Genomic DNA, 72,089 nt, shown 5'->3' with positions numbered 1-72,089 from the left:
CAAGCTCCTCCTGGTTTAACAAGAACTAAAGCTAGATGTTTGAAAATGAAGTCATTGAAATATTATATTATAGATAATGCTTCGTTTTGGAAATACAATGGTGGTATTCTATTAAATTGTTTACTGAAAGATGAAGCTGATAAATTTATGCAAGAATTTCATGCAGGAGATTGTGGAGGACACTTGTATTGGAAAACTACTTCTGACAAAGTCCTGAGGGTTGGTTTTTACTGGCCCACCCTTTTTGCAGATGTTAAGAAACATGTGACCTCCTGTCACAAGTGTCAGATATTTGAGGGAAAGAGAAAGCTTTTACCTTTGCCTTTCAAACCAATATCCACAGAAATGCCATTTCAAAAAATGGGGGTTAGACTTCATTGGAGAAATACACCCAACCTCCTTAGCTCAGAATAAATGGATTTTGACTGCCACTGATTACTTCACCAAATGGATAGAAGCCATCCCTTCTAGACAAGTCACAGACTCTGTCATTATCTCATTCTTAGAAAACAATATCCTATCAAGATTTGGATGCCTCCAAAAGCTCATTACTGATAATGCAGATGCTTTTAAGTCCAAGAAAATGGTATACTTTTTTAACAAATACCACATCACCCTTGGCCACTCCACTACCTATTGCCCTCAAGGTAATGGACTTGTAGAATCCTCTAACAAAAGCCTTGTCAATATCATTAAGAAATTACTGGAAGACAACAAAAAGACATGGAACAAAAAGTTGGTCAATGCCTTATGGGCAGATAGACTAACTACTAAAATGTCTATTGGTACATCTCCTTATCAGCTAGTATATGGAATGGATGCTATTTTCCATCCTCTTTGGGAGTGCCAGTGATGAAGATCATCCAGGAGTTGCAGGTAGAACAAAATGATATCCAGAGAAGGATAAATCAGACCATACACTTGCAACAAACCAGAGAAGTTGTCTATATTAAATCACAAGTAATCTAGGACAAAATCAAAAATATTTTTGATAAAAAGACCAAAGCTGATGATTTTTACATAGGTGATAAAGTTCTTAAGTGGGATTCAAGAAGAGAAGATAAGGGCAAACATGGAAAATTTGACTTCTTATGGCAAGGCCCTTATGTCATTTATGGTTATAGGGGTAACAATGCATTTTTCTTGAGACAGATAGATGGATCAGATCTACTAGGATGACTTGTCAATGGTAGAATGCTGAAGCATTACTTATCCACAAATTAACAATAGTTCACTTTACTTTGATCATTGTACATAACATTGCAAAGATTAGATTGGATTGGATGGTGAGATTTTGAAGTTGAAGCCCGAAGAGAAGGCCCCGAGCTTTGCAGGTTTCACCATCATAAGTATGAATTAAGAAGAATCACAAAAGAACAATTTATGTAACTTCAGTCACATTTTCAGAGGCTGCTGGTCTCAAATTTCTTGACATTTCACTAAGAAATGCCATCCTTATGTGGAGCCACTCTTAAGGTGCTATAATAATAGGATTCATAATTTTGAATTGGCTATGGTTAGTCTTGTAATATTGTACATACTTTTTCTTTCTGCAAAATGTTTTCCATATTAAAAAATAAAAAATTTAAAGAGGGTATGTCCTAAAAGAATTATCAAAGGACAAAACAGAAAAAGAAAAGATCAAAAAAGTGAAAAATATGAACCCCAAACAAAAAACAAATCATGAAAGTGTGCAAATTCAAGTGCCACTGCTTTTACTTTTATGTGAAAAATAAGGGTTGTCTGCAACTTGTCATAAATGCCACAACCCATGATAGTCAAATAGCTTAATATTGACTAATTCATGCTTTAAATTTCATGTTTATAGATAGAGAATAAAGATCTAGCCAAACTGTTTAACCTTGTCAGATCAGTAGTTAGGTAGAGAATAAAAATGTGCTCATAAGCTTAATCTGAGCCATTGGAAGTTATAAGGTTAGAATTAGATAGTTTTCTTGTCAAAAGAAAAGGAAATAAAGGGTCTACTAGCTCAAATGCACTCAATAAAGTGAAGAAAAAATGTTAGGGTAAATAAAAGGTAGGTAGAAGAAAGGTTGCAGATGCACAAGGTTGTTAAATCATAAGCACATTTATCATGCTTAAATCCTATTTTCAGTGTGCAGGAGGATTTATGAGAGTGAAATGATGTTCACTAGCTTACTTAATTAAATTCCCCTCATTTCATTTCACACCCCACATACTTATTTACTAATTTCCCCATTGTCCCCTCATTTCTTATTAAAATACCATTTTCCCCTCATTTTGACCCTTACCCCTTGCTTTCACACATTTTCCTAGTAATTACCCTCAAAATGTCATCTCCCTCCCTAAAAATCCCTTTCCCTAGTGTGAAACCCATTCCCCATGGAAAAATCATCTTCCCCCATATTAATTTCTATATTCTACCTCAAAAACCCATAAACACCCCTTATCCTAAGTTTTTATCCGCCCCCACATTATTTAATTAACTTCTCGAGTTATATTTCCCCGACATAAACTTTTTAACCCACCAACCCAAGTGCAGTTAAACAAACCCCGCTACATTAACCCCTGGTCCAACTCCATTAAACGTTCTCATTATATTTCTAATCCCCACCTTATTCATTAATTAATACAATTTATTGTAATTAACCCCTCGGGCCCCGCAAATCCTGACCCCGATTCCCCTCCATGCATCTTGAATACGCAACAACCGTTAGATCTCCCACCCCATGATCAAACGGTGTGCATCCATATCGCACTCATTCCCTCACCGACCTTTACCAACCTGAGAGAACGTGCGATTCGTGGTTTTGCCCAGGCCCGATTCTGCTACATGGCAGCTCCAGGTGAAATCACATGCTCTCAAGGAAATACCACCTGCCTGCCAAAAGCAATGCGATGGTCCATAAAACCACCTCCCCGACAAAAGCCAAAACCATCCAGTGTTCATTTATGAGTTCTACGCCAAATTCTAACAGTTGCCGGTTAAAAGTCTAGAGAAGCCATTTCGACTATTTTCGCTCGTTTTCATTGTGAACACTGCCCAAGCCTTCCTGCACCACCCTGAGCCTCTGCAACTGAAATTGACCATAATTTATCTCTCGATCAAGCTCCAGACGCCCAATTCAAGCATCCAGTGCATAGCAGAAGCCACCGTACCATCTACAGTCACCATTAAAACCAGTTTTCAGCCTGAACCACCAATTTCTAGGTATTTTGAGAAAAAACCAGAGCAAACCTCTCAATTTGAAAACGTACAATTAATTCAAAGATTAATTAATTGAATTTAATTAATTTTCCCCTAAATTGAAAATTATTTCCACCTGAATACGCAAACCCCTCTTTTGCAAACTGCAAATTACCCTCTCACTGCACTAAAGTTTTCAAAGCCCCACTACTACAGCCTATACAAGCCTAATTCACACCTTGCCCCCTAAAAATGGCTTACGAGACCTCTCTAGATGTGAGACCTGTGTCAACCCCTCACCTGTATATTGACCATTTGGCACTAGTAAACAAGGGTTTCCAAATAAAAGACACTGCTACTGCAGCCTACCTTCTGAAGCTCCACTGCTGGATTAAGGACAGAATCCTGAACCATGCAGATGACATCCACCTTTGGGAATCTAATTTACCGAAAAATCTATTCCTAGAGTCCACCCATTCCTTGATATCATACATTTTTGTCATGCCTGCTATATCCCTAGCCAAAGAGCTATTGTTGCCCCAAACTAGCAACACTTATTCACCCTTACACCAGACTCCATCAACCAAACGCTTCAAGTCCAACCTAGCCCTAATCAGACCCCTCTATCGATTGGAGACCTATTGGACCTGTATGTCACCCTCGACCTAGTTAATATAAGGAAAATCTTCCAGACTTTCATCATTGAAGACTGACATACCCCCACAGATACCACACCCTATACTGCCACTATTTTTTCAGAAACTGGCAGACATATAATCACCATGCTCTCTTCCATCCTAGGATATACCACAGTTGAGAATGTGGATGAGGTCAACCTGGCATGCTTGTCCATTTTTACCCCAGGCAAGCCTCCTGCTATCATGTACAATTATGCTCAGTTCATTGCAAAAGGATGCATGAACAATTCACAAGACTGCCCATTGAAAGAGTTTTAAAGTACTCTTGAGTGTTGTTTGACATGTTTTTACACTACCAAGCAGACAAGTTCCCTGTAAGAATCCAGAAATTGGATACCAAGGGAAAATAGATATCAATTGTCTTCTGGACACCCTTGATCCAGAAATGCTCCACAACATTTACATATAAAGACTTCATAGATTCATTTGTCTACCTGGTCATGAACATGCTGACTAGTAACACTCAAACTAGAATCAACCAAGAAATCAAGAGGGTGTTACAGTTGGGTAAGAACATCAAGGTGGGAGACTGGTACTTGTACCAGAACCACACTGAAATCAGGGTTTATGGCTACCAATTAGCCCCTTATAAGTTTCCCAAATACCTCCCTATTTGGATATTTTCACTTGAGTATTAGACAAATCATCAACTCTGATGAGAAGACCCAGTTTAAGATGGAAAACCAATTGGGCCCATTCATTTGCAATAATAGAGAGGCTGGACCATAGGCTAATAAGATACTACAACAGATGAAATTCAGCAATAGCTTCATGTGGCAATATGACCCTCATGGGGTCATAAACAAGCTAAGACTCAGGGTCAAATTGGGACCTTACATCCATCGCCCAAGACGTGACATTGAACAGTTTGCCAACTAATCTGAGTGGTTGGAAAATACATTGATTGGTATGGATAGCACAGTTGTGGATGTGGAGAACACACTCATTGATCTAGAAAAGCAATTTGACTAGAGTTCTTTCCTGCAGGTTCCAGAACTAGGGGAACCAATGAATATTCATCATGTATTATAGACCCCAACCAATGAGGATAAGAATCCAAAGAGGAATAGGGAAGAGGCATCCAGTTCTGCTATGGAGACTACAGATGAGCTGTTTGAACTCGGAAAAAGGCCCAAATTGAATCTTATGTCTAAACAGGAGGAGAACATTTAATCAATGGAAATAATTGACACTGAAACAATGGGGCAGAGGAGCAAAGACACAACTACTTCAGGTGAAACATAGCAGCCATCAACCTCCAACAATCAAATGATTGAGAGACAACAAAGTGTTGAGGTTTCTTCCTTTGTCAGGCCAGCTGACAGAGAAAAGGACATCAAAGACAGATACAAAGAAATAAAGATGAGGAATGAGAAGTTGAAGGTAGAGACATATGCCCAATACTTCAAACATACACCAGCCAACCAGAGTAAGTTGATGTCAACCTTTGACATCAAAGCAGGGAAGATACAGGTATCATTTTTGCAGCCCACTGTTCAACAACAAAAGACCTCGACTGACTATAAGAAGACTGATTTTGAGGTTGTTAGAGTCGGTCTTTTCATCCCTCCGTCAGCGATCAAAATCTCTTTTGTTGCATTTCATTTTCAGGTGCCTCCAGTCAGTTGCATTCCGCTAGGAAGCATAGATTATCTGACGGAAGGGTTTCTTCACTCATTTCCCTCATGTTTGTACCTGCTGGTTTGGTCAAAATTCATCAAAATTGATTTCAGTCCTTTACAATCATGGATGGTCCCTTGGTCAAACAAGAGTCATTTCAGTCATTAGGTCTAGGGTTTGGTCTTCAGAATGTCAAATAATGCCAGCAGGCCATGAGGATGTCTCCAATAAGTTTTCATTTCATAATTTTCATCATCAATAATGCTCGAGAATGATTCTTCTTCAAAACTCTGTTTTGAAGGAGAAATCGTCAAATTTGTTTTTGTAATGAATATGTAATTTTTAAAGTTTTCAAACATGAAATGTTTTGGGCACAGCCCTGGTCATCCTTTGCTAAGTTCCAATGCCAAACATCCCTACAAAGAAATTGGAAAAGTTTCATCATTCAGCCGAAAATCAGAGGAAACAAGAAAATCAGAGTTTCTATTAAAAGTGCCAAAGTCTTCAAACAGTGGGTTTGCCAAATGAAGAATCAGAGTCCATGCCATAGGAGATATTCTTGTGCTTCAATAGTTCATTTACACGCAAGAGAGCAAAGAGAACCAAGCTAAACGGTTTGGGTGAATGAGTGTGAAGCTTGGGTAAAAAATTGCTGTAAGTTGCCAGCGCGGCGCACTGGACAGGAGGCGCGGTGCATTGGTGAGGCGTGGTGCACTGGGCCTCAACATTCAGTGCATTTTTATAAGGGCGCGACACATTGGTGAGGCGCAGCGCATTGGGCATGCCGCGTGGTGCATACAGCCAGAGGCTTGAAAATGGTCAAAACTCGCTCAAATCGCTCAACAACACACGGATTTGCCTCGTTTCAAGTTAACCAGATGGGTTGAGGGATAAAAGGAGATGGAAATGAGACGGTGGGTATTGGGCATCTGAGCTGGGTTGGATTCTTGGTTTTTAGACAATCATGGGAGAATCAAGTGCAGCAGCATTTACTATCACACCCAAAATCGATACCCCTGTTAAACTTCTTGGTAGGGATGATGCCAGCGTGGACTGGTACAACATTGAGAAATCCAGTGAAAGCCTTTCGTTGTGGTGAGTATGATGATTGTATAGAGAAGGCAAAAGCTTATGCGAACCTGCCAGCAAAAAAGTTGTAAAATATGCTCGTAGAGAAGATGCTATTCTTCATGCTCTTGAGCTTGAGAAGAAACAACTCATGCCAAAACAACATTCCTCTGTCCTGGAAGCAGTTGGTTCTGATGAAAAGAAACATGGTAATGAGACGAAGCAGTCCAGATTACATGTTCCTGGTTTGAAAAAAGATAGAAGTGAGCATAAATCTGTGGAGCACAATGACATTTTGGAACCTGATTCACCTTTGGATGCCATGCAGTCAGTTGTATCATTTCAGCAAACAAACCCTTTAAGTGTTGCTGCATCACTATCCGTTCAAAATTTCAAACAAATGAGCGAGGCAAATTTGGAGGATGATAGCACTATGGCACAACTCGAATGCTCAGTTGCTATTATTATGGGTGTGTTTTTGCAATACAAGGAAGTTGATCAAGAAATTCAGAAAGATCATTGGTATCAAAACATAGTTAAAATGTTAATTGGACCCAACAGAAGAGCAGAATGGATCCTGAGGAATAATTTGAGATCATTATTTATAATTAGATTTGGTCTGTTGTTTGAAGATTTGCATGTTACCTCAGATAGAAAGTGTAGGGCTAAAAATGGTAGGGATAGAATATTAACTTCTAATGATGGAGAGTGTTGCGAATCTTGTTGGATATGTTTCCTCGGTATTAAAGGAGAAATTTCAATTGGAATTGGCGGAACTCTGTTTCCCTTCATTAAAGGCAAAATCTTCCTTCAAAGCTATTTTTATTAAAAAATTGGTTTTTATTCAAATGGCAAAGGGAAGGTGAAAAGTCAAAGACCGAAAGCCAAAACTAAAACGAAGAATATCTACCACAACAGAGAGATAGGAACGGATTGCCTATTTTTTCCTCAGTCACGATTTCATGGGATCCACGCTATAGTTTTTGATTTTTAATTGGTTATCAGAGAAATTCAAGTGGAACGTTGTTCTGTCTTTAGAACAGATGAATGGCTCTTTTTCTATCTTCATAATTTCAGTTGAAACAGCTCCTTATTTTCATCGATCTGTTTTCCCACCTCTGAGTTTATTTATTGTATTGTAAATAATTTGTAAAGGGTCTGAGTTCCGGGAGAAGTGTGGAAGAAAAACTGAGCGCTTCACTGTACAGTTTTGGCAGAGAATTAATGAAATGATGTAGCTCTGATTCATGAGATTCATGTGGTATGAGTTTAGCATATGTTTCTTCTTTCTGTTTCATATGTATCTTGTTATGTTTTACCTTCCATTCATAATCATTTCTAGTTGAATGCTTTTAAGTAAGAAAGGTAGAATCCAGTTTATTGCTCTACCTTGGGAAAGCATTTATGCTATGTGTTTCTTCTTCCGTTTGAAAAGGATTCATTTATTATGCCCTTTTCAACCTCTAAAAGGTCCTTTCACCCTATGTTATTTCAATTTGATTGCTAAACTTCCTGCCTATCTTGCCCCATGAAATACTTCGTGTCTTTGATTCAGTTTCTCCGCTCATGTTGTCCTTTGTCCCATACATCCATGAAAATTCAGTTATTCAGTAAATTATCTCTTTCATATGTATTTACTAGCCTAAAATCAGTATTCATTTTGAGTCATCTCAGACCCTATTGTTTATTTTTACTGAGTGTGACCCGGAGAGAGCCCTCTCCTATCCTCGTAGGGCTAGCTACGAAGTTGAGCATGGTTTGATGTGGACCTAGAAGCTTACCTTTTCAGCCTGAGGTAAATCTAGGCTCTAACAGAGGTGTTGGCCAGGGATGTTCATCCCATTGATCAGATAGAGTTCCACAAGCAGGCTGGGGAGATGATTTATTGGACCCTTACAGGAAAAGCCATTGCTACACACTTGTTGCAGGATTCACTAGATAATGTAACAGCCCAATATAAATTGGAGAAGGCCTCTTTACATGCCAAAGACAACAGGATCAAGTCATTGGAGGACTTGGTCATTGAATTGGGTCATGATCCAAGTGACATTAAGGCTACTGAGAAATTGATCAAAAAGAAGAATGAGGATATAGCAGCCCTCAAGAAAAAACTTAAGTTGCCTCATTTACAACACCAACAAACAAAGGAGGTCCTGGAGAGCCAAACCAGTCATGAAGAGATGATGGACCTACCGCTACAACTGAATGATCTGTTAAAGGAGATGGAGAAATAATTGGATAGCTTGATTCAACTAAAGCAAGCTAGTCTTGATGATGCCCCTGCAACTGTTATTTGAATAGTTATCACTGTTGTACCTTCTAATTTGGCAGCATCCTTGGCTCCCACAGCTCCACTGGCCACAACACTACCAGCATCTACACCATCTACATCAAAAACAGGGTCAACAGTAACAGGGTCTATAGGTGATGAGGCAAACAGGCTGGTCAAAGCAATGGAAGAAATGTCCATTTAGACCACTGAGATGAACAGGCTTAAGGAAAAATTGACCAGCCTAGAAACATATTACAAACTTTCCCAAATCATACACAAAGAAGAACAATAGAAGTATACAAGGATGAATGAACGAATCAAAAGCCTGTAGAAGGAACTGACATTGAATGAACCTCTAGGTCGGGCTAAGGAGAAACTGTGGGCCAATATAATTGTCTTTGTCAATGATATTTGGCCATCTGTCCAAGTTATTTTTGAATAGATTGATTTAATAAAGCAGGGCCCGGGCTATGGAATCCATTCAAAGAGTCAAAGAAGAACTTGGAGACATGCCAGAGGAAGCTACAAGGATCATTCACTTCCTCAACTCCAAGAACAAGTATGAGCTGCAGGAATTAGAGATACTTGACAGAACAGGTAAAATTTTGGAAGTTAAAAGAGTCCTCACCAAGAGGAATTTGATGTTGAACCTAGAGGATAAGTGTCAAACCATGCAATTGGACATTGACAAATTCATGGTGAAGTTCGAAATTTTGAGGCAAAAGGGATTACCAAATCCCTTGGTTATAAATGATAAGTTGGTGGCATAAGAGGACTATAATAGAAAAATCCGAGAAGTGGCCAGAGATCAGGTGAATACTTCATCCATGAAGGGCATCCCTACTGGCCAAGTATTATATCAAACTTTTGAGAATTTGTTTTACCTCCAGCATGAGGTAAAACGCCTTTTCATCAATAAACCTACTTTTGCCAAATATACAGAGGCAGATGAGATCTACAGGAAGATGCTCAATATCCAATTACCAAATGCCAAGACATGGGAACAACTAAATGATTTACTGTAGAAATACACAGTAAAGATATAAAAGGTACCTTAAAAAGTAAAAGGGAATAGCAAAAGGATATTGACAGGTCAGCCAGGTCAAAGTGTATCAGGTGAAAGTGTATTAGTTGAAAGATCAGAGTGAATAGAGCATCCAAAATGAAAACCAAACATCTAAGCAGATTAAAATGGAAAAGATCAAAGCCAGCAGAACCTAAATAATAGGGACAGCAAACAACATTTCAATAGCTATCTCTATCTTCTTGCATGAAGATATTTCTTTCTCCTAGATTAGTTCCCAAGGAAGTTTGGGATATTTTGTAAATTATTTCTGTATAAATACTTCATAATTCAAAGTATTGAGTGTGGATTGCTATACATTTGTAGAGTTCTTTTGATCTTAAACCTAAGGGTTATTGTACCAATTTTCAATTCAACGGACTGGAGTAGGTAATAAAAATATTGCATTACAGGATTCATGAGATGAGCTATTGCAGTGAAGTATATTCTTTGTCTGACTTTGTTAATTTCTTATGTGTTTCATAAACTTAAATGTTATCTAAGTTTGAATGAATTAACTGGAAAATTAACTCAGAATTTGTTTAAGTACACTCTGGTTTGCACAGTTAATCATTTATATGTTTTCCTTTGATATTCAAATTTGAGAACCCTTAATTTCTCTCCCATCCCAGTTGACCTCTTTTATTTCTCTTCATAATCCGGTCTAAGGAACCCTTAATTTCTCACTGGATCTGATTGGAAACCATTTCACCATCAAGCCTTTGAGATCTGTAGTAACTCCTCTATCTTGCCCTGTAGACACTATTTTTAGAACTTGATCCAGTCCTGTTTGTCTAGCATTTCACCCCATAGCCCAATGGTAAAAGAAAACCTCTGTTCATCTAAGTAAGTGATCCCACCACCCAAATTCAAATCATAACCCAAGTACAACAATAACTAGCCTAAAATCATATAATTAAACAAAGTTAAATAGAAAAGAGAGAGCCCTCTCCGAGATTAAGAAGGTTAGATCATGATCTCCAAAGTTGGTTTGTGGTTATCTCTGAACATTGATTTCTTCAATAACTTCTAGAGAAATTTTGGAGTCATAACAGTTTCAATATTATCCCATATGCATTACACTTTTCTAAAGGGAACTATCAAAGATTGCGAAAATGATTAATCTGCCTTATATTACTTAGTGTAAAGAAAAGAGAGTTGTGTGAAGTGTGAAAGGAAACTAAATCCTATAGCTTAAATGAAAAGAAAATATATGAAATATTTACACAATTATTATGAAACTACAAGTTATATATTATACTATATAATATATGTATTATACTATATAATATAGGTCTTACCCATATAGGAATATGGGGAATAGGGAATAAATGAATGCTTTGGAATATTATTTTGGAACCCATTCTTATTACAAGAAATTAATAATATATCTTTGATATGAACTTAATAATATGTCCTTGATATACATCAAAAGAAATGCATGAAGAAGATAATTGCGGAGAGAGCTAGCAGCGCGGTAGGTTAGGGTTTCAGGGTTCCATGGCCTAGCCCTGACAAAAATGCTATAGCAAAACCCAAACGAAGACTTGCAACTTGACTGAGACGGCGGTTGAGATAGTGATGAGTGGTACGACAGGGCGGGGGGAGATCCCCTCCTACAGGAATGTTGCAGCAAGCGAATCAAGCCAATACGACACCACAGGTGGGAATGGGGGAAAAGGTAAAGGGATCCTAGTTTTGGGAGCCAAATGATAGGCAGGATTGGGTGGAAGGTGTCTACCAAGAGCTGCAAAAAATTGAGATTCATCATCCCGAATAATAATATGGAAGAGTATCAAAGGTAGATGAAGGACCATGCCCTCATCTACAAATTTATAGGAGCATGGATGAAAGAGAAAGAATTGAATGGATCCAACAACGATGGCAGCCAAAAGGGCACACAGATCTCAAGCTGGGAGTGAAAGGATTCTTCACAATGATCTTCTCAAAAATGGAAGTCAAAGAGAGGATTTTTGAAGATGGACCATACTTCTTTAATAATGTCGGCCTCTTCATCAGGCATTGGGAAGAATGCTACAACCCTGACCAAGAGAAACTTCTGGTTGCCCCAATATGGGTTCAGCTATTTGGCTTACCAATGGACTTCTGGGATCCAGAGATACTAGAAGGCATTGGAAACTCGATCGGCACTTTTGTAAAGGTAGCAGACTCGACAAGGAAAGGTCGATACACCTCCTACGCCAGACTTTGTGTCTACATGAATATAACGGAACCACTCCCAGATTACATAGATCTGGAGTACCATGATGAGGTATGGCCACAACCGATTGACTATGAGCACATCTCGTTCCGGTGCCACAGATGCCACGAATATGGCCACTTGTGCTGGGCTTGCCCCCTTAACCAGACTGTCAATCACTCGATGGAGGTAAGGGATGGGGACCTGATGGCAAAAGTGGAAGGAGATGGGTATAAAGAGGTGCAAAGGAGGAAAAGAACCCTGAGACAGGTCAAGAACCACAAAGAAAACCAAGCAGAGAAGGAGCAAAGGTCGCAAAACTGATTTTCGGTCTTACAGGAAGAAGATCTAGGGATAGAGACGAGTGACAATTCACAGGCAAAAGAAAGTCAGGAAGATAAAGGAAGAGAGGGTGAAAAAAAGAAGGAAATGGTGATTGAGGTCAAGGAAGGACCAGAGGACAACATGCAAATGGTGGAAACCCTAATGGAGATTGACAACCAGAAAGATGACCTAAGTGCAGAAGAACAAGTCATGAAGTGGCTATTGCAGGAATGGAGACATTTGGATGAAATATTCATCCCAGAAGATCAGAGACAACTCTATAAAGAAACCTTCTAGCGATATAGAGGCAAGTAGTGCTCAACGATCATAATCCAACCTGAACATTTAGGGGCCCAAGCAAGGCAAGGAAAAGAGACCGGAACACAAGGAAAAGGGGGGAAAAAGGGCAGGAGAACGATGAATGAATCCATACAAATGGTAGGGGAATTACTAGTGAAATCAAGAAGAGTAGTTTCGTTGTCAGAGGTTTTCCACCAACCGATAAAACTGTTAAAATGATTATTACAACCTGGAACATTAGAGGCCTCAATAACAGAGGCAAACCGAGGTGCCTTAAGGAGAGGTTGAAAAAGGACAAGCCAAGCATTATGATAATATAGGAAACTAAAATTAGTGAAAGAAAGCTAAAAGAAATAATGGAACACTTCAAGCCGGAATACCAAGTCATGGCCCAAGATGCAAATGGGAGTGCAGGAGGATTGGCAATCCTCTAGAATCTAACAGAAGTTCTGTTCGAAGACTGGGTAAGTATACCATGAATTCTCATAGGCAAATTTCGGAATATAGGATCCAGTGAATGGGATCTGCTGTCAAGGGTGTATGGACCGCATCTCCCAGGAGAAAGAGGAGCCTTCCTTCAAAAGTTTAGTGACCTGAGAAATTTATACCCAGATGATTTATGGGTAGTAGGGGGGGACTTCAATATGATCACCACCCTAGGGGAAAAAAAAGGAGGAATGAGAAGAGAAGATGCAGATATGGAAGCCTTCAGTGAAACCATTACAAATTTACATCTAGTGGATATAGACACAATCAATGGGATTCATACCTGGAATAATAGAAGAGGATGGGTGGACCAAATAGCATGATTCCTAGACAAATTCCTAATCTCAAAGCAACTGATGAGAAAAGACATCTTCATAGAAGCATCGATACTCCCATGTATGGGGTCGGACCACTGGCTAGTTCGCGTGGAAGTGGATCTAAAAGATTAGCCCCAGAACATGCCCTTTAGGTTCGAATCTTTCTAGCGCAAGGACCTTGATATCCTAAAACAAATGGAGGAATGGTGGACACAAAGTATCCAACAGGGGAGAAATATGATGCATACCTTCCAACTAAACCTAAAAGTAAAAAAGAGGTTCATAAAATGGAATAAGGAGGAGTTCATACATATTCTCAAAGATCAAATTGAACTCAGTAAGCGTATGGTGGTCGTCCAACAAAAAATGATACAAGATGGAAGGTCAGAAGACCTGGTGCGAGAGGAAGGATTACTGATCAATCATATAGAGGAAAGAAGATAACAGGAGGAAATCCTATGGAAGCAAAAATCACAGGTTCAGTGGTTGAGGGAACGAGAACGAAACATGAGATTCTTCCATAAAGCTATGGTGCATCACCAACAACATAATCACATTTACTCTATTAAAGATGTAGAAGGACAACATAAAATACAACATGCTGAAATGGAAGAACTTTTGGTCAACCATTTCAAAGACCTGCTCACGGAGAACGCCGACAACCAAACGGAAGCCATCAAAAGAATCAAGCAGTACATCCCCAAGTAGATAATGAATGACCAGAATATGGCCCTAATGCAAGCTGTTTCCAAAGAAGAAGTAGAATAAATAGTAAAAGGAATGCAGAAGAATAAAGCCCCTAGCCCAGACGGATTCACTGCTAAGTTCTACCAAGCCACCTGACCATTCATGGGACAGGACATCTTGGAGGTCGTGGAGGAATAAAGATGTAATCAAAAGGTATGTCCAAGCCTCAACTCTACTTTTATTGCTTTGATTCCTAAGTCTACTAAGTTTGATGATCCTCAAGGGTTTCAGCCAATTGCCATGTGTAATGTCATCTACAAGATTATCGCCAATCTAATTGTCAAATGCCTGAAACCCCTTGTTCCGAGTCTCATTTCTCCTGAAAAAATAGGCTTTGTAGAAGGTCGTCAAATCCTCGATGGCTTCATTTCATCCCAAGAGGTATTCCACTCCCTTAAGTCCCAGAAGCTCTCAGGCATGATGATAAAACTGGATCTATCCAAAGCTTATGACAGACTTAGTTGGGGCTACCTTTCGAGCACTCTCAAAGCCTATGGCTTTGCCCAAAGATGGATCAACTCTGATCTTCAACCCATCCCAAGGGTTGAGACAGGGGGACCTGATCTCACCCTTCTTGTTCATCCTAGCAGCAGACGGGCTTGGCCGGTATATAAAGCAAAAGGTCCACACCTCCCAAATTCAAGGGCTAAGAATATGGGGAAATGACATGCCTATCACCCACCAGCAATTCGTGGATGACATTATGCTCTTCTGTCAAGCCACCCTGAGGGAAGCCCGAAGCATAAGAGATATCCTTAACACCTTCATGGAAGCCTCGGGAACCAAGATCAATAATGACAAATCCTACATTTTCTTTTTCAACACTCAAGGAAATGTTAAGGCCTACCTCACTAGAATCCCTGGTTTTAGCACTGGCAACTTTCCATCCAAATACCTGGGTATTTCACTCTCAGATAACCCTCTAAGAAATAACTGCTGGCAAAACATACTCCAAAAGTTACAAGGAAAACTCAAGTGCTGGACCTTTAGATCTCTAAATATTGCGGTCAGAACAGTTCTCCTCAAAGTAGTTCTCTAGTCGATTCCTATATACCAACTATCTAGAATGGTGGCCCCAAAAGGAGCATGCGCCAAGATGGTAGACATTTAAAAAAAAATCCTATGGGGAGGAGCCCAACAGACCAGGAAATGGCCATTGGTGTTGTGGCAGGGTCTAGTTAAGAGGAAAGAGGAAGGCAGATTAGGTCTCAGAGATCCATACCTCCTGAACCAAACCATGAGAGCCAAACTATGGTGGCGATGGATGGGTGGGGGAGTTGATCTATGGAAACAAATATGGACTCGTAAGTATAACATGCCTGTGAGAACTAAGGATATCCTCAAATATCAAGACCCTCCTAAGGGTTCTGTGATTTGGAATTTGGTGGCCCGCAATAGACACCTTATCCAACAACATGCCTTCTGGGAGGTCTGTAATGACAAAACAGCTTGATTCTGGATGGAATCATGGTAGCAAAGAGGGAAACTGGTGGAAAAATAGGAAATCAAGGAAATATATCAGCAGACCCGGGATAGCAATATGCAGGTGGTGAAACAGTATTGGAAGGAAGAGTAGGGTGAGTAAAGTTGGAGAAGATGGAAGATAAGAGAGGACTGGGAACAGGCGGCCAACACAGATCAATGGGACAACTTAGATAAAGAACTAAGGACAAGGCAGATAATGATCCGTCAAGACCCGAACATTTTGAGATGGGGCTACACTACCAAAGGAACCTTCACCATAAGTGAAGCCTATGATATCCAAGCCTGACAAGAATAGGAAGGACATGACATCATATGGAAAAAGGTCTAGAAAGGGGGGTGTTGGCCAAAGGTAACCCACTTCCTCTGGATGGTCAGCAAAGGACACATATTGACCTAGGATCAGTTACAAAAAAGAGGCTTCCAGGGGCCCTCTTTTGTTGGTTATGCCACCAAAATAGGGTAGACATGGAACATATCCTCAACAACTGCCCATTTGCGGAGCAGAGATGGAGACAAATGCAAGGAGTTTTTGAGAGGATGGAGAGAGACCAAAATGATATCAAAGGAACAATCCTATTATGGTGAACCCATATCTATTCAAGCCCGGTAGTAAATAGGGCTTGGAACCTAGGCCTTGGATTCACCCTATGGGCCATATGGAAGGAGAGAAACCATAGAATTTTCAAGCACAAAACAACCTCGCAGGAAAAGTATGGGAAGGTATTGCCTAGAACATAAGGCAAATGTCGCCCCTAGAAGCCCAAATATTACAAAAGCTAAACCTAGCACCGAGGATGATTGACAACAAAGCATGGAAGACAATCAACATGGGCATGAGCTTTGGGTCCCATTTTACCCCTCCGGAAGAAGGGTTCATAAAACTCAACTTCGATGGGGCCTCCAAAGGTAACCTGGGAGAGGCAGGCCTCGGGGGCCTCTTTAGAGACTCCCAGGCTAACACCTGTCTCATCTATGCAAAAAGTTGTGGGATCGCTAGTAACATTGAGGCGGAGTTTGCTGTAGTTCAACATGGCCTCCAAATAGCTGTCAGAATGGGGTACATAAACCTGGAAGTGGAAGGGGACTCAATCTTAGTAATCAACGTTGTGGAAAAAATAAAAAATGGCACTAAGTAGGAAAAACTTAACCAGATTTAGAGGACTACAAGACTGATCCAGGAGATAGGAGAAATCATTCCCAAATTTGATTACATTCAGGTCAAACATGTTCAGATAGATGGAAACAAGGGGGCCGACTTCCTGGCTAACTGGGGGTGCAACGATCAGCAGGATCAGATAGAAAAACATTGGCCAGTTCAACCAAGGGACACAACCTTTGAAACCTTGGAGGCAATTCTGGAACAAGACCTTAGGAAGAGCCAGGAGAACCAAAGCCAAGCAATCCAAGCTCCCGATCGGGATGAGAGAGGGTGTCAAAGGTGACAGGCTTCGATTTGATATGGTTAGTACAAGGAAAATAACTATCGTCGTCCCCCACATGCTCAAGGCAGGGGGTGCGGTGTCCTTAGCCATGAAGGCATGGTAAGTGGGCTGGCAAGGTGGCAGAGGGAGGAATAAGGCAAGGTGGCGGAGGTGGGAATGGAATTCAACGTGCCAGGCAGGAAAAAATTGCAGTGGAGAAGGAAGGCATCTCAGAGCTGAAGAGGGGCAAAGACACCTTGGATGCAGGCTATCAACGATTCTTTGGTATGTAATTTAGTCTCGTTCCTACTTCATTTCTATGATCTGGTTGGATTCCTGCATCAATTACATGAGCTGGTGGGGGTTTCACTGGGGGAAGGGAGGGGCAAGAGGTCATCCCAATGGGGCTTAGCACTGTATGGGAGAAATAGGGGGAGGAAAGGTAGGGCCATGGCCTCGCTCTGCGTTTTATTTTTATCGCATTTAAGTCAGAGTCTCGACAACAGCATTGGTAATACTGGTCGAGCTAAGACACATGCCCCTACTTAGCTTCTCAGACCAGGGGTATAGGGAATAACAGGCGTGCCATGTCTAGGGGGCTGAGTGGTGAAGGGAGAGGTAGGAAATAGTCACGGGCAGGGGGTCGGGATATTAGCTATGTCAGTAATTCACTAAGAAAACCTTATCATCTGCATCTGCATGGTAGTAAGAGCACAGATACAGACCATGGGTGGTATATGGGACAGAGGGGCAAGCATAACCATCGCAGGAAGCTGCTAGCTGAGGGAGTTGCATGCGGGTATGATAGAAATCACAGAGTTAGGCTCCGAATGGGCCTGAAGGCTTGGCTCCAGCTGTAGGGGGATGACAGGAAATTGCACCATGGCAAGGGGGAGGGGCACTGTGAGGAGCCCGAGGAACGTGATCGAAACCCAATTCCCCTAGCCACTTGTGGGCACTAGGACACCTTAACCCACAGAAGGCAAAGCATGGCAGAGAGGCATGGTATGAGAATTTGCGTCGGGATGATGTGAATGGGTTGATGGAACTAACGTTGTTTGACTGTCCACAGGGCATCACTGAACAGGGTATGGCTCCAGCAAAGAGAGGGTGTGGTCGTGGCAGTAGGGGCCAGGCCCACCAGGCATCTAGTAGACCAAGCACAACAAAGGCCACAGTGGTTGTAAGCTTATTGAGCACCTCATATCAGAGGCAGCAACGACATACCGGGATGAAACAGATGAAGGCATCCAGAAGTTGATTGACGACTAGGAAGTGGAGATAAAACATGAAAGTGAACGAGATGAGGAGATAGAAGACTGGAGGATGATGGTTCCTGATCCAGGGAATACACGAGGTAGAATTACACAGTTCAAACACACCCTGTACTTGTACTTCTTGATGAAAATTCTTCTTGGCAAAGCGATGGAACAAATCTCTGTGGGGATGGTAGTCACAATGTAGGGCCTACCCAGTTATAAAAAAGACATGGAGAAAATCCTATTTCAGCTACAAAAACATGACATCAGGATGGATCATATTTACCATCACATCCCTTGCATCTTGGAGCTGAATGGAATGCCAGGGGAAACTATTGAGGATCTTGCTCCTGTACCCTCTGTCTCTAATGAGAAAAATGACCAGAAAGACTAGATTCATCATGCTTAGTTTTTGTTTATGCGGGTATCTTTTAAATTTCCTGTTGCATATGTCAGTTGTTATAGTTATATAGTATTTGTACACGAGACTGAGACTTACCTAGATTTGCTAGAAAGACAAAAGAAATTTTTCTTTTGGATGGCGTATAATGCTGACCGGTGGCCAATAGACTTGGTTTCCCCTGGGGGCAAGTTGAGGCCACCTGGTAAATCTGTATAGTGTAAATTTTCCTAATATATAATAGAAAATGGATGGACCTACAAAGCTTTAGAAAAAAAAGTTAATATATCCTTGATATATCGTTATGTGTGGTGATCATTATCATTATCCTAGAATAATTTAGTTAATAACTACTATGATTAAATTGAATATAAGTTGAGGACTAAAGAAGAGTTGATTGAGCCTTACGAGCTAACTCTTAAGTATGGTTATGAGAGAAGAAAACTATTTGACCTATCCCAATGAAGGAGAGCGTGACATTCAATAGGGAGATCTTGAAATTATGTAGGATTGCTTCAATCAAGCTATTGAGTATGGGAAGCCACCTATTGAAATTACATCTAAGAAAAAAATTAGTTAAATATAATAGGTCACTATGGAGAATGATAATTTCTATTATCAATAAATCATTTTAATTATTGAATATATGATTTTAACCAATAAAATTTTTCAAAAATATTCCATAAAATTATATTCTATTCCATTGAAACCTTATAGGGATACATTGGCAATGTAACAAATAATAGCTTCTCTAATTATGGATTGTTAATGGATCTTCTTAGTAGGGATAAAATCCATCCACATGTATTTCATTAATGATATATGAATGATGATTTATAATGGATGGATGAACTTTGATATGGAACATAACAAGGAGTATCAATGGATGGATAAATATCTATACCATATATAAAGATATATATTTATCCATCTAGAAACAATGTAATAGTCACTGAGAAATGCATTTTACATCACACTAGAAAGACTTTTTTCAGAATGACAACTATCCACAGTCCATTGAGAACCTCATGGATATATCATAATAAAATTGAACACCTCCCTCATCAACTCTCCTATCATAGTTAGTCTACTCCTAAACTAGAAAATAACGGGAGAAACGAGTTGAGTTATATCTATTGACAATTCACTAATTCCTATTGGTGGGCTTCTTATTTATGCCCCATCTAGAAAATGGAGAAATCAATGATCATTCATTCATTATAACTAGAAGTAAAGATCATAGTGGAGAGCGATTCTATAAAAACCTCTTTTGAGAGGTGGGATGAACCTGAGCTTTTCTCAAAGATGTTAAGTAAAGGCCTTGATACTACCACTTAGATTTGAAACTTGCATGTTGACGTTCATAATGTTGATAGCCATATTGATGATTTAGAAAATATTTCTCACAAAGTATTTAGAGTTCATTTTGTTCAAATAGCCATCATCTTTATTTGGTTGAGTGTGATGTACTTTCATGGTGTTTATTTCTCCATTTATGAAGCATGGCTAGGCAATACCACTCACATTAGACCTAGTGCACAAGAAACATTGAATGGGGATATAGATGGAGGTTTTGGAGGGATAAAAATAACCTGTAGGTTCTTCCATATTTTGTGAGAATATGAAATAATTAGTGAATTATAACTTTATTTCACTATAATTGTTGCATTTGTCTTTTTAGTGTTAATTTCTTTTCTAGTTGGTTCCATTATGACAAAGTTACCCCAAATTTGGTTCTTGTTTCTAGGATGTAGAATCCATGTTGAACCATCATTTAGTAGGTTGGTGAGGACATGGTTCTTTATGTTGGAACAGACACCAAGTGCAAGTCTCTTTACCCATTAACCAACTTCTAGATGCTAGAGTGGATCCTAAAGAGGTACCACTTCCTCTGGAATTTATTTTGAATTGTGATCTTTTGGCTCAACTTTATCCCATTTTTTGGGCGGTTGGCCCTTTTTTTACCCTGATATGGTCATAATATTTAGAATTTTAGACTTTTTCTTGGAGGATTAAAACTAGTAATGGTGATTTTTGGTTGAAAAATGTTTTGCATCATCATTTGGTTATTGTACTTATTTTCCTGATAGTTAGTCATATGTATAAGACTAATTTGATAAATGGCCATAACCTCAAGGATATTTAGAAGCTCATAAAGATATGTTCAAGTAAATAGGGTATTCCAAATAGGATGAACACATTTAATAAACATTTGCACAACTAGATCAAAGATCACAATGTTGGTATTTTTAAATGGTTAAAACCTTATGGGAGAGAAAAAATCAACAACCCCAACCAACACGACCACTTGAGTAAAAGTTATTAATGCAAAAGAAAATATTTTACATAAGAGAGTTCTTACTATCAATAATCAGCCATGACCCTCCATGCCATTTAAATAGAGATCATGCAATTGAGTGTGAATCCATGGATCAATAGTTATTAATATCAAGGAGAATATAAACCATTGGATCATTCTATGTCTAGAACATATCATGATCTTCAAATTACAATGCAACTAATGCATCCTAAAGATAAATTTGAACTTAAATAACACCTAAGTTTCTGAATATCCTAACGAGGTATGTACGAGATCCTAACTACCTCATGAAATGCTCAATTATATATTAACTTAGAAATTTTAGGATCTTTAGTTATTGACATAACTCACCACATGTACCCAACTCTATCTATGCCTCACTATTAACTATGGTACCCAACTCTCTTTATTCACACATCATATGTGGATTGGTGGGTTTATCATAGTTCATTCATTGCACATATAGTGATTTTTATGGTAAGAGACTATGAATCAACAACTTAATACAACAATTTATTAAATCATGTTCTTAAACATTGTGATGCAATTGTATCACACCTCAACTAGGTATTTATATTCCTAGGCCTCCATACTTTTGGTTGGAATATTCATGATGATACTGTGAGTGCCCAAGGGAATCCTCAAGATATGTTCTCAAATATTGTTATACAATTACAACCTATCTTTTGCCAATGGATACAAAACACTCATGCTTTAGTACCTAGTTCAATATATCCTAGTGCAATAGAAAGTACCATGTCAACCAAGGGAGGTGGTGATTTGGTGATCATAAGTTCCATAGTTTCTTTTTTACTAATTCCATTACGAACTATAAATTTCTTGGTGCATCAAATTCATGCATTTACTATCCATGCGACTATTTTGATCATACCTAAAGGTGTGCTATTGATCATATTTCCCATTTAATATCTAATTGTGGTGGACCTGGAAGAGGAGAAACATGTCAAGTATCTACATGTTTTCCTTGCTTTGTTTTAGAGGTACAATGTTATTTATGTAGTAATACATAATTTTAGTTGGAGATTTATGTTTGATGTTTGGGGTAGTATAAGTGATTAAGGAGTGGTAACTCATATTATATGAGAGAATATGCATAGAGTTCAATTATGATTAATAGGTGGCTCCATGCTTGTCTATTGACACAATCCTCACAAGTGATCCAATCATGTGGTTCTTCATTATCTACATATGGCCTTTCATTTGTAGGTTCTCACTTTGTTTAGGCCTTTACTTTAATGTTTTTATTGATCATCCATCGATATTAAAAAGAAATCATTGAACCTATTATTTTGGCCCAGGAAATATTGAAGGTTTCTCCTATTATCCATCCTTGAGCCTTGGGCATTATATAGGGATGTGCTGTAGAAGGAGCTCATTTAGGATTTTTGATGGAAACATCCCAAAATAGGAATTATTCCTAGGAAGAATTATTACAGTAGGTTAATGGCTACGGGGATTTTAAAAGCCTTATGACATCAATATTTCCAAAGTTCATTGAAGGCTTGATCCAAGATCCAAATACTCATCATATTGTGTTTGGTATTGTGATGAAACATGACCTTGAGAGCCATGATGACATTATTAAAAAACATGTTTATCATGACATTTTTGTTTCACTTTGATAAGTTGACATTAGTATTTTTGTGGACCTCTATTAAATTGTTCCATGTGGCTTGGCAAGAAAATTATGAAGCATGGGTATGTGATCCCTTACATGTAGGATCCATTGCTCATGAAATTCAAGATCCTCATTTTAATCAATTGGCTATAGAAGCATTTACCCAATGAGGTTCTTTTGGTATACTCAATATTGTTTATTTTAATGCTTATCAATGGTGGTGTACAATTGGATTATATGCTAATAAATATTTTTATGTTGGTGCTCTTTCCTAACTATTGTTTCTTCCATATTTTAAATAGTCACAGTAGTTTACATCTACTACCTAAATCCATGCCAAATATTTCATGGCTAAAAAATGTCAAATCTCGTCTCAATCAACATTTTTCATGACTCTTTGGAGTTAGTTCTCTAGATTGGATGGGGGGTTTAGTTCATTTTTATATTCCCAAATCAAGGGTAGTGCATGTGAGATGGGATAAATTTTTAAACTTATTACCACATCCTAAGGTTTCTGACCACTTTTCATAAGTAAATGGAATCTTTATGCTGAAAATATTGATTCCAATCTTCAAGTGTTTGTTAGATCCTAAGGAGTGGTAATTTTTATTCTAAATCTTCTCAGAGGATTCCATCCACAAATCCAAATTTTATAGTTGACTGTTATTTCTCATTACCATTTAGTTATTTCCTTCTTTTTTTCAATTCTTGGTCGTATGTATAGAATTGATTTTGTGCCTGGTCACATTATATATGATATTTTGGAGGAACATGTTCCTCTAGGAGGCATATTAGGATGCATACATAAGGGTTTATATAACATAATAAATAATTCTCTTTAATTTTAATTAGGTGTTACTTAAGATTCTTTGGGGTTATCACTTCCTTGGTAGCTCAACAGATGTATTTTTTACCCAAATTTAAGTTCATAACACATAAATTCACCACCGAAGTTGAATTATATACTTTTCATCAACACATTGATGAATTCATTATGATAGGGTCCTTTACTAATAGAGATATATTCTCTTTATCTCCTTAACTTATGGAGATAAAGAGAATGAAGTAATAGATAGTATTATTCCATCTCTCCCAGTAAATGAACAAGTGGAAAATTCGAGATAGTAAGTTCCTCTGTTTAGACTTCCAAGTTTGCAAGAGCAAATATAAGAAGTTAGTTCTTCTTCTAGTAAATGTCAACAAACTCTGAGAGAAATAAGAGAAATAGTATATTGTAAATTATATTTAATAGTGAGAAGGTAGAGCAATGTCCCGTGAGTTCCCAATTGGTTTTCATTCTATATCTAGTTGAAAGTTTAACACCCTTGAGTTTAGAAAGGTCTATCACTACCTCAATGAGGTATTCCCCAACTGGTATGAAACTTATGAAGAATTTTTATATGTGAAGAAAATACCATAACTATTTACATCCTTAACAACATTCTCCAACAACCAATCACAAATATTTGCTTCACACCATCAATGTACATGCAACACTAATTATAGCTTTTAATGTATTGGTGTGTCAAAAAAACTTTCACACTGAAATATCCAACCTCAGAGCTAACAACTATCTTTAGGAGTTCTAACTGAAGTAAATGGGATTTATTCTTTGAATATTGAAAACCCTTTGAACGTATGACCCCTCACAATATTTTGGACCAAAATATTGAGACCTACGACTTTCAAATTAGTAGTGCAGTAACTCTCAATAAGGAACAACGGAGGAACTATACTTATAGAAATGCGTTTGTATAATATTGACTCACAAAGTGACCTTGATTGAAGAAAATAATTTATATGTGTTGCAATGAGAAACTTCCTATTTAATGTCTCATTAATTTTTTGCAGCTAGTGATGAGGATGATTTTTTTAGGAAGGATATCTCTATAAATGTAGTGCAACATACTCTCAAACTTTATTGGCTTTATCCCCTAATCACTTAAAATTTATACTTTCACCATAAATCATCAATAAAACCCCATGGTCCATTGCATTTGTGAAACATCAACTGTAATGATACACATGAGGAGAACAATAATCCACACCATTTCCATACCAAATGAGGCAATGTTTGTTCAGAAAAATAACTAACGTAAGAGCCAAAAGAGCCAAATGCAACATTAATGGAGATGATCTAAGAGATTAATTGGAACTAATACTATTGATCAAATAAAATCCACAACAAATGCAACATTAATAGAGATGATCTAAGAGATTAATTGGAACTAATAGTATTGATCAAATAAAATCGACAACAATGCATTTTCAAACATTTTAATACCTATTTAGATATTATTTGCAATTGAATATGAACCATATATAAAAACTATTAATTTTAACTAGAATTTGTACAACTTTTAAATGAATAAAACATATATTTATGAGACTTCTTTGACTATGAATAATGGAACCTATATATACTAGAAATAGCTCGTACATAGGTTTTCCTATTGAGTTGTCCAAAAATTTATCACTGAAAACTCATCGGGAGGGGATCTGGAGCTCGAACTCAATCATCGACCCCAGCAAGCTATTCTAATAGTGAAAGCTCACATGCACAACACTTTGACATGATCTTGTATAGCACCGGACTCGATGTAAATTATAATACCTACGTGCAAGAAAACAAGGTTCTTGTTAACTAAACTTTCCTAAATGTCTATGAAATTGTTAATGGATATCACTCACCAATACTTTGTTTATTCAATAATTTAAAGGATGTCATAGTTATATATGAACCAAATTACCAACTGATCCGTTATGAATGATAACTCATACATGGAGTGCATAAATGGTGTAAACATATGTTATAATTCAATAACTTAACAAACATCATTGTATAAATATCATGGTGTAGTCAACTAGCATGACCACTATTTTCAATGTAGTTGATATATACTGAAGGATTTATTTGTACTTTTTAATAATTATACAATAATAAAAAAAATATTACTTAATATCATTATAATTATAATTAATAATTATTATTATTTAATATTAAATATAATTTATTATAATTTAATTTTAAATTATGTAATATAAATTAATGTTTACAGAGATAGTGTAAACATATGTTATCATTAGATGGCTTGAAAATATCACTATGTAGTCAATTATCTATCGACCCATGCTTTATAGACGCAAACTCCCAAAATGCTACTGAAGAAATTCAAGATTGGTTTTATTAATGTAGAGGAGTCCAAATATCTATCCAAATTAATAGTAGAAAAATTAGCAGGATCTCTCTTTTCCCATGAATCAAGAATCAACATGGAGGCAGAGTCCTTATATCATGACTTCAAGACTCACGCATCCATTAGTAGAGGAAAATATAGAGGAAGCAGGCGTCGAGGTAATTACCAAGTATAAAGAAGAACTACATCAAATAGTCAAGGCAATAAAATCAACCTAGTTACTCTCGGAATTAGAGGGGAAGATGTACAAGATGGAAAAACAAGTCCAATGTACAATGTTATTATTGTAAAAAGCATGAAAACTATGAAAGTGAATGTTGGAAGAAGAAATCATATTTGAATAAGGGCAGAGTGAATGCCTCCAGCATTAAAGATGAGACATCTAAGTCCATGTTCATCACATGCCAAATTTCTAAAGAATATCAAAACAAGGATGGCATTTGTTTATTGGTAATAGGATGCATTGATCGTATATAAAGTAACAGAACATTGTTTTCCAGTATTGGTAGATCTATTCAATCTAGAATTACTTTAGGAGATGACTATCATGTCAAGGCCATAGGTAAAGGTGTCATTCTTTTCCTAACTAAGAAAAATGCAAATAAATATATTTGTGATGTCTTTTATGTACCGAGTCTTAACATAATTGGTTAAGTATTGGATAATTGATTCAACATGGTTATGACATTATATTTAAGGACTTCACATTCACAATCTTAGTTAAATCACCTTGTACAAGACATATTGCAAAGGTCTAAATGAACAAGAACATAATTTTCCCATTAAATATGAGAAGTATAAATATGTCACAATCATCTGCAAAAAATGTCTCAAGCATAGATGAGACTCTGTTACAACATTTGATGTATGGTTTCCTACCTTTTAGGAGACTTAGTCTCTAGTAGAAAAAATGAATAGTTAAGGGAGTTCCCATATTGAATGAGTAAACCATCACTTGTGGAAGTTGCATTATTGGAAAGCATTAAAGAGATGATTTTCCAAAAGCCTCCTACAAAACCAAGTAATATCTAGAACGTTTCCATATAAATCCATGTGGACCAATCCAAACTCATTCCAATGTTGGAAGTTTTTATTTTCTGACATTTATTAATGATTTTATGAGGAAATTTTGGATTTATTTACTTAAAAGAAAATTAAATAAATTCATAATTAATATGTCAAAGTGCTCAGCTCATATGGAGGAGAAGGGTACGACTCAAAGGTTTTCAAAAAATTTCATAGACAATAAGGAATTATAAGGTAGTTTACCACTATATATACACCACAACATAATAGAACAGATAAATGGAAGAATTAGACCATTATGAACATGGCAAGGAGTGTGCTAAAAGCTATCAATTTTCCCAATTATTTTTTGGGTAAGGCTATTGTTTGTTCAGTCTACATAGTTAGTAGAACTCCAACAAATAATGTGAAAGCTAAAGTTCCTCAAGAAGCATGGAGTGGCATAGAATCAAGTGTTTCCCCTTTCATAATTCTTGGTTGTATTGCCTATAAACATGTCCCTAAAGAACTAAGAGAGAAACTTGACAATAAGAGTGAAAAATGCATTTTCATTGGGTACAATGAACAATCTAGATAAATATAAACTATACACTCGAATCAATATGAAATTTGTGGTGAGAAAAGATGTAAAATTCATAAGAAAAATCTAGGAGATAAAGAGAATGAAGTAATAGATTGTACTATTCCATCTCTTCCTGTAAATGAACAAGTGGAAAATTTGAGATAGCAAGTCCGTCCGTTAAGACTTTCAAGGTTATAAGAGCAAAGATAAGAAGTTAGTTCTTCCTCTAGTAAATGTCAACAAACTCTGAGAGAAATAAGAGAAATAATATATTGTAAATTATATTTAATAGTGAGAAGGTATATCAATGTCCCATAAGTTCCCAATTGGTTTTCATTCAATATCTACTCCAAAGTTTAACACCCTTCAGTTTAGAAGGGTCTATCACTACCTCAATGAGGTATTCCCCAACTCATATGAAACTTATGAAGAAATTTTATATGTGAAGAAAATACCATAACCATTTACATCCTTAACAACATTCTCCAACAACCAATCAAAAATAATTGCTTCACACCATCAATGTACATGAAACACTAATTATAGTTTTTGATGTATTGGTGTGTCAAACAAACTTTCACACTAAAATATCCAACCTCAGAGCTAAAAACTATGTTTAGGAGTTCTAACTGAAGTAAATGATATTTCTCCTTTGAATATTGAAAACCCTTTGAACATATGACCCCTCACAATATTTTGTACCAAAATATTGAGAGCTACGGCTTTCAAATCAGTAGTGCAGTAACTCTCAATAAGGAACAATGGAGGAACTATACTTATAGAAATGCATTTGTATAATATTGACTCAGAAAGTAACCTTGATGGAAGAAAATAATTTATATTTGTTGCAATGAGAAACTTCCCATTTAATGTCTCGTTAATTTTTTGCAGCTAGTGATGAGGATGATTTTTTTAGGAAGGATATCTCTATAAATGTAATGCAACATACTCTCAAACTTTATTGGCTTTATCCCCTAATCACTTAAAATTTATACTTTCACCATAATTCATCAATAAAACCCCATGGTCCATTGCATTTGTGAAACATCAATTGTAATGATACACATGATGAGAACAATAATCCACACCATTTCCATACCAAATGAGGCAATGTTTGTTGAGGAAAATCACTAACGTAAGAGCCAAAAGCAGCATTGATGGGGATGATCTAAGAGATTAATTGGAACTAATACTATTGATCAAATAAAATCACAACAATACATTTTGAGACATTTTAATACCCATCTAGATATTATTTGCAATTGAATATGAACCATATATAAAAGCTATTAATTTTAACTAGAATTTGTACAACTTTTAGATGAATAAAACATGCATTTATGAGACTTCTTTGACTATGGATAACGAAACCTTTATACACAAGAAATAGCTCATACATAGGTTTTACTATTGAGTTGTCCAAAAATTTATCACTGAAAACTCATGGGGAGGAGACCTCGACCTCGAATTCAATCATTGACCCCAGCAAGCTATTCTAATAGTGAAAGCTCACATGTACAACACTTTTACATGATCTTGTATAGCACCGGACTCGATGTAAATTATAATACCTACGTGGAAGAAGACAAGGTTTTGATAAAAAAAACATCTAAAACTTCAGATATTTTACTTTAAAAAAACCAATCATATTATAATACGGCCCATATTCATACCTACAAGAATTTAATATAATCCATTCACATTCATAACCCTAGAATTTAATAATCTCATATGTGCACATAAGAACGGAATTGAAGACTCATGACTTTTCTTGACCACTAGTTTGTATAGGCATATGCAATTGCATGGATCACGGGGATTGGGTTTAGAATTCGATATTTGATATTGATCTTGATTAAGAGTTTTTTTTGGGTTTATTAGTTTTTCGAATCAATGTAGGAAAATTATATATATATATATATATATATATATATATATATATGTGTGTGTGGGTCTAGCTTTTCTAATCAATGCATGAAAATTATATATTTTAAGTACACAAATGATAGTAATTAAAAAAATTATTATAATATTTATTTTTTAAAATATTTTATTATAATTTATAAAAAATAATTTTTTAAATTATTTCTTATTTTATATAAATATATTTTAATAAAATTTTAACTTGGAAAATATAATTTTTATTTGTCTTGGTTTTTAAGTAAAGGATCTTGTTCTTGTTCTTGAGGAGTTGTTTAGATGATTTTTAATTTAGTGTTTGGTTGAGAGATTTACTCAACTAAGTGATTATATGGTTAAGATAAAATTTCTATCTTTAACTAATGTATTTATATGTGTTTAATCTAATGTAAGTGATAAATTTTAATGTGCAATTAAATTTTCAAATTAGTATAAAAGTCAGTAACTCTATGGATAACTCCATTAAAGAAAATCCCAGCATAATGAGAGAGTTATTTGCTATCTGATTAGAAAAGGGGTGTGTTAAAATGAATTATTTTGTATGTAATTTCTGTTGTGAAGTTTTCTTATCTTTTTGGTGTGTAAGTGTGCGGAGTATTGAAAACAACAGTTGAGCTCTCTTAAGAGATGTGTCTGGCATTTGAATGCACTAGTGAGTACCAAAGCCTGGCAATAAAGTAAGCCTGATCACTGCGTTGTCGGTACGAAGATTGCAGTCATCACAATTTAAATCCTGCTCCAATAATACACATGCTATAATGTTGCACGATTTCCCCTCCATGGTATGCCGGGAGGGATCCTTCGACTCAGAGTGGGATTACGGATCTGGGAATATGATTGGTGGCAAGGGATCATATGTTGAAGTTGCTGCCCAATTGTTCTGGCAGTTAGATCGGCGGACGAGTAACCAACGACAGAGAATTTTTATCGGATTCTAGTAATTGGCCCAGGAAATCATGGCCTACAGCTGCAATAATTCATTGACACAGCTGACAATATGATCGATGAAGTTGAAGACAGGGTCCTGTTCTGAATTGATATTGCTGCCAACGACAGTTGTTGTTTCTTCTGTTGCAAGAGTGAGTCGTGCATGAGAGCTACATGAGTGTTTGCGAGTTATGTGTACGCCTGTGGCATAAGTTGGACATCATACATTTGAAAAGTCGTGAACTCGTATGAATGAGTCCCTTTTGTCTTAGCGCAATAGAAGCATGGTAGAAATGAAGTTGTTGTGGAGCGTTGTTTATCACTGATACAGGAGAACACGAACCTAGAGGAAGAGACTGCTGATGAGGACCTCATTCTTAGAATATAATTGGACCTGGCAAGGAGATTCTTAAATCTATTAAACTTGGAGGAAGGCAAAGTGGAGCTAGTGTATATGTTAAGATGGTGTTCCATTGTTTTAATTCTTTGCAGAGTTGGAATAATGACTAAGACCAAACCAATCACGTTGTCAGCAAATCAGTAATTCCTATTATTACCGAGTAAGAAAATTGGTTTAATGGTCTGGAGGGATTTATAGAAAGAATCAAGCGCAGGTAAAAGCTTAATATGGATGGTTATCGAGTTAGTTTGGCAATTGGGATCTAGGGAAGGACCCCTCATTTGTTGAAGATGTGAGAGTGGCATTCTGGTGAGGTTATGCAACAATTTTGGGATGTTGTTTAGTAATCGATAGTGGAAGATCCATCATTCGGGAGTTCAAGGGTGGAACTCAGGAATCCAATTTGCCTACTACATTTTTTCAAGGGTTAAGAGACAACTTCATGGAGTTAGTAGCATAGAATATTTCAAATTGATAATGATGGACAATTATAATGGTTGACATAATCATGTATGCGCATGACATCCTAGTAGACTGGTGGTTGTGATGGTTACAGCGGTTGGCACTCATGCATTCTCGTGGATGGTTGTTCCTTTATATGGATGTAGACATATTCTTTTGTCATGTTTGACAACACCTAGAATTCACTAATTGAGGTTGTGACAAGTAGTCATTAAGAGGGGGACTTGGAAAATATAATTCCTACTTGTCTTGGTTTCTAAGTAAAGGATTTTGTTCATGTTATTTAGGAGTTGTTTAGATGATTCCTAGTTTAGTGTTTGGTTGAGATATTTACTCAACTAACTAAGTGATTGTGTGGTTAAGATAGAATTTCTATCTTTAACCAATGATTGATGTATTTATATGTGTGTTTAATATAATGTAAGTGGTAAATTTTGGTATGCAATTAGATTTTCAAATCTTTATAATTTTTAATAGAAAATAATTATCATTTTTCATATTAAATTTTAAATCATCTAAATTAATCCAGTTCAAAAAACTTTAATTTAAATATTACATTTATGTAAAAATATTTCTTCTATTCAACTCTACATATTTACAATTCAATATAAAACTTAAAAATATAAAACCTCTTATTTAAACTTCCATATAAACTTTTATGTAAAAAACCTAAAGTCCTTGATATATTGGTTTACTCATTTGAAATTGCTCATTATATTTTGTAATGTCTTGTCTTGTCCTATCTTATCTTGTAAACATTTTGACTCGGTCAAATTACACAAATAAAAATAAGATAAAATAAAATTGATAATGTGAAAACATTTTTACTCGGTCATAATAAAATAAAAATAATGTTAAAAAAATTTCATGATATTAGCCCTGGATATTGGGGCATGGTATGAGAACCTATGGTATTAACCCATAGTATTCATACGTAATATGGCACTGACATAAAATAACATATTATGAAGTGGAAAAATTAATTGCGTACTAAGGGATAAGGACTTGCATAAATTTTGGTGGGTAGTACCAAGTAGTAAGTTTGCACATTTAATGGTGGTTAAGTATATTTGTTTACATCTTATTCCTATCCATTTTTTATGCAAATGCTTCCTTAATATGGATGGTAAGTGTGTTATTTATGTGAGTAGGACTATTTTCAACAATTTTAATTTTAAACGGTTTTACAATTAATAATGAAAAGTCATGGCATAAATATCTAAAAATCATGACATAAATATAGCAATTACATCCATAATGTGAGGACTCACATTTTTGGCATAAATATAGCAATTACATCTATAATTTGAGGAATAACATTCTATTGTTCAATTTATTTTTTCAACTATAAAATTTCTTTAGACCAAATAACATTTTTCATAAAAAAATTTCTAGTTAGTTTTAACTAAAATCTAACTTGAATTTAACCTTTTTTTCTAATTAGTTTTAACTAAAATATAACTCAAATTTAACCCCAAAAAACTAGCTAAAATCTAACTTGAATTTAACCCCAAGAGTTTTCTAAAACATTGAATCTATTTATATTTAAAAAAAACAAAAAATCTTGACACATTACCTAACAAAAAAATTCTATTTCATCTCAAACTTCTATATTTCATATATATATTATAATACAGAAAGAAAAATACGCTCACAATATTTTACAGGCTCTTTAAAAAAAAAAGTCCTCGTCAAATTTTCATTGGATAAACAGAGTTACATTAAAATTCCAACCCTACTTTTACATTTGACAATCCATATTCGATATTTAGGGGAAGGAGCAAAGGAAGATTTACGCCGTGGATCACGAAGGATACTTCTGTGTATGAGGCAGATGAGAATCTAGTGATGGCGTCGCTGCATGTTGACGAGAGAGTAATATGGATTGCCTTCTCCTTTGCCCAACAGATATGAATGACTCCCCTGTTCAATCACTTTCCTGTCCTGAATCACAGCAATCGAATTTGCATTCTGAATGGTTGTCAGTCGATGAGCTATCACAATGCTCGTTCTCCCCACCATTATTCTGTCCAGCGCCTCTTGAACGATCTTTTCCGACTGGCTGTCCAATGCGCTTGTTGCCTCGTCCAGCAGTAATATGCTCGGATTCTTTATTATCGCCCTCGCTATTGCAATCCGCTGCTTTTGCTCTCCCGATAATTGAACTCCTCTGTCTCCGCAGTTTGTTTCGTATCCCTCCTTTAAAGAGCTGCACAAATCCAACTTAATTTCACTGATCTGGTTCAATAAATCATATTGTATTCCACAAATAATTATTTCAATTGCAGTTGATTATAAACATTCTGTTTCAATTGAACGATTGCAGTATTACCTGATGAAGTCATGAGCATTTGCAGCCTTTGCAGCTTCAATCATCTCCGCCTTGCTTGCTTTCTCTTTTCGGTATAGAATGTTGTCTCGAATGCTTCCTCCAAATAGTGTGGGCTCTTGACCTACCAGATCTATGTGATTCCTCAAACTCTTCAAATTGAAGCTCCTGATGTCACTACCATCGATTTTCACCGATCCTTTTAGGGGATCGTAAAACCTTTCAATTAATCCAATGATGGTCGATTTACCGGATCCACTTTGTCCTACAAGTGCCATGCTTTTGGCAGTTTTTATCCTTAAGCAGAAGTTCTTGAAGATCATAACATCTGGATGAGCTGGGTAAGCAAAGTCCACGTTTCTCAGGTCCACGCTTCCTTCTATCTTATCCGTTTTCTCACCCTTCTCATCATCCGGGTTTATCTGGCTCTCTCTGTCTAGGATGCCAAAGACGGATTCGACTGCATCAGAGCCTTTGGCGATGTCGGTGCTCATACTTCCTGCTTCTCCTATCACTCTTCCAGTGCTCATCATAATGAATAAAACTTGGAAAAAAGCTTTGGAGCTGACTTGTCGTTTCGCTACAAGGTGTCCCCCATACCAGAAGTCCAGAGTGAAATTAGCTACAGTGGTGAATTGTGATGCTCCAAGGGCACATCCTGCAAACAAAGATTGTTTGATACTGTCTCTGCAAGGTCCTTCTTGAGTCTTTTTGAAGAGATGGAGAATCTTGTCCTGTGAAGAGAATGCACTAATAGTACGATGGTTAGCAACAGCTTCCGCTGCTAGTTGACTGCCTTTATCTTGAGCTTTGAGAGACTTTTGAGACATGGCCTTAAGCAAAACCCTTTTTGTGTAGAAACATAATACTATGACGGGTTGCACTGCAATTATTACAACTGCAAGGCGCCATGATAAAATCAAAGCCATCGTGAAGGCTACTATCACGACGGAAGAAGTTTTTACAAGTAACGATATACGATCTCCAACCAGGGACCTCGCCTATAATACAAATAGAACATTCTAATCATCAGAAAACTGTGACACAAATCCTAACATTATTAGAAATATTAAAGCATTTAGGTCAGGTACTTGCCACATTAGCCTCCGTTGCGAGTCTGGAGCAAAGAGCTCCGCTAGAATTCTCGTCCTTGTCGAACCACCCAACCTCGAATGTAAAGATCTTGGATAGCATCCACTCTCGAATTCTTTTTGTAAGATATTCCCCCATAGCTGCAAAATTGTAATGCTGCAGCACGTTCACTAAGAACGCTATTACTCCCAAGGCTGCAAAAATGGAGGAGTATACTTTGATTTTGGATTTGATTTGGTGATGGTATTGAAGAAAAAATACAGATATAACTTCCCCAAGGAAAAAGGAATAGACAGGTTGAACTGCTCCAAAAGCTAAAGCTCCTGCACAGCCTAATAGAGCATGCTTCCATTCCGGTGTATTTAAAAGAAGCAGTCCACAGAATGAAGGGGCGGACGGAGGCTTCTGTTCAACTATCAGTTCTCTCTAGACTGATGCAGACATGTTCGAACTCGATTTTCTATACATGCTAGAGCTCCTTACACTCAAAGACTAGTCTAGCACAGTGGAGCCTTCGAATCGCTCATCTGGCTTATCTACCGCGGCCTGTTGCAACTGAACCAAAGTAGCATATGCTCCGTGGGGTTTATAGATCAGATCTTCATGTGTACCTATCTCGATCACATGACCATTTTGAACCACCGCAATCATGTCCACGTTGTGGATTGTGGAGAGGCGATGAGCGACTATAATTGTTGTGCGTCCTGAACAATCTTCTCCGACTCTGCATCTAGAGCACTCATGGCCTCATCTAGAAGAAGTAGACGAGGATCCTTGAGCATAACTCTTGCAATAGCTATACGTTGCTTTTGCCCTTCGAACATCTGGACTCCGCGCTCACCCACCTGTATTACCCAAATGAAAGGAAATTCAAATCGACTGCACTTGCCAGAAATGGAAGATGAGAAAGAAAAGATAAATTTTACCTGTGTGTCATAACCATGTCATAACCATGTGGTAGTTGATTGATGAAATTGTGAGCATTGGAAGCTTTGGCAGCAGCAATAACCTAATCCGTGCTGGCTCCATCCTTCCCGAATAGAATGTTCTCCTTGATTGATGTAGCAAAGAGTGCAGGTTCTTGACTTACTAGTCCAATCTGGGAACGGAACCATTTCAATTGTAGCGTTTTAGTGTTCACTCCATCCAACAAAATCTCTCCAATGAGCGGTGTTGAAATGTAATTCCAACTGCAGCATTTTATTTCATAAAACCGCTTGTTTTCTTTCTTGCGACGCGATTGTAGATCGCAAATCACATCCATTCCCATTGCCTCCGTCTGTTCCCTTGAATTCTTCTGACGCGACGTTGCGGTGCGATCTTATCGTTATCGCAAATCACATCTGCACCCTGTTGCCTCCGTTACGCCCTGTGCCTTCTGCCGATTGCGATTCCCTGATGCGATTCGATCGCAAATCGTAGATCGCATCCATATGTGTTATGCCTCCACCATTTGGTCTTCTGCCGATGTGATATTGCGATGCGCCCTGATCGCATCGCACATCGCCTCACCTGCAAACGATCCCCGCTGTCCATTCATTTGATCCGATGGCCCATATTTGTTCTCGTCCTATTCATGCCTCCGCCATACTGTCTCTATGCTCTTAACCTGTTTTGTGTTCCTGAAGGAGGAAGAAGGCCGGATCTAGCACTTTGTGCCATTACTTCTCACCAACTGCATTTAAAGAAGAGAATGGCCAAAGGACAAATAGGACACACTCGAGCAGTCAAAATATTTATCAGGCAAGGGATTGCGTCCATTGCCCATTCAACTCAACCCAGAAGGACATTAGATAATTTAGAAAGGTTGATTTTGTCAGCAGAGTGTATCAGAACCCATATCTAATTGTAAATGTGGTTGGTGGTCCATTAGCACACCTCCACGCATATCCTAGGAGAGATAGAGTGTTCTTTTAGCAATGCACAGCAGTGTGCAGATTTTTTTTTTTGTTTTTTCACGCAGCAGCGCGTATGTAAGAAATATAATTTTTACACATAGCACTGTAAAATTTGCAAGGAGAGATAGAGTGAAATTTTGTTTTGGAACTGAAGCGTTGTTGTGTAATCCTTTATTTTGAGGAAGACTTCTTGTAAAAAATTAGTTTTGTGAATGAATACAAATTTCTGTGTTTGTGTGTTGAAAACTCTGTTCTCCCAAACATTTTTATGTTTCCGCTGTGTTAAAACAGAGCATCACTCTCTGTTCGTTCTGTTCTGGAATTATCAGAAATTCCCAACATGGTATCGGAGATTGTACAGGCTCTTTGAAGGTGTCAAAGAAGCTGAAGGAAGGATTTCTTGTTGCAGCAGCTTCTCCAGCAGAGTGAAGACTCAGTCAAAAAAAGAATCCAAGGTATTTCTCAAGTTAGTTCTTGTGTTACTGTTGAGGACAGTCAATTATCTCATAGTCAGTCATTTTAAATACACAGTCAAGTATTTTGAAGCATAGTTAAGAGTGCAAGAATGGCTGGAGCCAGCACTAGCATGGGTATCTGTAATACTCAGCTCCCACAATTTAATGGGAAAAACTATGACTATTGGGCAATAACTATGAGAGCTTTGCTTGCTTCCCAAGACTTATGGGAATTAGTTGAAGATGGTTTTGAAGAACCAGCAGATGAAAATGAGTTTAATAATTTAACTCAAGCAGGGAAAGATCTGTTGAAGAGAAATAAGAAGGATTCTAAAGCCCTCTACTTTTTGTATCAAGCAGTGCATGAGAGTGTGTTTCCAAGGATAGCAGCAGCTAAGAGATCCAAAGAAGCATGGAAAACTCTCAAGATAGCCTATCAAGGCATGGAGAAAGTGAAGACAGCAAAACTACAGTTACCGAGGAGAGATTTTGAGACTCTCTACATGAAGGAGTCAGATAATATTGACTCATTCTTCACACATGTGATTGGTGTGGTCACACAGATAAGGTCTCATGGAGAGATTCTTAAAGAAAGGAGGATTGTGGAGAAACTATTGAGGATCCTACCCTCAAGGTTCGATGTGATTGTCACTACCATAGAAGAGACAAAGGATCTCACAAACTTCTCAGTTGATGAATTATATGCATCACTGATAACACGTGAGCAGAGATTGAGCAGAAATGAAAACTCATCTCTAGAACATGCCTTTAAGACCCAGATGTTCTTTGGAAGAGGAAAAGGTCAAGGCAGAGGAAATAAGAGAGGAAGAGGCAAAAGCCAAAACAGAGGTGGAAGAAACAATCCAGCAAATGCTCAAGGAAGAGGCAGCAAACCAAATCAGAACCAAGGCCAAGGTAGTAGTCAACAAAGTGGACAACATCATGCTCAAGGACAAATGTATGATAAATCCAATGTCCAATGTCACCATTGTAAAAAATAAGGGCATTATGCAAATGAATGTAGGAAGAAGCAGCATGATATGAATAATAGAACTAGTGCAAATTTCACTAGAGAAAATATCAGCCAAGATAATTTGTTTTTAGCCTATAATATGACTGAAGCAAAGAGTGAAGATGTATGGTTTCTAGACTCCAGTTGCAGTAACCATATGACAGGAAACATAGCCCTGTTTTCTAAGTTAGATCAGAGTGTGAAGTCACAAGTCACACTAGGGACTGATAGTAAAGTTTCTGTTATGGGAAAAGGAGAAGTAAAAGTCTTAACAAAGAGAGGTGAAAAGAAGACCATAACAGATGTCTATTATCTTCTTGGAATGAAATGTAACCTCTTAAGTATTTGACAGCTTGTTCAAAAGGGGTACAATGTTTTCTTTGAGAATGATGTATGCACCATCATGGATAGACCACCCAGCAAACGATGTATTGCAGAAGTGAAGATGACAAGGAACAGGATGTTCCCTCTCAGAATGAAAGCAGATTTAAAAGATGGAGAAGAAATAGCAGCAGTTACACAAAAGGCTTTCCAAAGCAAACCAAAAGATGAAAATTGGTTGTGGCACTTGAGATTTGGACATCTCAACTTTGGAGGTCTTAAATTGTTGAATAGAAAAGGAATGGTAAGAGGATTACCATTGATAGAGAAACCAGACAGCCTTTCTGAAGGTTGTATCTTGGGGAAACAACATAAAGAAAGTTTTCCATCTGGGAAAAGCATAAGGGAAAAAGCACCCTTAGAGATTGTCCACTCAGATTTATGTGGACCAATGCAAACTCCATCACTTGGAGGTAGCCACTATATTCTAACATTTATTGATGATTTTACTAAAAAAACTTGGGTTTATTTCCTAAAGAACAAAAGTGAAGTGTTTGAAAGATTTTGTTATTTCAAAGCACTTGTAGAAAACCAAAGCGGGCTGCATATCAAAGTTCTAAGAACTGATAGAGGAAGTGAGTATATCTCCAAAGAATTTCTACATTTTTGTAGAGAAAATGGAATTCATAAGCAGTTTACCACTAGGTACACTCCGCAACAAAATGGAGTTGCCGAAAGAAAGAATAGGACAATCATGGATATGGCGAGGAGTATGTTAAAGGCAAAGCATTTGCCAAATGATTATTGGGCTGAAGCTGTACATTGTGCAGCGTACATTTTGAATAGATGCCCTACAAAAGCAGTGATGAACAGAGTGCTGGAAGAAGCATGGAGTGGGACAAAGCCAGGAGTCACCCACATGAAAGTTTTTGGATGTGTAGCTTATGCACATATTCCAGATCAACTAAGGAAGAAGTTGGACAGCAAAGGGGAGAAATGTATTTTCATTGGATACAGTGAGGAATCCAAAGCTTATAGGTTGTATAACCCATCCACCAAGAAGCTTATTGTGAGTAGAGATGTTCAGCTCATTGAGGAGGAAGCTTGTGATGGAAGCATAGAGAAAACAGTGAATGTTAAAAGCTCTTTGTCTCATGATGAAGATGATGAGGAGATGACTGAAATACATCCCCAAACAGCAGCACCAACACAAAGGCAGCAAGAGACACCCTTGAGGAGAAATGAAATTGCTTCTTCAAGCACACCACAAGGAGAAAATTCAAGTGCTTCTTCAAGCACTTGTACACCAAATGAAAGAGGTAAGAAGTTCAGAAATTTAAGTGATATTTATGAACAAGAGGTAGCAAATGAAGGTATGAATTCTTTGTTTTCTTTGTATTGTCATGTTGATGACCCTGTTCATTTCGAAGAAGCAATTAAAGATGGGAAATGGATAGAAGCTATGGATGAGGAGATCAACGCCATAGAAAGAAACAAGACATGGGATTTAGTTGAACTACTAAAAGGGAAAGTAGTCATTGGAGTTAAATGGGTCTACAAGACCAAGAGTAATGCTGAAGGCAAAATAGAAGGACACAAGGCAAGACTTGTTGTCAAAGGATATAAGCAGTAGTATGGGAGAGACTATGAGGAGACTTTTGCACTGGTTGCAAGAATGGAAACCGTGAGAGTAGTGTTGTCCATAGTAGCACAAAACAAGTGGAAAGTTTACCAAATGGACGTGAAGTCAGCATTCCTAAATGGAGTGTTAATGGAAGAGGTTTACATTGAACAACCTCTAGGCTATGAAAAGAAAGGCCAAGAGCACAAAGTGTGCAGATTGAAGAAAGCTCTTTATGGGCTAAAGCAAGCACCAAGAGCATGGTACAGTAGGATAGATTCCTATTTACTGGAAAATGGATTTGAAAAGTGTGAGAGAGAACCCACCCTCTACATCAAAGAAAAGGATGGTAAATTACTAATTGTTGTGTTATATGTTGATGATGTTATTTTCACAGGCAATGATGATTACCTTATAGAAAATTTCAAAACAGTCATAAAAGAAAAATTTGAAATGACTGACATGGGTTTGCTGAGATACTTCTTAGGAATAGAAGTAGAACAAAATGGAAATGGGATTTTTATTTCACAAGCAAAATATGTTAATGAAGTGTTGGAAAGATTTAATATGCAGGAGAGCAAAGCAGCAATCACTCCCACAGTGATGGGATTAAAACTCAGAAAAGAGGAAAACAACAAGAATTTTGATTCTAGTTTGTATAAGAGCATAGTTGGCAGCTTCATGTATTTGATTGCAACTAGGCCAGATATAATGCATGCTGTTAGTTTAATTTCCAGATTCATGGAGAGGCTAAAGGAAGCACATTGGCAGGCAGCAAAAATAATTCTGAGGCATGTTAAAGGTACTAAAAGGTTTGGAATTTTATATACTACTTCAAAATATTCAGATTTAATTGGATACACTGATAGTGATTGGGCTAGAAGTGTAGATGATCGGAAAAGCACATCAAGTTTTTTTTTTACATGGGTTTAGGAGCCATTTTATGGACTTCTAAAAAACAGCTTATTGTAGCGTTGTCTACAACAGAGGTAGAATATGTGGTAGCTACAGTAGCAACGTGTCAAGCAATTTGGATGAGATGAATGTTAAGGAGCTTATGCCAAGAGCAAACAAAAGGAACTGTGATTTTTTGTGACAATAACTCTGTTATTTCTTTATCCAAGAATTCTGTGTTTCATAACAGAATGAAACACATTGACACAAAGTTTCATTACATCAGGGAATTGGTACACAATGGAGAAATTGTTTTACAACATTGCAGAACTCAGGAGCAGGTTGCAGACATTCTGACCAAACCATTGGGGCAGAAAAGTTTTGAATTTTTGAGGAAGTGTCTGTGTATGACTGATAACCCAGCAGTTGAAATTAAAGGGGAGTGTTGAAATTTAATTCCAACTGTAGCGTTTTATTTCAGAAAACTACTTGTTTTCTTTATTGCGACGCGATCTGATTGCAGATTGCAAATCGCATCCATTCCCACTGCCTCCATCTGTTCCCTTGAATTCTTCCGACGTGACGTTGCGATGCGATCTTATCGCTATTGCAAATTGCATCCACCTCCTTTACGTCCTGTGTCTTCTGCCGATTGCGATTCCCGATGCGATTCCATCGCAAATCGCAGATCGCATCCATATGTGTTATGTCTTCGCCATTTGGTCTTCCACCGATGTGATATTGCGATGCGCCCTGATTGCATCGCAAATCGCCTCACCTGCAAACGATCCTCGCCGTCCATTCATTTGATCCGACGACCCATATTTGTTCTCTTCCTATTCACGCCTCCGCCATACTCTCACTACGCCCTTAACCTGTTTTGTGTTCCCGAAGGAGGAAGAAGGCCAAATCCAGCACTTTGCGCCATTACTTCTCACCAACTACATTTAAAGAAGAGAATGGCCAAAGGACAAACAGGACACACTCGAGCAGTCAAAATATTTATCAGGCATGGGATTTCATCCATTACCCATTCCACTCAACCCAGAAGGACATCAGATAATTTAGAAAGGCCGATTTTGTCAGCAGACTGTATCAGGACCCATATCTAATTGTAAATGTGGTTGGTGGTCCAGTAAGACACCTCCATGCATATCCTAGGAGAAATAGAGTGTTCTTTTAGCAATGCAAAGTGTGCAGAGTTTTTTTTTTTTTTTTTTCACCCAGCAGCGCGTATTTTTTTGTTTTTTCACGCAGTAGCGGGTATGTAAGAAATATAATTTATATAATTTTTATACACAGCAGTGTAAAATTTGCAAGGAGAGACATAGTGAAATTTTGTTTTGGAACTGAAGCGTTCCTGTGTAATCCGTCAATTTGAGGAAGACTTCTTGTAAAAAATTGGTTTTGTGAATGAATACAAATTTCTGTGTTTGTGTGTTGAAAACTCTGTTCTCCCAAACATTTTTCTGTTTCTGCTGTGTTAAAATAGAGCATCACTCTATGTTTGTTCTGTTCTAGAATTATCAGAAATTCCCAACAAGCGTATCATAGAACCTCTCAATCAACGCCACCTCCGTAGACTTGCCTGACCCGCTTCCTCCCACCAATGCAACTGTCTTGCTTGATGGAATAGCGAGATAGAAATTGTGAAATATCTTGGACTCTGGTCGAGATGGATATGCAAACTCAACGTTTCTAAATTCAATTTCGCTGCTGACCTCCCCCAATATTTCTCCTTTTGGATTTTCCCAATCAATGATCGGTTCTCTGTCGATCATCTCAAAGATGCGTTTACCAGCGGCACGTGCCTCCGCAAAGTATCTTATATTAGGAAGCGCAGTTCGGAGAGCTCTCCAAACACATCAGTGATTCAAATTTCTGTTCTTTTATCAATTATAGAAATATCTGAGAAGGAGAGAAATGGATAGGGAGAGCTGAAGTGACGAAAATCCTTCCTCCGCTACCCCCATGATACATAACCAATGTGTTACCATACCAAGCGTTGAAGGCCCAGATACTGAAGGTCACTGCTACGGTGCCTACTGCGAAGCCTTTGACAAGACAAGGCCAAGCTTTACAGTTGAGTTAAGCGCATCGGAGAACTTGGTCATTGTCCTGTCGTCTCCAACGAAAGCAAAGACTGTCCTAAAGGATGAAAGAGCTTGCTTTGCAATATTCGTTCAACTTGCGAGAAGTCTCCACCAGAATCCGTACATACATTACCCCGGGAATTATCAAAAAGATTACGAATGGAAATGACACTATTGTGAGTCTCCATGTCCAGTAGAATGCCACAAAATAACCGCCAACAAACAAAGACATATGCATGAGGAAGTTAGATATGTGAGAATGGACAATATTAGCATCAGAATTAGAAAACTCAACGAATTAGATGAGAGGATAAAGTAATCAAGATCATACCTTTTCAGCGAAAACATCCTGTATAATGAGAGTATCATTAATAACGCTTGTAACCACTTCCGATGTGGTGGTGCCTTGGGTGTCGAAGAATCCCTCGTCCTTCCTCAGTACGGCTTTCAAATATTTCAAGCGCATCCGAGACGCCTGCCTTTCGCCGGTCCTCGCTCAACAGAACACCTCTGATGAGACAAAGGGAAGCAAAGCATTAGTCATAGGTAAGATCATAAGAAAAGCCTTCTCATAAACATTGAAAAGTGTGAAAGGAGGAGGAAGATATGATACCAACCTAAAAACGTAGCAAAAAAGACACCGATCGATACATACATCAGATGTAAGGAACGCTGAGAAATTCCTCAATACGCGAGATGGGAATTGCGCCAATTTTTCTGTGTAAAGGAAATGATTATTACCATGTTGAGAGTATGACCGAAATCTCCGATGAATGCGGAACCAAATTTTCCTATTTTGTCTATCAAACTGCTTAATATAAACATCATGATAGGCGTGTTCAGTCCATCTCCAATAGTTCCAACAGTGCCTGATGCCACAAGGCAGAGATCAAATAAATCAGCATATTTAAAGAGTTTCAATATTGAGATATTTGTATCATTTGCACGAACAGACGTGCTGTCAGTGTTGCTTTCCTCGACAGCATGCTGTTTAGGCAAATCTACGTTTAAATTTGGCCTCTTTTCTTCTTCTCGTTCTTCCAGACCTGACATCTCTATTACTTCCATCGCCATATTCTTCAAGTGCAGGAAGAACACAGGACTTCACGCTTCAATATCTTCTGGCAAAACAATATATTTATATATAATTATTACAGCCTGCAAACAGAAGCCTCTCACTATCCGGGTAAATGGTCACCGCTTTCGTATTCTAGAATTAAATGACATGATTCACGTCATATATTAATAATAAGAACAGGTGTCATAAGGAAATAGTGAACATATTGAACACCACGATTAGATTGTATAAAAGAATATATTCCGTGTAAGAAATGAGGTATTTAGATATTAGGTTGCACTGGCCATACATAGGATCTTCTAGAACCTTTAAATAGTGAAACGCAAAGTCTTCAGATAGTAACCTAGTAAACGGAGTTCATCTCCAGTGAAACCGTCGTTGAGGCCATCCACTGTTCTCTTCTATTCCTGATCCGTTGATTCTCAAAATTTAGAGGTTTTGTACCATTTAGAATGGCCCAATTTAATTTAGTGCGTTTGATTGATTTTTTTGGATAACGATGTAGGTTAATATTTTTTAAAATTAAAATTAGGCTCTTTTTAATTTAAAATTGTAGGGAAGGGAAAGCTATCGTAGAGTAAATATTAAGGTATTTTTGAAGCTGTGTTAGAATAAATATTAAGGTATTTTTGAAGCTGTGTTAGAATATTGTGTATTTGGGAGAAAAGATATTAAGGTATTTTGGATTGCATTTTGCATTTGCACTAGATATTTTAGTGTGAATAAGTGTAATGGTGATTCAAGTTAGAAAAAAGCATAGTGTGATTTGATATTTTATTATTTTTTTAAGTTAAGAAAAGTAATTTTAAAATGAAAATTGAGTAAAATAAAATTTAAAATTTGGATGTAAAGGAGTTTATTGTAGGTTGTATTTTCTATGAATGCACTTTCACATTTTCTTATTTCCTGAGGATTTTAGTACCAAGTGAAAGGTATGCAATAGGTCTTGATTTTATAGTTAAACCAATGTGACAGGTGTGGATGATAGAAGAAATTATTATGTATAGAAATTGAAGCACAAAAGTTTCTGTTAGGGTCTTATAATAATAGTATTCATAATTTTGAATTGGCTATGGTTAGTCTTGTAATATTGTACATACTTTTGCTTTCTGCAAAGTGTTTTCCATATTAAAAATTAAAAAATGTAAAGAGGGTATGTCCTAAAAGAATAATCAAAGGACAAAAAAGAAAAAGAAAAGTGAAAAAAAAGTGAAAAATATGAACCCCAAACAAAAAACAGATCATGGAAGTGTACAAATTCAAGTGCCATTGCTTTTACTTTTATGTGCAAAATAATGGTTGTGTGCAACTTGTCATAAATGCCACAACCCATGATAGTCAAATAGCTTAATCTTGACTAATTCATGCTTTAAATTTTATGTTTACAGATAGAGAATAAAGATCTAGCCAAATTGTTTATCCTTGGTAGATCAATAGTTAGGTAGAGAATAAAAATGTGTTCATAAGCTTAATCTAAGCCATTGGAAGTTATAAGGTTAGAATTAGATAGTTCGCTTGTCAAAAGAAAAGGAAATAAAGGGTTTGCTAGCTCAAATGTGTTGGAAATAATACTGAGAGGGGGGGGTGAATCAGTATTATCAGATCAATCAAACTTTTCAATTTCATACTCAGAAACATATACGCTACTTCAATTAAGTGAACCCGCGTGTACACGCTACTGTGTCTAATGAAACTCGCGTATATCCAGAGATCTTATAATTCAGTTAGCTTAATCTTCAGTAAATGCATCAGATCATTATTAAGCATATTAACAGTAAACAGGTGCAGAATAACAGAACAGAACATCACACAAGAGCCACACACATGAACACAAAGATATAAGGTGGAAACCCAATGTGGGTGAAAACCACCTGCTGCAAGTCATCTCAATCTTCTTCTTAATAAGAAAATCCTTTTACAATATTTGTACTGGTGCAGTCTTATACCAGTATGGGAGCTACAACCCCCTTTGCTCTTGTACTAGCCGATCCATTTACTAGTACGCAGGCTGCTACCTGCTACAATGCTCCAAAGATCTCCTTTAGCTTTTGTACTAGCTTAGATACTAGTACGTAGGTGCTTGCCTACAATCTTTTCACCTCCAGGTACCACGTTTCATCAATTTTCAGACTGGATACACTGAAGCACAACACATAATCTGTAAGGCCACTTTTCATCCAATTTTCATACTGGACCCATAACTATCATTGAAGCTCAAAACAATCATCAAACTCTGAATCACTGAAACCCTGTTAACAACAGTCACCAGAACACAGAGCAGACACAAAACTCTGTAATAACCATCAGATCCATCTACAACTTCAAATATTAAGATTTACAATGTATACGCTACTTCGATGAATCAAACCCGCGTGTATACGCGCTTTTATCAAAGCCAACCCGCGTACAGATCTAAAAATAATTTCTCATAACTTGCAGCTGTACTAGACATCAGTCATACTCATAACACTTATAGAACAATACATGCGTCAGTATGTAGATCTAGAATAAGCATCATAAAGATAATTCATTTCAAACCATTTGATCCCGATCTCTCCTTAGATCTAGTTCTCAATCAACAGGTGAGATTTCTCCTTAGCTCAGATCAAGCAATGCATCATCAACCCATAACCCTGCATACTGGATCTAATGCTTCATCAGATATTCAAGACATTTCAGATACTGTTGCCTAATGCTTTCCTTCTCCTTATATAGCCTTAGGCTTTGTTCAATACCAAGGGCCACAACCATAGAAATCCAATACCATCAACTTTAAAACTAGGGATCAAGACGTCCGTCGAGACACCAAGGTCCAAAACCATAGGCACAACTTCCAAGGAATAACCGCCATGGACCAAAGGTACTTTTCCACATACACGCGCTTTTGCTGAAGCCAACCAGCGTGTACACGCGACTTGGGCTTAACGAACCTGCGTGTATGAACTTTCTCTTCTTCTTATAGTCTGATCATCAATTCCTTGCTGCTGACCTTCTGTACTATGATTTGTCATCAGTGAGGTTTGCCATCAAGGACAACACTTATCTCATAATGCCAACAATCTCCCCCTTTGGACTTGATGGCAAAGCTAACTTGTCACACTTAGAACTATCATCTGATTCCTTTGTGCTGTCCTCCATCAGTCACATCTGATATCTCTTCTGAAGATTCACCCAGTTATACATAAGTGAGATATTCTTCTATGAGAGGGTTGCCATCAAGTACAACACATGCATCATAATGCCAACAATCTCCCCCTTTGGACTTGATGGCAACAACACCAAATCACTCTCCCCCTTTGACATCAAGGGCAAAGGGTGGACCAAGATATTCTCTTCCTTTGCTGAATCATTCCACTGTCCATACTCCCCCTGAGTACCTGCTGAAATCTCTGAATAGTCTCCCCCTTTGTATATGCCAAGGTGTACCAATCTGTCCATGCTCCCTCTGAGTACATGCTGAATCTCTGTTCTTGCTGAAGTGTGCTGATCATGCTCTCCCTGACTGTAAGCAAGGTCTACAAAAGATGTTCTTCAAGAAGAACATGACTCTATACATCATAAAAGACCTTCCTATCACTTAGGACTCATACATACATCCATCTCTCAACTAAGTGAGGATAAACAAGAAAATGACTCATCCACCCAACCAAGTGGGGATACATCAAAAATTTACATCTGACAACCAAACACATTGCATCAATCATCCCAGGCATAGTGGGGAAACCAAAATAGGCCGTTACATGACCTTGACACCATGAAAGAGATACCACAAAAGAGATATATGACATAGAGACGTAAGAACTAGACCAAGACTTATGAAAGTCACCAGCAGCATCTGATAATCACCATTCAGATCAACAACCAAGAGATCCTTCTGTTCTCCTTTCGCCTTTGTTCCATCTGAAACCAACAACAAAAGTGAACCAGAACCAAAAACTTTAAGATAATGCCAACAATGCATCATTGGAAGATTATCTGCTCCCCCTGAACCTGTGCCAGATGATCTCTGTCAGACCCATATCAGACTTTCTGCAACCAACATCTGTCCCTGCTGATTTTCTTCAAAACTCCATATACGCGTCTGTATACACATAAACAAGCGTATATACACGGATATCCCTTACGCAACACGCGTATACCATATACGCGACTATCCTCTTGTAAAACCGCGTATGCACGCGAATATCCTTTAAACAGCACGCGTACACAAATTTCCATATCAACAACCTGTAAATGTCCTGCAGCAAGGTATGTCTGAACATAGATGTCAACTCCTCCTTTTAAACATCATCATGAAATCATTCACATTACATGTGAAACCACCATAGCCATTACATCAACGTCAAGATCTACAAGCTCCAAGTATCATTTCTTGGGAACATCTGCATCAATCATCATATGTAAGTATCAACCTATCATCATATAGATAAGAACTCATCACCATGTCTCCAATAAAGCAACTTTGAGTAGTCATCCATGTGTCAGCACTATGTATCTTGAGCTCAAGCTCATTTGACAGAACTTCTTGATATCATCAACAGCAACAATCCTTATCCACATGAGTGCCTGCATCATAACTGTATGATCTTTATGCATATGACAACAGCAGTATATAAGTGACTCATCATCAAGTGAGGAAGATGTGTATTCAAGCTTTGTACTTCTCCTTGTTCTTATGAAGATCACCATGTAAGCACCATACATGCATCATCAAAGAATCAACCATAAATCTGATCTGAACATCTTCTATGTAACTTCAAGAATCATATGAGAGTTTATCATAGACAACTCACAACATCATATCATAGCAAGATATATCATTTATCCATATAAGAATCATCACCAAGGATTATTAACCATAATGCCAACAATGAATTACTAAAGGCATATGCTCCCCCTCAACCAGTGCCATTTGTTAGATCTGATCATGCATATATCAGCAGTAAGCATCAAAACATCTTCATCCTCAAGTTAGGATCAAAACACTTCTAGACATCATACAAGTAACAAAACATTTCCACACATCCTCAGCAGACTGTAGCTATTAACCAATAGAGCAAATAATGGACTGAATCATATCAGATCCCTTTTTCTGAGCCTGTCCCCACTGCTTTTCCTCAGACTGACATATACGCGACTTTGCAGTGTCGAACTCGCGTATATACGCGACTTCCCTTTAAGGAACTTGCGTATGAGATTCAGGACACTGAAGGTTTACACTTTCAGCTCCCCCTGAGTCTGATATGTCTGTGCTGTGCTGTGTCTCAGTACATTGTGCTGACTGTACTTCCTTCTTCCTCCATATCTTCAAGTGTGATGAGGTTTTCTCCTCTCGGTGTGATGTCCATCCTTTGTTCCTGCATTCCTTTGCTATATGTCCAAGCTTGTTACATGTATAACATCTTACATGTTTCATATTCCTCCTGTAGCAATCAGCAGCTTTGTGACCATACATATTGCAAGCAAAGCAATATCCATTAAAGTACCTTGATTGAGATGACCTGTCCGCATAATAGTCTTGAACTCTTCTTCTTCTACATCTAGCTGCAACATGTCCAAGATTATGACATACATAACATTCAACATTATTCATAGGAGGAGTAAAAGATTTTCTTTGAGGAGTCTCTTTCCTTGATTGTTGATGGGGTTGACCTTTCTTCTCCTTGTTGATCATTTTAGATTTCTCTTTAGAGTTCGTTGCCTCACCTTGTGAACTAGATTCACCTTCAACAGATTCATGAAAACCAAGACCAGTCTTGATAGCAGGAGACCTTTGACTACTAAGAATATCATCCAAGGCTTTAGTACTATCTTGAAATCTCAAAAGTTTATCCTTTTCTTCTAATTTACCTTTCAAGATATTTACCTCAACTTGAAGTTGTTCCTCCTTTTCTAGACATTGCTTCTTCATGTCTTCTTCATCTTTCCTTCCTTCTTCCGACTGATGCCTTAATTTGAGAATCTCCTTTTCTTGTTCTTCATTCAGATCCTGCTGCATTTCACGAACTCGGAAGGCACATTCTAGTTGAGATTTTAAGCTGGTGACTTCGTTTTCTTGTTTTGCAATAGCTTGGAGTAGATCTGTATTCTGCTTCTTTGATTCTTCAATATCTCCTTTTAGTGAGAGGATTGTAGCTTCAAGATTTTCATAGTAGCTGGATCTATCTTTGAGTTTCTTGATGGTTGTGCTTCTTTCGTTGACTTCTTTCTTTAATGATGTCACTTCATGCTGCAATTTTTGACATTGGTCTTCCTTGTCCTTGAGTAGCTTTCTTACCTTGTTTCCTTCTTCTAGTTGGGCCTTTAGTTTGGTAACTTCTTCTTTGAAAGCACATTCCCTTTTGTTCAATAGATCTTGTTGATCTTTAACTTTGTCTGCAAGCCTTCTAAATACTGCCTCTATTTGACACTTTTCTTGCTCACATATACAAGCATGTTCAGTAGTTTCACTATCACTTCCATCTCTTTCACAAGGAAATATAGCAGGAACATCAGAGGATAACACATTCATACCTGATAATGATTCTGAATCTGATTCTGAATCTGAAGAACTTCTTATACCTAATCCCCAATCGACTCTCCCACTGTCATAGATCTTCTGAGATGTCTTCTTTTTCTTATGAGCTTTCTTCTTAAGCTTCTTTCCCATTGTTCCAAGGATCTCCTTCAAGCGATCAAGCTTCTACCAAAGGACCTGCTCTGATACCAATTGTTGGAAATAATACTGAGAGGGGGGGGTGAATTAGTATTATCAGATCAATCAAACTTTTCAATTTCATACTCAGAAACATATACGCTACTTCAATTAAGTGAACCCACGTGTACACGCTACTGTGTCTAATGAAACTCGCGTATATCCAGAGATCTTATAATTCAGTTAGCTTAATCTTCAGTAAATGCATCAGATCATTATTAAGCATATTAACAGTAAACAGGTGCAGAATAACAGAACAGAACATCACACAAGAGCCACACACATGAACACAAAGATATAAGGTGGAAACCCAATGTGGGTGAAAACCACTTGCTGCAAGTCATCTCAATCTTCTTCTTAATAAGAAAATCCTTTTACAATATTTGTACTGGTGCAGTCTTATACCAGTACGGGAGCTACAACCCCCTTTGCTCTTGTACTAGCCGATCCATTTACTAGTACGCAGGCTGCTACCTGCTACAATGCTCCAAAGATCTCCTTTAGCTTTTGTACTAGCTTAGATACTAGTACGTAGGTGCTTGCCTACAATCTTTTCACCTCCAGGTACCACGTTTCATCAATTTTCAGACTGGATACACTGAAGCACAACACATAATCTGTAAGGCCACTTTTCATCCAATTTTCATACTGGACCCATAACTATCATTGAAGCTCAAAACAATCATCAAACTCTGAATCACTGAAACCCTGTTAACAACAGTCACCAGAACACAGAGCAGACACAAAACTCTGTAATAACCATCAGATCCATCTGCAACTTCAAATATTAAGATTTACAATGTATACGCTACTTCGATGAATCAAACCCGCGTGTATATGCGCTTTTATCAAAGCCAACCCGCGTACAGATCTAAAAATAATTTCTCATAACTTGCAGCTGTACTAGACATCAGTCATACTCATAACACTTATAGAACAATACATGCGTCAGTATGTAGATCTAGAATAAGCATCATAAAGATAGTTCATTTCAAACCATTTGATCCCGATCTCTCCTTAGATCTAGTTCTCAATCAACAGGTGAGATTTCTCCTTAGCTCAGATCAAGCAATGCATCATCAACCCATAACCCTGCATACTGGATCTAATGCTTCATCAGATATTCAAGACATTTCAGATACTGTTGCCTAATGCTTTCCTTCTCCTTATATAGCCTTAGGCTTTGTTCAATACCAAGGGCCACAACCATAGAAATCCAATACCATCAACTTTAAAACTAGGGATCAACACGTCCGTCGAGACACTAAGGTCCAAAACCATAGGCACAACTTCCAAGGAATAACCGCCATGGACCAAAGGTACTTTTCCACATACACGCGCTTTTGCTGAAGCCAACCAGCGTGTACACGCGACTTGGGCTTAACGAACCTGCGTGTATGAACTTTCTCTTCTTCTTATAGTCTGATCATCAATTCCTTGCTGCTGACCTTCTGTACTATGATTTGTCATCAGTGAGGTTTGCCATCAAGGACAACACTTATCTCATAATGCCAACAATCTCCCCCTTTGGACTTGATGGCAAAGCTAACTTGTCACACTTAGAACTATCATCTGATTCCTTTGTGCTGTCCTCCATCAGTCACATCTGATATCTCTTCTGAAGATTCACCCAGTTATACATAAGTGAGATATTCTTCTATGAGAGGGTTGCCATCAAGTACAACACATGCATCATAATGCCAACAAAATGCACCCAATAAAGTGAAGAAAAAATGTTAGGGTAAATAAAGGGTAGGTAGAAGAAAGGTTGCAGATGTACAAGGTTGTTAAATCATAAGCACATTTATCATGCTTGAATTCTATGTTTCAGTGTGCAGGAACATTTTTGAGAGTGAAAGGATGTTCACTAGCTTACTTGATTAACTTCCCCTCATTTCATTTCACCCCACACATACTTATTTACTAATTTCCCCATTATCCCCGCATTTCTTATTTAAATACCATTTTCCCCTCATTTTGACCATTATCCCTTGGTTTCACATATTTTCCTAGTAATTACCCTCAAAATGTCATCTCCCTCCCTAAAAACTCCTTTCCCTAGTGTGAAACCCATTCCCCATGGAAAAATCACCTCCCCCTTTTTTAATTTCTCTATTCTACCTCAAAAACCCATAAAAACCCCTTATCCTAAGTTTTTATCCCCCTCCCCCGCATTATTTAATTAACTTCTCGAGTTGTATTTCCCCGACATAAACTTTTTAACACACCAACCCAGGTGCAGTTAAACAAACCCCGCTACATTAACCCCTGGTCCCACTCCATTAAACCGCTCATTATATTTCTAATCATCACTTTATTGATTAATAATTATAATTTATTGTAATTAACCCCTCGGGCCCCAGAAATCCTGACCCCGATGCCCCTCCGTGCATCTTGAATATGCAACAACTGTTAGATCTCCTACCCCCAAATCAAACGGCGCGCATCCATATCACGCTCATTCCCTCACCGACCTTTACCAACCCGAGAGCATGTGAGATTCGCGGTTTTCACCTGGCTTGATTCTTCTACGTGGCAGCTCCAGGTGAAATCGTGTGCTCTCAAGGAAATACCGCCTGCCTACCAAAAGCGGTGTGATGGTCCATAAAAATGCCTCCCAACCAAAAGCCAAAACCATCCACTGTTCATTTATGAATTATGCGCCAAATTCTAACAATTTCCGATTAAAAGGTTGGAGAAGCCCATTTCGACTCTTTTCGCTTGTTCGCACTTTGAATGCCGCCCAAGTCTTCCTTCGCCACCCTGAGCCTCTGCAACCAAAATTGACCACCATTTATCTCCCGAACAAGCTCCAGACTCCCAATTCGAGCGTCCAGTGCACAACTAAGGCCACCGTACCATCTACAGTCACCATTAAAACCAGTTTGCAGATTGAACAACCAATTTCTATGTATTTTGAGAGAAAACCAGAACAACCCTCTCAATTTGAGAAAATATAGTTAACTCAAAGATTAATTAATTGAGTTTAATTAATTTTCCACTAAATTGGAAAGTATTTCCACCTGAATACCCAAAGCCCTCTTTTACAAACTGCAAATTACCCTCTCACCACACTAGAGTTTTCAAAGCCTCACTGCTACAGCCTATACAAGCCTAATTCACACCTTTCCCCCTAAAAATGGCTTCCCAGACCTCTCTAGATGTGAGACCTGTGTCAACCCCTCACCTAGACATTGACCATTTGGCACTAGCATACAGGGATTTCCAAATAAAAGACACTGCTACTGCAACCTACCTTCTGAAGCTCCACTGCTAGAGTAAGGACAGATTCCTGAACCATGCAGATGGAATCTACCTTTGGGAATCCAATTTACCCAAATATCTATTCCCAAAAGTCCACCCATTCCCTAATATCATACATTTTTGCCATGCCTACTATATCCCTAGCCAAAGAGCTATTGTTGCCCCAAACTAGCAGCTCTTATTCACCCTTACACCAGAGTCCATCAACCAAACACTTCAAGTCCATCCTAGCCCTAATCAGACCCCTCTATCCAATGGAAACCTATTGGACCTGTATATCACCCTAGACCTGGTTAAAATAAGGCAAATATTCCAGACTTTCATCATTGAAGACCAACATACTCCCACAGATACCCCACCCTATGCTGCCACTATTTTTTCAGAAACTAGCAGACATATAATCAGTGTTCTCTCTTGCATCCTAGGATATACCATAGATAGCATGTGGATGAGGTCATCTTGGCCTTCTTCTCCATTTTTACCCCAAGCAAGTCTCCTGCTATCATGTACAATTATGCTTAGTTCATTGCAGATAGGATGCATGAACAATTCACAAGACTGCCCACTAAAAGAGTTTTCAAGTACTCTTCAATGTTGTTTCACATGTTTTTATATTACCAATAGACAAGTTCCCAGTAAGCATCCAGAATTTGGATACTAAGTGATCATGTGATCATGTTTTAAGTGGAAAAATGCTCAAATTTTGAATTGATTAGAATAGGTTAAAACTAGAACGACTGGATAGATCTCGTTTTCCTGATTCCGGTGCCATGAACGGTTCGAAAAAATAACACTGTATGGAGGAGTTATCGCATTTTAAAAATGCCCAATAAACTGCAAATTTTAAATTTGGAAAAAAATAAAAAAAAAATATTCTGAGGAATATTACTTGGAATATTCCATGGAATATTCCCCAGAATATTTGCTGGAATATTTCGTTTTGGAGGACCAATCAGGGGCCGACACGTGGCAAGCCTAGAGGCCACCATGTGGCCCTGAGTTGGCATATCAAAATTTTTGGGTCTTCGTTGGATTCGATCGTGAGACCTCCTACCTACTAGCCCACAGGCCTGACTGTCCACACTGCACATTAGTTCTTAACCCATATGGTTCACCGGTTTTATTTGAAGGTTAACGAGTTCCGCTTTGGGGGTAGACTACCAGCGGTCTCGTCCTCGTCACACGCCCAAGGTTCCAGTCACGGTTAACGCCAACCGCCAGCACTAACCACCCACTGATACACCTGTCACATGCCACAGTTTTGCCGGAGGTTGCGGTTTCCCTAACCGCCAGCCTTAACAATCGTTAACCGCCCAAAGTTTTCGCTCACATGCGCGCGGTTAGCACCAACAGTTACAATCAATTTGGCAGTCTATTTGGCGGAGTCCACCTTTTTAGGCACTTGTGCCAATTTTAGCGGGCCTAACTATAGTTATTCCACTTTTAGTGGAGTTTCTTTAGGTCAAACTGGAGAAAACTTCTGGAGGTCATAACTTTCACTAGGGAGATCATTTTGGAGATATTTTCTTTTTATTTTGCGTATTCTGAGCATTCCAGAGTCAATGGTACAGGTTTAAGGGCCAACAGAGCTCATCTTCAGGTGTTTTTTTAGCAAAGAAGCTTGGAGAGCCATTAGGGCCTAGGGAGTGTTGGAGCTGTATTGGGCTACGCTTAACTATTGGAGGTGAAACAAAAGTCATTCTTGATTGTTTTCTGTGTTATGAACTCATTTTCACAGCTTATTTTGCCTGTTTAGGCTTTCATATCATTGTATAACCAATTTGAGCATCTAATAAGAGCAAGGACATGCCCATTTGGGGGCCCTGGACCCAACAGATGTAGCCCAGGAGGGGTGAACTACCTTATCAGCTGCTGTGTTATATTATGTGATTATATCTTGCTGTTTTTTCAGATTTGTTATGCTAAACAGTAAAATGAAATAACACTCCTTCACACATAAGACTCAGAAATTTACCAAAAACACTTTAATTCAATTGCAAGACATGAATAACAATTTGCACATATAATTTAATGGAAATGGCTTGAATAGCAAATACAAGTAGTTTCATTTTCATATTAGTTGGTATCAAAGCTCAGTTTTGAGTATTAGTTTTGTGCAAAGATATTTTTGACTATTTTGCAACTTTTAATGCTTACCAGGCTTAAACTTCAAAGAGGGAAAGGAAAATTGGTTAGAGCACAAGATAATCCTCAACCAGGGAGGGCTAGGGTGCCATTATCTCCACCTTCTTATTCACCCTCAATAGCCTTAAAAGAAGCTTCAAGTATGTCTGAAAGGGGAGGAGAAGTTCCTGAAGAGATCGATCCAAGAGAAGAAGAACAGGTATCCATAAAAGCTTTTTTGGACATGAATGAGATGATAAGAATATTATACCAGGAAAGGAATGATAGGTTGGTTGGAGAAGGGTCTAAACATCATAAAGAAGGAGAGGGCTCTTTAGGAGGAAAGAAAGGTGATGATAATTCAAAGAAAGGACATGGAGGAAATGGTGATCCACCATCTCCATCATCATCCTCTTCCTCTACATCGTCATCCTCTACCTCGGTAAATCAACCTCATAAGCTTAAATCTTATGGAAAAAGTCCATTTTTAAAGCTAGATGTTAAATTTGAATTACCCATGTCTAACAGTGAAGTCAATACAAAGAAACTTGACAACTGGATAAGACAGTTGGAAGTTTATTTAAGGATTCAGAACTTACATGATGACGACACCAAGATTCAGTTAGCCTCATTAAGGACGGAAGGAGCAGCATTGGTATGGTGGGAAGCCAAGACCAAGGATGAAATTCAAAAACATGGTAAGCTTAATTTATCATGGGCTAAATTTATTTCCGCAATTAAGAAGCAATTTTATCCTCTTGCTCATTTACAAAAGGCTATAATGAATTGGAAAAGTTTTAGACAACTTAAAGGACAAAGTGTTCAAGAATACACTCAAGAGTTTAGGAGAAGAGCACTCTTATTAGGGGTAGACTTACAAAGTCAAGACACTTTGCCGAAATATATAGGTGGTTTGCACAGCTACCTTAAACACACTATCCTTATGTTCAATCCTACTAGTCTAGACGAAGTTTGTGTACAAGCTACGCATTTAGAGACTAGAGGGAAAAACACTTTTGATGGAAATGAGGGTAGTGATTTTAACGGCAAAGGAAGAAAAAGGATTGCAAACTCTAGAACGGAAAAAGGGACATTCTTTTGCAAGAACTGTTCAAAAACAAACCATGATGAAGATCACTATTGGAAGCTTCATCTGGAGCTGAAAGCAAAGAAATATAAAACCAAAGACAAAACCAAAGAAAAGGGAAAAAATGTAGCAACTGTTGAACAAGACTTAGGGTCTAAATCAGATGATGAGACAAAAAGTATCACCATGGTATTAAATAACATAAATGGGAAAGAGGTTATACAAGAATCAAATCCCAGTTCTAGCACAATAAACTGTCACAAAGAAACTCAAAATGAAAAGTGGAGGATAGAGCTATTTCATGTGAGGATAATCTCAAACCACACAAAGATAGACACACTTTTTGATAGTGGGTCTCAAGCTAATCTCATCTCAGAAGACTTGGTCAAACAGTTGAAACTTGAGACAATTCCACATCCAAAGCCTTATCCGCTTGGGTGGATATGCAAGGATGCAAACTTACAAGTCTCAAAGAAGTGCATCTTGCGCTTCGCCATAATAGCTCATTATGTTGATTGGGTTGAACTGGATGTAGTACCGCTTGACATTACAGGTGTTTTGTTGGGTAGTCCATATTTATTTGACAGAAAGGCAATCTTTCATTGCCATGAGAATAAGTATCACTTGTTCAAGGATGGAAAAGAGTACATTGTGAGAGAACATAAGAAGAAGCTAGAATCTTCTTTAGTCCATGCAGGGCAATTGAAAAGGCTAGTTAATGCAAGTCAAATCTGACTTTGTTGATGGTTAAACAATAAGATTTTGTACAATCTCCTTTTCATATTATTGCTGATATAAATTATGATATGTTTCAGTTTGATAACAGTTCGTCTTTGAAAGAAGATGACAAAAGGTTGCACAAGATACCTTTGGTGTTGATCGGTGCAGAGAACGAAGTGTCGGTGCAAAGCGGTGCAATATTCCATGAGAAGGAAAAGCATGCAAGCAAAAAGGGCACACAGTTCAACATGGGTCAATGTTGGTTTCAGAATGGTAGATTGGTATGGCGAAAAAACTTGGTCGGGATTCGGCACAAGTACAGGGCTCATTTAGCAAAAATTCGCCATGTGAATAGTTGCCAAGGTGAACTTTATTTTAAGTCTTCTTTGAAGTTTGACCATTGTAGAAACCATATGCTTTCTGCAAAATATAGTTGATGCTCTGAAAATTTCAGGAATTTACCTCATGACTCAGTCAATCTTAGCAATGGTCGGTCAGTGAATTCAAGGGAAATTTTATCTTTTGATGAGAAGCTAAATTCGATGAAGTCGGGAAGATTTTAGCTATTCAAGGTTGGAAGAGTGGAGAATAAGTCTCCTTGTCTTCATTTTCGGTAATTAGAGAGCTTTTGGGGTCCAAAAGCTTCCCATTTGGGAGGTGTGATCAGGTGATCATGTTCTAAGTGGAAAAAATGCTCAAATTCTGAATTGCTCATAATTCGTTGAAACCAAAACGTCCGGATAGATCTCATATTCCTGATTCAGGCGCCATGAATGGTTCGAAAAACTGACACCGTATGGAGGAGTTATCGCATTTTAAAAATGCCCAATAAACTGCAAATTTTGAATTTGGAAAAAAATTAAAAAAAGAATATTTTGTGGAATATTCCTTAGAATATTCCATCAAATATTCCCTAAAATATTCACTAGAATATTCCATTTTTGAGGACCAATCAGGTGCCGACACATGGCAAGCCCAGAGGCCGCCACGTGGCCCTGAGTTGGCATATCAAAATTTTTGGGTCTCCGTCGGATTCGATCGCGAGACCTCCCGCATACTAGCCCACAGGTCTGACCATCTACGCTGCACATTAGTTCTTTACCCATATGGTTCGTTAGTTTTACTTGAAGGTTAACAGGTTCCAGTTTGGGGGTAGACCACCAGTGGTCCCATCTTGGTCACACGCCGAAGGTTCCGGTCACAGTTAACGCCAACAGCCAGCACTAACTGCCCGCCAATACACCTGTCACATGCCACAGTTCCGCTGAAGGTTGCGGTTTCCCTAACCGCCAGCCTTAACAACTGTTAACCGCCCCAAGTTTGGGCTCACATGCGCGTGATTAGCGCCAACAGTTACGGTCAATTTGGTGGTCTGTTTGGCAGAGTCCGCCTTTTAAGGTGCTTGTGCCAATTTTAGCGGGCCTAACTATAGTTATTCCACTTTTAGTGGAGTTTCTTTAGGTCAAATTGGAGAAAACTTCTGGAGGTCATAACTTTCACTAGGGAGATCCTTTTGGAGCGAATTTTTATTTTATTTTAGGTATTTTGAGCATTCCAGAGTCAATGGTAGAGGTTTCAGGGCCAACAGAGCTCATCTTCAGGTATTTTTTCAGCAAAGAAGCTTGGAGAGCCATTAGGGCCTAGGGAGTGTTGGAGCTGTATTGGGCTATGGTTAACCATTGGAGGTGAAACAAAAGCCATTCTTGACTGTTTTCTATGTTTTGAATTCATTTTCATAGCTTAGTTTACCTGTTTAGGTTTTATTATCACTGTATGACCAATTTGAGCATCTAATAAGAGCAAGGACATGCCCATTTGGGGGCCTTGGACCCGACAGATGTAGCCCAGGAGGGGTGAACTACCTTATCAGCTGCTGTGTTATATTATGTGATTATATCTTGCTATGTTTTTCATATTTGATATGCTAAACAGTAAAATGAAATAACACTCCTTCACACATAAGACTCAGAAATTTACCAAAAACACTTTGATTCAATTGCAAGACATGAATAACAATTTGCACATATAATTTAATGGAAATGAATACCTTGAACAACAAATACAAGTAGTTTCATTTTCAGATCACTAAGGGAAAAGAGAGATCAGTTGTCTTCTGGACACCCTTGATCCAGAAATGCTCCACAACATTTACATAGAAAGACTTCATATATTCATTTCTCTACCCAATCATGAACATGTTGACCTGTAACACTTAACCTAGAATCAGCCAAGAAATCAAGAGGGTGTTACAGTTGGGTAAGAACATCAAGGTGGGAGACTAGTACTTCTACCAGAACCACACTGAAATCAGGGTTTATGGCTTCCAATTAGCCCCTTATAAGTTGCCCAAATACCTCCCTATGAGGATATTTACACTTGAGTATTTTAGACAAATCATCAACTCTGATGAGGTCCACTTCCTATCTGTTATGAAGAAGACCCAGTTTAATATGAAAAACCAATTGGGCCCATTCATTTGCAATAACAGAGAGGTTGGACCAGAGGTTGACAAGATACTACAACATATGAAATTCAGCAACAGCTTCATGTGGCAGTATGACCCTCATGGGGTCATAAACAGACTATGACTCAGGGTCAGTTTGGGACCTTACATCCATCACTCAAGACCTAAAATTGGATAGTTTGCCAACCAATCTGTGTGGTTGGAAAATACATTGATTGATATGGATAACACAGTTGTGGATGTGGAGAACACACTCATTGATCTAGAAAAGAAATTTGACCAGATTTCTCTCCTTCAGGTTCCATAACTAGGGGAACCAATGAATATTCATCCTGTATTATAGACCACATCTAGTGAGGAGAAGAATCCAAAGAGGAATAGGGAAGAGGCATCCAGTTCTTCCATGGAGACTACAAATGAGCTGTTTGAACTCAGAAAAAGGCCCAAATTGAATCAAGTGTCTGAACAGGAGGAAAACATTGAATCAATGGAAATAACTGACACTGAAACAATGGGGCAGAGGATCAAAGTCACAATTGTTTCAGGTGAAACACAGTAGCCATCAACCTCCAACACTCAAATGATTGAAAGACAACAAAGTGTTGAGGTTTCTTCCTTTGTCAGGCCAGTTGACAGAGAAAAGGACATCAAAGACAGGTAACAAGAAATAAATATGAGGAATGAGAAGTTGAAGGCAAAGAAATACACCCAATACTTCAAACATACACCAGCCAACCAGAGCAGGTTGATGTCAGCCTTTGACATCAAAGCAGGAAAGATGCAGGTATCATTTTTGCAGCCCACTGTTTAGCAACCAAAGACCTTGGCTGACTATAAGAAGACTGATTTTGAGGTGCTGGCCAGGGATGTTCATCCCATTGATTAGATATAGTTCCAAAAGCAGTCTAGAGAGATGATTTACTCCACCCTTACAGGAAAAGCCATGGCTGCACACAGGTTGCAGGATTCGCTAGATAATGTAACAACCCAATATAAATTAGAGAAGGCCTCTTCACAGGCCAAAGACAACAAGATCGAGTCATTGGAGGACTTGGTCATTGAACTGGGTCATGATCCAAGTGACATTAAGGCTACTAAGAAATTGATCAAAAAGAAGAATGAGGATATAACAGCCCTCAGGAAACAACTTAATTTGCCTCATTTACAACACCCACAAACAAATGAGGTCCTAGAGAGCCAAACCAATCATGAATAGATGATGGACCTAGTGCTACAACTGAATGATCAGTTAAAGGAGATGGAGAAAGAATTGGATAACTTGATTTAGCTAAAGCAAGCTAGTCTTCATGATGCCCCTATAACTACTATCCCAACAGTTACCACTGTTGTACCTTCGACTTTTGTAGCATCCTTGGCTCCCACAACTCCAATGGCCACAAAACTGCCAATATATATACCAACTACATCAACAACAGGGTCAACAGCAACAGGGTCTACAGGTGATGAGGCAAACAGGTTGGTCAAAGTAATTGAAGAAATGTCCATTCAGACCACTAAGATGAATAGGCTTAAGGAAAAAGTGACCAGCCTAGAAACAGATTACAAACTTTCCCAAATCATGCACAAATAAGAACAACAGATGTCTACAAGGATGAATGAATGAATCAAAAACCTGGAGAAGGAACTGAAATTGAATGAATCTCTAGGTCAGGCTAAGGAACAACTGTGGGCCAATATCATTGACTCTGTCAATGATATTTGGCCATTTATCCAAGTTATTTTTGAATAGATTGATTTAATAAAGCAGGCTATAGAAGCCATTCAAAGAGTCAAAGTAGAAATTGGAGACATGCCAAAGGAAGCTACAAGGACCATTCACTTTCTCAACTCCAAGAACAAGTATGAGCTGCAGGAATTAGAGATACTTGATAGAACATGTACAATTTTGGAAGTTAAAAGAGTCCTCACCAAGAGGAATTTGATGTTGAACCTAGAGGATAAGTGCCAAACCATGCAATTGGCCATTGACAGATTCATGGTGAATTTCAAAATTTTGAGGCAAAAGGGTTTACCAAATCCCTTGGTTATAAACGATAAGCCGATGACACAGGAGGACTATAACAAAAAAATCCTAGAAGTGGCCAGAGATTAGGTGAATACTTCATCCATGAAGGGCATACCTACTGGCAAAGTATTATATGAAAATTTTGAGAATTTGTTTTACCTCCAACAGGAGGTAAAACACCTTTTTGTCAATAAACCTACTTTTTCCAAATATATAGAGGCAGATGAGATCTACAGGAAGATGCTCAATATCCAATTACCATATGCCGAGACATGGGAAAAACTAAATGATTTACCATAGAAATATACAGTAAAGATATAAAATGTACAGTAAAAAGTAAAAGGGCATAGTAAAAGGATATTGGCAGGTCAGCCAGGTCGAAGTGTATCAGGTGAAAGTGTATCAGTTGAAAGATCATAGTGAATAGAGCATCCAACGTGAAAACCAAACAGCTAAGCAGATTAAAAGGCAAAAGATCAAAGCCAGCAGAACCTAAATAACAGGGACAACAAGCAACAATTCAATAGCTGTCTCTATCTTCTTACATGAAGATATTTCTTTCTCCTAGATTAGTTCCCAAGACAGTTTGGGATATTTTGTAAATTAATTTTTGTATAAATACTTCATAATTCAAAGTATTGAGTGTGGATTTCTATACATTTGTAGAGTTATTTTGATCTTAAACCTAAGGGTTATTGTACCAATTTTCAAGTCAACAGACTGGAGCAAGTAATAAAAATATTGCATTACATGATTCATGAGATGAGCTATTACAGTGAAGTATCTTCTTTGTCTGATTTTGTTACTTTCTTATGTGTTTCATAAACTTAAATGTTATCTAAATTTGAATGAATTAACTGGAAATTTAACTCTTAATTTGTTTAAGTACACTCTGTTTTGCGCAGTTAATCATTTATATGTTTTCCTATGATATCCAAATTTGAGAACCCTTAATTTCTCTCCCATCCTGGTTGACCTCTTTCATTTCTCTTCATAATCCGGTCTAAGGAACCCTTAATTGCTCCCTGGATCTAACTGGAAACCATTTCACCATCAAGCCTTTGAGATCTATACTAACTCCTCTATCTTGCCCTGTAGACATTGTTTTTAGAACTTGATCCAGTCTTGCTTGTCTGGCATTTGACCGCATAGCCCAATGGTAAAAGAAAACCTCTGTTCATCTAAGTAAGTGATCCCACCACCCAAATTCAAATCAAAACCCAAGTACAATAATAACTAGCCTAAAATCAAATAACTAAACAAAGTTAAATAAAAAAGAGAGAGACCTCTCTGAGATTAGGAATGCTAGATCCTGATCTCCAAAGTTGGTTTGTGGTTATCTCTGAACATTTCTTTCTTCAGTAACTTCTAGAGAAATTTTGGAGTGATAACATAATTGGCGACCATACTGGGGACTTTGATCCTCAATCAAATAAAACTTTAAGGAAACCTTAAATTTCATCTTGAGCCCTTTAAGGTCATTTTTAGAAGTTGTTCTTGAAAAGTTTCATAAAAAACAAATAAAAAGTAAAAATTCTGGCTCCCAACAAGACTCACTATACCAGGGAAAATCCAGATCCAAACCCTTCTACAATAGTTGATGACCCAGATAGAATTTTAAGAAAACCAAAAAAGATAGAAACTCAAGCAGGTAGTAGCCAGTTAGTCAAAGATAATTCACTCCATGAGGATTTGTAAACTTTAGAGGAAATTCCATTTGATTTGTCATTTGACCTCTCATTTTTTAGAACTAAATCGGAGAATGAATTTCATGAAATTGTGTTAGACCCTAATTTTATTCAACTCATTGAATAAAAAAAGCTGCCTATCCATCCAGATTTAAATAAACTTGTCTTGGACACTTGTGACAAGTTAGAAGCTTTAACCTCTACATTGATAAGCCATATAGATGATGCTTACCTTCAACAATCTGTTGAACTAGCTGCCCTTACTGCTGCTACCTCTGAAATTTCTGCACAATCTTCAAATACTATAAATACACCTACATTTACTACCACCTCACCAATAATATCCACCATAGTCCATTCCCCTAAACCAGTTATTCATCAGCCAAACACCTCATCCTCATCTAGTTCATCTCCATCCATTTCAAGCACTTCCTCAAGTACCAGCACTTTATCCCCTAGTCAAGCTAGAATCCAAGACATGGCAGACCGATATGCACCTCTAGTTTTACCTGCACAACTCCATGCCATGACCCAAGATTATCAAAGAAAAATCTTTTTGTTTGATGCTACTGGTCAATGTATTGCCCAACAACATGTGAACAAAATGATTGACTATTTTGAGTTGCATGAGATAGATGAATCTGATGTCGAAATGAGGTTGTTTTCCCAAACATTAACTGGGGATGTTAAGAAATGGTTCAAGGCTTTACCAACTAATCACATTGCAGATTTAGCTGCTTTCCATAGATTATTCATTGATACATGAGAGAGAGATAAAAACCCTCTACAAATACTTTCTAAATATGATAACATTAGAAGAGCTCCTAATGAGTCAGTTCAGGATTATTGTACTAGGTTCAATAACATCTATAATGCAATCCCTGCTAATATTAAGCCTCCACCTGACTTAGTAGTAATCAAATTCCCTGATGGTTTTGACACTGACATGTCATACCAATTAAGGGAAAGAAACCTTGAAACATTGGAACAAATGCAAAGTAATGTTGTTAGTGTAGAGGCTAACATATTAGCCAAGAAAGCTGGAATGAGAAACGAAAAGAGAGTTGTCATTAAAGAGGAAACTTCCACTTTTGATGGTAAAATAGATAGTTTGGAAAAGAGTGTAGAGAGAATAATGGATAGATTAGAAAACATGGAAAGAAAAACTCAGTGGGAAAATCAACAGTCACCCCCAATAAGAAACCCCAACTTCAGGAAGAATCCTAACACTGGAAAGAATGCAATACCAGATCAGAAAATTAGACCTCCCTTCCAGAAAAACTATGCTGAGGGTTCACAAAGCCATGAAGGAGAAGATGAAACCTAGATAAACTTATTAGGAATAAAAAATAAAGATGTTGTTTTTCTTACTCAAGAAGAAAAGGAATTGTATATGCTGCAACAATTGCAATTATAATCTGGGGAATCCTTCGACTTTAAACAAGGCTATGAATCTGCCATATATGAGGTTCACGAATAGTATAGCTTAAGAATTGAAAATGACAATGAGGCTCCCACTAAAAGATCAATCCAAACCCAAACTAATAAGATAATAGAAGCTCCTGTTACTAAAATTTTACAAATCCTTCCTAGGGGAACACAAGATACTTCTAGCCACCATATCTGTTTTTGGTCAACAAAGGAAACTGTATAGAGAGACCTTGATGAAATACATGGTGAGGAGTGCAGAAAAAAAACAAAATTTCCCTATATACTTGATGCATTTTGATATGGACTCTTTCATCTTGTACAATTCAGATCGTGGAAAAAATGAAGTCACAACTGTAGAACAGAAATACAAAACAATTGATAGTGAAAACATTTTTCATCAGTCCCTATGGCATCTAGATTTTGATGGATCTGTGAATAGGTTAGGGGCAGGTGTAGGAGTGTGGATCCACAACATGGAGAATAATCATTCTGAAGATCATGCATTCAAGTTAAATTTTAAATGCACAAATAACATGATAAAATATGAAGCTATAATCTTAGGATTACAAATGGTTAGAAAACTTAGAGCCAAGAGAGCTTTTATAATGGGAGACTCAGAATTGATTATTATACAAATTAATGGTGAATACTTTGTAAAAAACCCCAGACTGAGTCAACATAGAGAGATTATCCTAGATTTGATCAAAGACCTTCTAGAAACAAATTTTGCTGCCATTCCTAGAAAATAGAATATGCAGGGCCACAGTCTGGCCACTTTTGTTAGTACCTACAAATTTCCCTTTCAGCCCAACCATTAGTACACTGCAGAAGTGAGACATAGGCCTGCCATACCAAACAATTTGAAGTATTGGTAGATTTTCTCACTTGATTCCCAAATTTATGACTTCATGAATGCTGAAGGTGAGTTTTAGAATTGTAATATAGATACAGACTGTACAGTAAATAATGACATAGATAGTGGGATAGATGTAAATATTTTATATATACCTAAACCCACCAATTTCACTAAATTAGAAGTAGATAACTTAGAAAATGTAGAAATAGAAGAAATAATGAATGATGATCCTGAAATTCTTAATCTTAAAAATAATTTTTGGCCTAAGGGTTTAGTCCCATTAGAATATTTGTTTGACTCAAACTATGTAGCTAGGAAACCAAAAATGGAGCCTTTAAGCGAAGATATAGAAGAATGTAACATAGGAACTGAGGAAAAACCAACTCTCATTAAAATATCAAAAGCCCTACCTCTAGAGGAAAAGGTTAAATACATAAATCTATTTAAAGAGTTTCAAGATTTTTTTGCCTCGAGTTATGAAGACTTGAAGTCTTATGACACTAGCATAATTGAACACAAGATACCTATCAAAGAGGATCATAAACCTTTTAAACAGAAACTTAGGAGGATTAATCCAGTTCTTATGCCATCTATTGAGAAATAAGTTAAAAGAATGTGTGATGCCAAAATTATAGCTCTCATTAGATATTCAGATTGGGTTTCAAACTTAGTCACTACTAACAAGAAAACTGGAGAAATCAGACTTTGTGTTGATTTCAGAAATTTAAACAAGGTCTCATTAAAAGACAACTATCCTTTACCAAAAATGGCCCATATCCTTCAGAGGGTAGTAGGCTCATCCAGAATTTCATTGCTGATGGATTTTCTAGATATAACAAGATCTTAGTTCAACCAGAGGACCAAGCCAAAACTGCGTTTACTACTCCTTGGGGTACCTTCATGTACTTGAAAATGCTTTTTGGATTAATGAACGTAGGAGCAACATTTCAAAGAGCTATGGATATAGCTTTTGCCAATGAGATCCATGACTTCTTAGTGGTTTACCAAGATGACATCATAGTCTTTTCTAAATCTGATAATGAACACCTAGATCACCTGAGAAGAGTTTTCATTAAATGTTGGAAATTTGGCATGTCCTTAAATCCCAAAAAGACACTCTTTGGTCTAGAAGAAGGTAAACTGTTGGGACATATCATATCCAAAGACGGAATTAGAATAGATCCTGCTAGAATAGAGGCAATCTTGACCATCACCCATCCTAGAAACATCAAATAATTTCAAATTTAGCATAACTAATGAGAGAGCTAAATAACATGTTAAGAAAATATTCAGCACTTAAATGGATAGTGGATGCAAAAGAGTCCTTTAAAGCCATTAAGGAAGCCCTTACCAAAACTCCAGTCCTTATAAGTCTTGATTTTCAGAAAAATTTTATAATTTTTCTTTTGCTTCAAAACACACTATTGCAACAGTCTTGTTGCAAAAGAATGACCAGGGATATGAAAAACCAGTTGCATTTTTCATTACATCCTTAAGAGATGCCACACATAAATACAACATTATGAAAAGACAAGCATTAGCTTTAGTAAAGGCTATTAAAGACTTCATAGTGTACATTTTTTATTCTCACATCATTTCTTATGTTCCAAATTCAGTAGTTAAGGACATTTTGAAACAAAATGGGACTGAAGGAAAAAGAGGCAAATGGATTTCCACTATTTTGGAATATGACATAGAAATAAAGCCTACTAAACTTATCAAAGGCCAAGGTTTAGCCAAACTCATGGGTGAATCAAACTGTCAGGACCTAGATATAAATTTCATTGGTGCCCTTGATGATCAGGAAGAGATGGTGAATCCACAGATTAGTGACCATTTTACTGATTCACCTTGGTATGCAAACATCATATTTGTATTACTGAACTTACAAGCTCCTCTTGGTTTAACAAGAACTAAAGCTATATTTTTGAAAATGAAGTCATTGAAATATTGTATCATAGATAAAGCTTTGTTTTGGAAATATAATGGTGGTATTCTATTAAATTGTTTACTGAAAGTTGACACTGATAAATTTATGCAAGAATTTCATGCAGGAGATTGTGGAGGACACTTGTATTGGAAAACTACTGCTGACAAAGTCCTGAGGGCTGGTTTTTACTGGCCCACCCTTTTTGCAGATGTTAACAAACATGTGACCTCTTGTCACAAGTGTCAGATATTTGAGGGAAAGAGAAACCTTTTACCTTTACCTCTCAAACCAAGATCCACAGAAATGCCATTTCAACAATGGGGTTTAGACTTCATTGGAGAAATACACCCAGCCTCCTCAACTCAGCATAAATGGATTTTTACCGCCATTGATTACTTCACCAAATGGATAGAATCCATCCCTTCTAGACAAGCCATAGACTCTGTCATTATCTCATTCTTAGAAAAGAATATCTTGTCAAGATTTGGATGCCTCCAAAAGCTCATTACTGATAATGCAGCTGCTTTTAAATCCAAGAAAATGGTAGACTTTTGTAAAAAGTACCACATCACCCTTGGCCACTCCACTGCCTATTACCCTCAAGGTAATGGACTTGCAAAATCTTCTAACAAAAGCCTTGTCAATATCGTTAAGAAATTACTGGAAGACAACAAAAAGACATGGAACAAAAAGTTGGTCAACGCCTTATGGGAATATAGACTAACTACTAAAAAGTCTATTGTTACATCTCCTTATCAGCTGGTATATGGAATGGATGCTATTTTTCCATCCTCTTTGGGAGTGCCAGTGATGAAGATCATCCAAGAGTTGCAGGTAGAACCAAATGATATCCAGAGAAGGATAAATTAGACCATACACTTGCAGCAAACCAGAGAAGAAGTCTATATTAAATCACTAGTAATCCAGGACAAAATCAAAAAGAGTTTTGACAAAAAGACCAAAGTTGATGATGTTTACATAGGTGATAAAGTTCTTAAGTGGGATTCAAGGAGAGAAGACAAGGGAAAACATCGCAAATTTGACTTCTTATGGCAATGCCCTTATGTCATTGATGGTTATAGGGGTAACAATGCATTTTCTTAAGAGAGATAGATGGATCAGATTTACCAGGAGGACCTGTCAATGGTAGAATGTTGAAGCATTACTTATCCACAGATTAACAATAGTTCTCTTTACTTTGATCATTGTACGTAACATTGAAAAGATTAGATTGGATTGGATGGTGATCTTTTGAAGTTGAAGCCCAGAGAGAAGGCCTCGAGCTTTGAAGGTTTCACCATCATAAGTATGAATTAATAAGAATCATAGAAGAACAATTTATGTATCTTCAGTCACATTTTCAGAGGCTACTAGTCTCATATTTCTTGACATTTCACCAGGAAATGCCATCCCCATGTGGAGCCATTGTTAAGCTCCTATAATAATAGGATTCATAATTTTGAATTGGCTATGGTTAGTCTTGTAATATTGTACATAATTTTTCTTTCTGCAAAATGTTTTCCATACTAAAAATTTTAAAATTTAAAGAGGGTATGTCCTAAAAGAATAATCAAAGGACAAAAAAGAAAAAGAAAAGATCAAAAAGTGAAAAATATGAACCCCAAACAAAAAACAGATCATGAGTGTGCAAATTCAAGTGCCACTGCTTTTACTTTTATGTGAAAAATAATGGTTGTGTGCAACTTGTCATAAATTCCACAACCCATGATAGTCAAATAGCTTAATCTTGACTGATTCATGCTTTAAACTTCATGTTTATAGATAGAGAATAAAGATCTAGCCAAACTGTTTGACTTTGGCAGATCAGTAGCTAGGTAGAGAATAAAAATGTACTCATAAGCTTAATCTGATTCATTGGAAGTTATAAGGTTAGAATTAGATAGTTTGCTTGTCAAAAGAAAAGGAAATAAAGGGTCTGCTAGCTCAAATGCACCCAATAAAGTGAAGAAAAATGTTAGGGTAAATAAAGGGTAGGTAGAAGAAAGGTTGCAGATGTACAAGGTTGTTAAATCAGAAGCACATTTATCATGCTTAAATCCTATGTTTCAATGTGCAGGAGCATTTATGAGAGTGAAAGGATGTTCACTAGCTTACTTGATTAACTTCCCCTCATTTCATTTCACCCCCCACATACTTATTTACTAATTTCCCCATTGTCCCCTCATTTCTTATTAAAATACCATTTTCCCCTCATTTTGACCCTTACCCCTTGGTTTCACACATTTTCCTAGTAATTACCCTCAAAATGTCATCTCCCTCCCTAAAAACCCATTTCCCTAGTGTGAAACCCATTCCCCATGGAAAAATCATCTTCCCCCTTATTAATTTCTCTATTCTACCTCAAAAACCCATAAAAACCCTTATCCAAAGTTTTTATCCACCCCCACATTATTTAATTAACTTCTCGAGTTATATTTCCCCAACATAAACTTTTTAATACACCAACCCAGGTGCAGTTAAACAAACCCCGCTACATTAACCCCTAGTCCCACTCCATTAAACCCACTCATTATATTTATAATCCCCACCTTATTCATTAATTAATTACAATTTATTGTAATTAACCCCTCGGGTCTCGCAAATCCTGACCCCGATTCCCCTCCGTGCATCTTGACTATGTGATAGCCGTTAGATCTCCCACCCCGAGATCTAACGGCACGTATCCATATCGCTCTCATTCCCTCTCTGACCTATACTAGCCCGAGAGCACGTGAGATTCGTGGTTTTGCACGGGCCCTATTCTGTTACGTGGCAGCTCCAAGTGAAATCACGTGCTCACAAAGAAATGTCGCCCACCTGCCAAAAGCGGTGCGATGGCCCATGAAACCGAATCCCCTCCAAAAGCCAAAACCATCCACTGTTCATTTATGAATTCCTTTCCAAATTCTAATCGTTGCCAGTTAAAAGGCCAGAGAAGCCCATTTCAACTCTTTTCGCTCATTTGCATTGTGAATGCTACCCAAGCCTTCCTGCGCCACCCTGAGCCTCTGCAACCAAAATTCATCATTGTTTATCTCCTGAGCAAGATCTAGACGCCCAATTCAAGCATCTAGTGCACAACTGAAGCCATCGTACCATCTACAGTCACCATGAAAACTAGCTTGCAACCTAAACAACCAATTTCTAGGTATTTTGAGAAAAAACTAGAACAACCCTGTCAATTTGAAAACGTACAATTAATTCAAAGATTAATTAATTGAGTTTAATTAATTTTCCCCTAAACTGAAGAGTATTTCTGCATGAATAACCAAACCCCTCTTTTGCAAACTACAAATTAACGTCTCACTGCACCAGAGTTTCAAAGCCTCACTGCTACAGCTTATACAAGCCTAATTCACACCTTTCCTTCTAAAAATGGCTTCCTAGATCTCTCTGGACGTGATACCTATGTCACATTTGGCACTAGCAGACAGGGGTTTCCAAATGAAAGACACTGCTACTGTAGCCTACCTTCTGAAGCCCCACTGTTGGAGTAAGGATAGATTTCTGAACCATGCAGATGAAATCCACCTTTGGGAATCCAATTTACCCAAATATCTAATCCCAGAGTCCACCTATTCCCTGATATCATACATTTTTGTCATGCCTGCAATATCCCTAGCCAAAGAGCTATTGTTGCCCCAAACCAGCAACACTTATTCACCCTTACACCAGAGTCCATCAACCAAATGCTTCAAGTCCAACCTAGCCCTAATCAGACCCCTCTATC

At 37.7% G+C, this 72,089-nt stretch overlaps 1 protein-coding gene and 1 pseudogene across 1 annotated transcript; one reads left to right on the top strand and one right to left on the bottom strand.

Moving 5' to 3' along the window:
- Positions 1-11,733: 11,733 nt before the first annotated feature.
- LOC149207077 (uncharacterized) lies at positions 11,734-12,414 on the top strand. The gene has a single exon (XM_089397916.1). It carries the CDS (start codon positions 11,734-11,736, stop codon positions 12,412-12,414), a length of 681 nt encoding a protein of 226 aa, XP_089254042.1.
- Positions 12,415-33,124: 20,710 nt separating this feature from the next.
- On the bottom strand, positions 33,125-44,071 carry LOC149207076 (ABC transporter B family member 15-like; annotated as a pseudogene).
- Positions 44,072-72,089: the final 28,018 nt, after the last annotated feature.

Source organism: Pinus tabuliformis, chromosome 1_2 (genome assembly GCF_031772625.1).
Source record: "Pinus tabuliformis cultivar Carrire ecotype Pingquan chromosome 1_2, CPIR1, whole genome shotgun sequence".
In the NCBI taxonomy this organism is placed as follows: domain Eukaryota; kingdom Viridiplantae; phylum Streptophyta; class Pinopsida; order Pinales; family Pinaceae; genus Pinus; species Pinus tabuliformis.
The sequence above is the reverse complement of the archived record's forward strand: the minus strand, read 5'-3'. Positions and strand labels throughout refer to the sequence as shown.

Coding starts and splice junctions, on each gene's coding strand:
- LOC149207077 (XM_089397916.1), top strand. CDS start 11,734: ATGGATGAAAGAGAAAGAATTGAATGGATCCAACAACGATGGCAGCCA.